Below are 72089 nucleotides of genomic sequence, written 5' to 3' on the forward strand. Positions count from 1 at the left end.
GGAGAATACTGAGACCTCATTATACACAGAAGTCACTCAGTCCTTTCTGATGTAGAATTTATATTCTTAAAAGAATACTTAGCATTACGGACTTAAGTATTTGGGTAACTTCAGTCATATCTGGACGCACCAAAGAAAAATGAATGACTGGTTAAATGTGTCATTTGGGTTGTCATCCAATATGCTCTTAAGTCTCCACCATAGTAATCTGCCACCACCTTTTAAATGTAATTTGATTATGAAAGAGACCAGGAAAAAAAGTAAGTCACTTGAAGAACTTTAGGAATCATTGTTGGAATTAATAACCCTTTATGTGCAAGTGCTGCATAATCTGGAAAACACAATATAAGTAATATAAATAAACATCATCTTATCCTAGAAGGAGTATGGGTTTTGGAAGTAAATGTATCTCCATCTTAAAGCTACTTTTTTGTTTACTTTCTGTATGACCTTGAGGGGATTACTTAAATTTCTTAAATTTTATTTCATCATATAAAATGGGAAGAAAGATAACTGCTTTATATGGAGTTGTGCAAGGATTAAATGGGATTTGGTATGATAAGTACATTGCATAACAAGTCCATTTTAGCTTTCTAATGTAAGCTAACAAAATTAATATTAAAAACTTTTATAAAAGAAAAAAAGATGAATGCATAAAGAAGATGTGTGTGTGTGTGTGTGTGTATATATATGAAATGTATATATATAGTATTCCATTGTGTATATATATATATATATATATATATATATATATATATATATACACAATGGAATACTCTTCAGCCATAAAAAAGAATGAAATGTTGCCATTTGCAACAACATGGATGGACCTAGAGGGTATTACAATTAGTGAAATAAGTCAGACAGAGAAAGACAAATACTATACGTTATCACTTATATGTGGAATCTAAAAAAAAAAAACAAATTAATGAATATAACAAAACAGAAACAGACTCACAGACATAGAAAACTAACCAGTGGTTACTACAGGGGAAAGAAAGGGGGGAGTTCAAATTAGGGATATGGGATTAAGAGATACAAACTACTATGTATAAAAAAATAAGCGACAAGGATATATTGTATAGCACAGGGAATATAGTCAATATTTTATAATTACTTTAATTGGAGTATAATCTACAAAAACATTAAATCACTATGTTGTATACCTGAGACTAATATAATATTGTAGATCAACTATACTTCATTAAAAACAAAAAGAATCATATTCTTTCTCTGTCACAACTGATTATTTATTGTAGTCTTTTGTCTGAATTAGTGTTGAAATAACTAATATAAACTTTTAATTCTTATAAAAAACTTATCTGCATAAGTGGGTTATATTATATATGAATTTTATCTCAGGGTAATAAAGAGAACCTACAAAACTATGTTATAAAAAGGGAACACTGGCTTTGATAAGTTTGATAGCCCCCTCTCTATGTCATCCTGCTGTTTCTCTTCCCCCTACCTCCTTAATTCTTGATAAATAATTTAGAATTTTGAATTAGTGAAATCAGATTCAATGAAGCAACCCTGATAAATGTCTAGTTTATCCTCAAATTCACAAATTCACGTGTCAAGAATTTTTTCTTTTAAAAATGTTTTTTAGGGCTTCCCTGGTGGCGCAGTGGTTGAGAGTCTGCCTGCCAATGCAGGGGACACGGGTTCGAGCCCTGGTCCGGGAAGATCCCACATGCTGCGGAGCGACTGGGCCCGTGAGCCACAATTGCTGAGCCTGCGCGTCTGGAGCCTGTGCTCCGCAACAAGAGAGGCCGCGATAGTGAGTGGCCCGCGCACCGCGATGAAGAGTGGCCCCCGCTTGCCGCAACTGGAGAAAGCCCTCGTACAGAAACGAAGACCCAACACAGCCAATAAATAAATAAATAAATAAATAAATAAAAATTAAAAAAAAAAAAAAAGAAACCCTTGTCATTTAAAAAAAAAATGTTTTTTACAAATGCTTTTTTGACCCCATTCCTTTTCTCCATGCTTTCCCTTCTCTATCCCATTCCATTATTATCTTACTCTCTTCTTAGCCCTAATCATGTGTTATAAGATCTTTCAGAAAAACCAAGAACTAACCTGTGTTTGGACCAATAGAGAACTCATTCTATAACAATATGAGTGTTTAACAGAGTCAGACTTTCTGATTTCTTATTTCATTCCTTCTATTCATCTGTTATTGAACATTATATCTGATTTATTTTCCCTATCTCTGAAGAGATCCTATTCCTTTCTTACTAAATGTTTAAGTTTTGTGATCCTCTGAATTAAGATAATTGCTTTGGAAATAAAGCATTCTTATTCTATCTGATTCACCTATATGGGTCTCTACCCAAATTATGTTCCTCTACATTAGTCAAATTTATTACTATGTGCTAGGTCAAATGGTAAGCCCTGGGTGGGAGGGGAGTGAAAAATTAATAATCTCCATTTGTGATTTTAGGAGCTTACCCTCCAGGTTATACCAAACTGCTCCTCCATTTCTTAACCAGAAATAAAAAGAAGACAACAATATATGTACATATAGCAATGTCATTAAAAGTCCACATATCAACACATCAGCTTCTCACACATTTTTTCAGTTCTTAGTACCATGGTATGACATTTTCAGAAACTAAGTAGAACCTTTGAAAAATATATAAGACTAAATAGTGTCTATAAGTGTCCAAGCCCAGCACTTATATATTTTTTTTAACATCTTTATTGGAGTATAATTGCTTTACAATGTTGTGTTAGTTTCTGCTGTATAACAAAGTGAATCAGCTATATGTATACATATATCCCCATATCCCCTCCCTCTTGCGTCTCCCTCCCTATCCCACCCTCCCTATCCCACCCCTCTAGGTGGACACAAAGCACCGAGCTGATCTCCCTGTGCTATGTGCAAGCCCAGCACTTTTAAATGGAACTACATGCCATAAAGATACTGTCAAATAGAATGAGTTGAACTGCTTTCATATGTCATTCAAATTACAATTGCTTTGTTTTTCTGCTTATTTGCTGTTCTATGATTATATGTGAACCCAGGCCAAAGACATACGGTTCAAATAATAATTATTTCCTAAAGGGTCTCAGTTCTGTCATACAATAAACAATGGGTTTATAAAGATTACCCATGTATTTGTATGTCTTTGTCTGGAATTTCTGCCTTAGTCCAATTTATAAGCAAGAATTATGCCATTTTAACAGATGGTCCTACATGTAAATAACCAAAAGAACAGGAAGAATTGGAGGAGTGTGATAATGGCATGCTCAGAAAGAGAGAATAAGGAACAACTAAGTAAATTCAGAGAATGAGAAAAGCAGCACTACCCTGTCTGTACGTTAGAATCACCTGTCTGTGTATTAGAATCATTAAAAAATCTATACAGTGATTCAAATTTAGCTAATCTGGGGAATGGCTTGAGTATTGGGATTTTTTGAAAGCTCCCCAGGTGATTCTAAGATATAGCCAAGGTTGAGACCTACTGCACTAAACAAAACCTACAACTCAGCTCTATTACCAATCATATTTAACTGGATATTTAAAGTAATTATTTGAAAGATAGTTTTCTCAAAGCAAAAAGCAATTCTATCAGCATAATAAAATATTCTTCACAGCTGTAGATGATAATATATATATTTTCTTCTTGACCATCAATAATAATTCATTTTACCAAGATAATTTAGGTCAAAAAACTATGATGTATAATATATTTCTTTCTATCCTGGTTTTCAAAATATCTGAAATGGACACATTTAATTAAATGCAATAAAAACAGGTACTTAAAATTGTCAGTGAGTTGCTAAAACTCCATTATTATGCAATAACTCTAAGTATGCATGTTTCTAACTGCTAAAAATTTTATGGACATATTTCATGCTGAGAGCTTAGGAGAAATTAGACAGGACAGCAGATGGTATCATGGCTTTCCTCAAACTGTTTAGATTACTGACACAATAATAAAGCAATTTTTTGCTTTTCTCTCATTACCCAAATCTGCATCAGTTTAAAGATTAGTCATGTTAATAGCTAAGCAAAATATTCTTTATACAGGAAATCTTAAACAAAGGTCAGTGCAGTTGAGAGAGTGAAATAGGTGTGATGTATGCAATTCTAATTCAGTTCACCCAGTAACAACTCACTGAAGGCTAATTCCCTATAAATCTATGTTACACATAATGTGGTCTGAAGCAAGCAACATAGGCATCACTTGGGTGCTTGCTAGAAATGCAGACTCTCAGGCTCCACCCAGACCTACAAACTCAGAATCTGCTTTTTAACAAGATCCCCAAATGATGCACACTAAGGTTCACATGACCACCTCACCAAATTTGCTAAATTTATCAAGTTACCAAAGCAAGTTTTAAGGAATAGGCTTGAATTTATCAGTTAATATATTCAGTAATTATATGCTTCCTAGTAGCATTTTAAGGAATGTTCAGTTGGTCAAAAGCTAAGGGTCATACGGACTTCCCTGGTGGCGCAGTGGTTAAGAATCTGCCTGCCAACGCAAGGGACACAGGTTCGAGCCCTGGCCCCGGAAGATCCCACATGCCGCGGAGCAACTAAGCCCGTGTGCCACAACTACTGAGCCTGTGCTCTAGAGCCCGTGAGCCACAACTACTGAAGCCTGCACGCCTAGAGCCCCTGCTCCGCAACAAGAGAAGCCACCACAATGAGAAGCCTGTGCACCGCAATGAAGAGTAGCCCCCGCTCGCCGCAACTAGAGAAAGCCCACGTGCAGCAACGAAGACCCAACGGAGCCAAAAAATAAATTAATTTTTAAAAAAAGCTAAGGGTCATAGAATAGCATAGTCTTCAATGAATCTATCCTTTTTTTATCAACATATTTATAAGGAAGATAATTGTGAATAATATGGAGTAATTTTTTTAAATTCTCAAATGTAAATATATTAATAAAGGATATATTAGTACACTCATTTAATGTATATTCTTAGTCTTTGAATACAAATCATATTTTTTTTAAGTTTCTAAATTTGGTATATTTGGCAAATTGGCCATTTGGGGAAATAGTCATTTGACAAATTAGCTTCTGGTCAAATGGCATTTGGTAAATTGATTCTTAGGGATCAGCCTGCTTCCAATGGGTAATACCCAGCATGGCAAATCTATCCACATTTTGGCTATACTTCACTTTTTTCACTGTGGTTTTAAAACCTCAAAAGTAGGCTGATTAATATCCAGGCAATATTAAGTAGGATTAAAAGCAGACATGGGTTTGTGTACTACACCCACTCCCTGTATCATCTTCATTAAATTATTTAACTCTCTAAGACTGTTTCCCTAGTTCACAGGGCTATTGTGATAATAATACACAAGTCCCTAGCACATATTAATTATGCACTAATCCTTGTTTTAGTCATTCTATCATGATTTTTATTTGTTTTCAGATGAAGAAAATAAAATGAGCAAAAGTCATGCTGCTACTCTTCATTTTATTTCCCAACATGGAGAAATGATTTAATCCACTTCTTCAGAAAAAAAAAAAAATACTGGCAAAGATGATTGATGACCTGTGTCTTTTATCTTGTTTTTAATTTCCTTGGTTTGTATCTATGAATCCCTGCTCCAGATACAACATCTTTTCTAGGAGATTGTCAGTCATTCTAGGATGCAGAAGACAGTGCTGTTTGCTTTCAGCACTCTCAGCACCCAATGACAGAATTTTCTACAGAATCTTAGCAAACAGGAGAATGGGCCAAGTGGATAAATGGGTTTAAGGCCAATGGTGTGACTTAGGATTGGAGTACCAAAAAAAATCTCAACATTTCAAAGTGTCTAACCCTAATGAGAGATAACTTTGCCACCTCTCATGTATTTTAATAAGGAAGATTTCAAGTAGGTAAGACAACTCAAGTTATCCATAACAATCTATACTATAACCAGTTCATTATCTGTGTTTTCTTAGATGGTGTTGGGCTGCACCCGGAAGGCCTACAAGCCTTGTAACTGCCCAGCCTCAAGACCGAAGAAAGAGCCCACGGACAGTGACAAAGACATCAGTGGTTTATGGGATAGGAAATCTTATAAGTCTGAAACAAAAGGTCCTGGAGCAACACCCCCACTGTGTAACATAGCAGGCAAGACATGGCAGCACTCTTTACTACTGGGGGAGAAAGAGGCTACCATTTATAGGGAGAATTGATGTCAGGTTGGCTCATTAATTACCAGGCAAACCAGCAGCTGGGGCAGGGAGCAAGCATGGAGGCAGTTACAGATTAAGCCCTATAATTAAGAGGATTGGATAGTCATGTGAGTGAAGCAGGGACTAGTTGAGCAGGAGATGTACAGAGAGCAAGAGAACAGCCATCTTGAATGGCGTGACCATACAGATGGGAAGACAGTGAAATGAAATTTCCTATCATGGAAAATAAAATTCTTACCTTCAGATAGCCAATGATATGGTAAGATCAGCTCTGGCGTTAGTTTTAAATTAAAAGTAAATTATGTAGGCTCTGAACTGATACCCTCTGTTCACATAATTCTTTTACAATATGCTACATCGAAGGCAGAGGAGGGAATTACCAATTCATGTTTACTCTTTGCCAGCAGAGTACATTACACAAGTCACATCATTTACAATGGCCCTGTGAGACAGATGTCATGACATTGATGAGAAATTAAGGTCAGGTTAAATGACTTGCCAAGGAATACACAGCTGGAAAATGCAAACTGAGCTCCAAACCCAGGTTTCTCTGCCTCTCAAGCCCATGCTCTTTGTAATGCCCTACACAGCTCTCAGGGCCTAAGGTATATTGGAGAAAGCCCATCTGATTTGTCATGGAAAGAAGGGAAATCATTAAGAGTTTTGGACTATCATCAACTAAAATTGTGGTCAAGCAAATTATTTTACCTCTATTTCCTCACCTACAAAATTAAGAGCTAGATTATAACTTCTTTAAGGTTTTCTGGCACTTCTAAAAGAGTGTTACATTATGTAACCTGGTGCATGGAACACAGTTCAATATACGTGCCTTGCTCATTCATTTAATCATTGATTCATTCATTCATTTAAAAAGCCATCATTAATTTATTTAAAAATGAATTTAACAATTATGCTTATCAAATACCCAGCTTTTTTCCCTTCACTGTACATACAGATAACATTTGTGCTCAAAGGATGTTTTTTAAACGTTTAGGAAAATGCCAACATAGATGGAATCTGTCCTGACTTAGTCTCTAGCTACCAAGTACACAAAGAGCTAGTTATGGGAAGTTGGGTTGCTTATTAATCCTATGGTACTAATGAAGCTGAGATTTCTGCTCAGAATAATAATAGTAATAATAATAATATCAATAACTAACATTTATTCAAGGTCCCTTTGGGGAAAATGCTTTGTGTTCATCATGTCATTTTAATGGCTTACACATCAAATGCTTTTTGTACTATTTTATAGATATTGGTTCAGCACAGGAATTTGAAAAAGGTAATAAGATACAGAAAGTAGAAAATATTACAGTCTTAAAATGTGCAGCAAATTGTGTCTTGTTCACTGCCAAGTCAAGGCATAAGTATTAGCTGTATTATGATGACAAATGATATATCTATTCAGCAATGCTTTACCTCCATTGACAATTCTCTTCTGATTCAACTGTAAAATTTTCATGCATTTAATATATGCATTTTGCCAGTGATATATAAAAAACATTAATAATTGACTTAATCCCTGTTCAGCTGAACCCCCAAAATCATAGCCTTGAGTAAATTAATTTCTAAGGAACAGACAGCCTTGGAGTCAAGTAAAGAAAGTCACTCTTGTATTATGTCAAAATATTTTAAGCTTGAAGCTGCCACCGCATTCCCTTGATGAAACAACAGTTAGCCAGTTCCTGCCAAAAAGGAAAAAAAGTAGTTGCAGGCAGCAACCAATGTAGCATTAAACACCACACATTGTAGGACATAGATTTGCTACTCATGGAGTCAGCAGGATGAGCTGTGTACCTGGATTAACAAATTTCAGGTTTTCATAGTAATGATTAGAGTTGATTGAGTGTAACAAAAATGGATACTTCGGTTGTGAAACTGAAGGCAGCTGGAACAGATTTTTCCTTTATTTCCATTGGAAAAAACAATTCTTGAAAAGGTAGACATAATGTAGAAAAGTTTCTTTTAACAAAACCATATATTTCTCTTCAACAGAAGATGTCCATAGTGTGCACTTTCAGATCTTAAACATGCTTATCCTTTGTTGTTTACCAAAATAATGGCCATATGTACAGGGCCAGCTTAATACCTAAACAAAGCAGGCAAGCTCTCCATTAAAGACCTTGGCCTCCCTCTCCAAAACATTGCTCCCACCAACCTAGCGAAGGGCTTGAAATTGCACCAGTTCTCCCTTTAAGTTAAAAAATTTCATCCTCCACAGAGTGCCTGTTAACATAACTCCAAGAGGTTAAAATATTAAATCATCAACAGTCTTTAGTCCATAAACTCAAATAAATTAATATGTCAAATCGTTACAGTAAGACACAGGGCATAAAACAGGTAAATTTTGACAAGAGAAGGGCAAACAAGGTATGAGGCCGAGTCTAAAGGCTGTAAGCTAAAACAGTATATGTAATTTAATGGAGAGACTCTGGCAGACAAGGGAAAGCATGATGACCTATGTTCCCAATGGCAAAAGAGAGGCATGAAAAGGGAGAAAGAAGGAAGATGGAGATGAACTGTGCCTATATTTCAATTTTGCCTTAGGGAAGCACTGGCAATTCTGTTTGGATGCATCCATATCACTATATTCTGCTTTACATATTTTTAAAAAATTTAAACTGCCTCATTTGAAAACTCTGGCCTTTCTAATTTTTAAGTATGAGATGCAGAATGAATAACCCATCCTTATATTACAATATGGTTATGAAGGTACCTAGGGGAGCTGTTGGTTCAGAAGAGAGATGGCATGTAAAATGGCATAGCTGTTGTTTTGGGAGAAGAGATGCGAATGTCCTTTGGCAGTAGAAGGCTATTTTCTGCTGTCATTCAAGGGCACAAATGTGAATGTTTCTTGCTCTTGAGAGAGCCTTGGGGCTCTCTGTAAGCAGATTTTAGGGGTGCACCAATGGAAACCATGAAAGGGACATCAGATTCAGTCCTTGCCCTTAAAAAGTTCTTCCCGCAGAAGACTCTGATACATCATTAAAGACACAGAGTATCTGTCAGTTGATTACAGCTATTTAAAATTCATCTAAAGGGTCGTGTTTGATTCTTACAGAAAGCTTTGTTTTGTGTGCTTGGTTTGAGTGGTGTTCTACTATAAGTGAAACATAAAGTGACCTGTTTTAGCCATGGCTGCTTTTACCAGGGCACACTGGCAAAACAACACAAGAAGTTGTCCTGGGGAAAAGTATGTATTATGGGGAAAAGTATGAAGGGTGACAAGCTAGGGGCAGTCAGAAATGTACCAAGTTTAGATGTGACCCTCTTTTCTCAAAAACAGAAAATCCATAGGTCATGAAAATATGAGTTTTGCAGAATATCTCCTGAATTTGGGAGCAGGTCAACAATTGTTAAAGCATTAATTTAAAAGGCACCCACTGCAAGTGAGTGAGGACCTAGTAGCTCAACAGTCAGTAGCACAGAGCCTCTGGCCTCCAGAACAGAATGTCCTCCACAGTGACCACCTCCCGTTTGATTTTCTTTCCAAAAATGTGGGTTTTGTCAGGTGTATATGAACTAAGGGTAAAGAATTTGTGAAACATATGGAATTGGTAGCTCTATATTTTTTCTGTTAATTGTTTTTCAATCTTCTTGAACTAAGAATGCCAGTAAGAGATTTTGACCATTTCTTTGTTCCATGTAGAGTAGGAATTCAATATTTGCCACTAAGGGGGATATTGGCCTAGAGAGCTTTGTGAGAAGGGCATTCCAAGTACACTTTTTACCATATACCATTTTTATCCACGTTTTAATTTAGATACCTTAAATCTTTTCTGGAGCAACCCAGAGAAGGAAGGAAAGGAGGACGGGAGTGAAGGAAGAAGGGAGAAAAAGAGGAAGGGAGGAAAGGGGGAAGGGAGGAAGGAAGGAAAGAAGAAAGGAAGGAAGGAAGGGAGGTTTGTTCAAAGGAAGGAGGAAGGCTAGGGTATTACAGGTTAACCATTTTACCTATTTTTCAATCCTATAATTTTAGATGGGAGGAAGAAGTTCCACACAAGGGGATAATTCCAATGATAAACAGCTCCCTAAACCAAAAAAGGAAACTAGGATCTTACTCTCTAATGTTAAAAAGAACTGCCCTAGTGAAGTAAGTCACAAAGAGAAAAACAAATATCGTATATTAACGCATATACGTGGAACCTAGAAAAATGGTACAGATGAACCGGTTTGCAGGGCAGAAATAGAGACACAGATGTAGAGAACAAACGTATGGACACCAAGGGGGGAAAGGGGGGGTGACATGAATTGGGAGATTGGGATTGACATATATACACTATTGATACTATGTATAAAATAGATAACTAATGAGAACCTACTGTATAGCTCAGGGAACTCTACTCAGTGCTCTGTGGTGACCTAAATGAGAAGGAAATCCAAAAAAGAGGGGATATATGTATATGTATAGCTGATTCACTTTGCTGTACAGTAGAAACGAATGCAACATTGTAAAGCAACTATACTCTAATAAAAATTTTTTTAAAAGATGAATAAATCAATCAATAAAAAAAAAAGAACTGCCCAGTCCCCCATTTGATTCCCAGTTGACCCATGTCTTAGATCAGGTTCGCAGAAGCAGAGCCTGAGATAGAAATTCCTGTGCAAGTGATTTATAGAGGGAGTGCTCTCAGAAGGATCCTGTAAAGGAGTGAAGGAATCAAGATAGGGCAGGGGAAGAGCTAACCAAAGATGTGGTGTCAGCAGGAGATTAGCTTCATTTTTAACCCCTGGGCAGTTCCAAGGTTTGAATTTCACCTCAAGACAAGAATGGTCAGGCTTTGATACCTCAGTTTCAGTCAGTCATTGCCCTCGGGTTGTCCCCTGCCACACAGGGAAGTGTGCTAGTCTCCCAGGCAAGGCAGTTCTCCTCTGCCAAGGTCAATTCCCTCCAGAGAAGGGTACAGCTGTGAGCCTTTAGCAGGCAACATTCACAGCAGCTGGCAAATGGATGCATCAGTTCAGTAAAGAGGATCTGAGTGAGGCAGCATCTACTACAACCCCTTTAGCTCTAAAAACAGACAGCTAGATGGGGCTAAGGGTTTAGAGCAGTAAGGACAGCCTCATCGCAGGAATGCTTTTGGACTAGTGCTGTTGCCTAATTTCCAGGACTCTTATTCGAGTCCTTATATGGAAAAATTTCTGACCAAATTATAGGAGCTATGGTATAATATGGCGTTTTCCTATTAACCATACCTCTGCAGCTCATGCTATAGAAGAGGTACCTAACTGTAATCCCACAGGCATAATCTTAAAAATTATAATATAGTTTTGAACCACTCTCCATAAGCCCTATCAGAGGAAAGCTCAATAAGGATATGAGATTATGCTTTGAGATCCCTTTTACACCAAATTGTAAAAGCAAAAGCTTTTTGGCTTTGTTTTTGTTTTTTTCTACCAGACTTTATTTCTGGAATGAGGGCTATGTATTTACCATCCCTTGTTTGTATTGTTTCTTCAAAGTCTTTTAACAAGATGTTGAAACTAAGCTTGTGATTTGATTTCTCACCCTCAGGCCCCATACTCCCAATTCTGTGTCTTTCAATGAGAGACCTATTTCCCCCATTCTTCTCAATGGGCAGCTGTCATTAATCTTGCGTCATCTCTACCTTTGCTTTTTCTTATTTGCCATGTAAAATTTTAAAAAGAAAATTTTACATAACTGTGAAGAAGGCATGAGGAAGACTATTTTTGTTTATTTAGTTGATCCCCCTTCTCAATTCTTAATAGTCTCAGACACTTGTTGCCATGTTTTACTTAATCTTTAATATATTTTAATAAAAAAAAATGTTAACAGTACATTTTGGCCTGAAGTGGTCTCTCTGCTGAAATGCCAGGTGCTATTATTCTGGCTTTAAAAACAAAACCTTGAATATTTAATAAATCAAAACTAGAACCAGTTGCCATTCTACTCTAAACCAGCTAGCCTAGGGGAATAAGCCTTTCTATAAAAGAAGTGTAGTAAGCAACTTCTAAGATGGGCCCAAATCATCCCTGCCTCCTCATATCCACAACTTTATGTAATCCTCTCCCCCTCTAGAGTGGGCTAGACCTAGTAACTCACTTCTAATGAACAGAATACAGCAAAAGCAATGGTATGTCACTTTTGAGATCAAATTTCATAAAGATTCTTGCTCTCCCTTTCTCATTCTCTCACTTGCTTTGAGAGAAGACTGCTGCCATGTTGTGAAATGCTCTATTGAGAAGCTCATGTGACCAGGAACTGAGGAAAGGCCCTGGCCAACAGCCAGTGAGGGACTAAGCCTTCAATCCAATAGCCAGTGAGAAACTGAATCCTGCCAACAACTAGAGTGAGCTTAGAAACAGGTAATTCCCCCAGTTGAGCCTTGCGATGACTGCAGCCCCTGCCAACACCTTGATTACAGCCTTATGAGAGGCCCTGAGCCAGAAAACCAAACTAAGTCATGTTTGGATTCCTGACCCATAGAAACTGTGATATAATAAATGTTGTTTTAAGGCATCAATTTTTGGAGTAATTTGCTATGAAGCAAAATATAACTAATACTCAAGGCTTTGGTAATTTTTTTTTCTGTTTAAATTTGTCCCAAATCCCTCTTCTATTCTTAAAATGAAGAAAATAGATACATCACAAGTATTTTCGGCAGGTGGTGACAAATGCTGACAGTGATTGACTATCTGGATTTAAATTACCATCACTATTTTCATAGGAAATATAAGAGTTTTATGTAAATGTATGAAGAAAGAGCCTAAATTTGATACAGAAAATTTCTAAAACATGAATTGAAGCTCTTTTGCCTAAAATACAGATAAAAGCAGTGTTCTTTTATGCCACCTTAAATTTCAGTGACTTGTTTGTATTATTACAACTTTTGAGCATCAGTAATGATATATTCATTTTTTCTCAAAGACATCCTGATGAAGCAGTAAGCATTTTCACAATGGCAAAGAAAAAAAATCAAATATTGCTGGAAAAAAAAGGAAACCAAAAGAAATATAAGAGGCTAAAAAGCAGACTAGTAAGTAGAATATTTGCAAGTCTTACATACCAACTATCTTTATGTTGTCTATCACCATTTGGCAAAAAGATATGAGTTCTTGTGATATTTTGAAAATTCTTTTTTGAGGGACTTTTAAATGCATGGTTCTTGAAAGTTAGCTTGATCCTTAACAATAATGAGAAAAGGCTTGTTGAATAACTTTGGAATTTCTCTAATCCTGGGTTCAGCCACTCAAAAGTCAGATGTGGATATAGTCAGTAAAAGCCTCTAGCTACAGAACTCAGACCTGGCTACTAGATTATCTTTTCCCATTCCTACACAGTCATTCCAAAATCGAACAAAAGAAAATGGCTAACCTTTAAGAAAAGAATTCCAGAAATGAAAGTGTTCATGCATAGGCTATTTCATCCTGGTCCCTTAGGCAATATATTCACTAGATGTCAACAAAGTAGAGGTAACTTAAAATTGTATGTATAATAGAAAGAAACAAAAGCATGAAAAATTATCCATGCATTCATTCATTCAACAAATACTTCTTGAGCATTTCTATGTGTCGGCACTGTATTCAGTGAAGATATAAAATACAAAATGTATACACCACGGATTTCAAGATCCCAAGGAATTTACAGTGAGGACTAGGGGTAGGGCAAATAAATGTACAAATAAACATTAAAAAGGCAAAAAAGAGAGGCATATACCATTTTAGTGGTTTCAAATGGCAAGAAATAAGTTTTATTTAGTAATTTTATGATTGATTCTGACAAAATGTTCTACCATAAAATGAAATGATTAAATAGGTCTAGTACCATGTTGGAAATTTTCTACAAATAAGGTGGGTGCATTCTGTTGAAGACTATTATGTCTATGTACTAGAATTACAAAGATGAATTAGATATTTAAACAGATACATACAATTTAAGTATGGCCATGTATGCACAAGTACTTATACAACACTGAAGAGGAAGTCTTATTGAATGAGAAGTAATTATCCACATAAATGTTTGTGTTGGTTAGGGTGGCAGCGTTGGGAGCCTTCCAGAAAGAGTTGACAGCATAAACTAAGGTTCAAAAGCAATAAACAGTATGCTACATTACAGGAATCTATGCCAGACCAAAAAACACAAAATTCTCTAGTAACCCTGGCAAATGATTTTCACCAGTTAACAAAGAGGAGCTAAAATTTTATACTAAAACTTCCCCTTTTAGCCCCATATAGCTGTTAGAGTTTACTGTTTATGTTTATGTTGAAATTTATCATAGTGAAGAACTATACATAAATTTCATGTAATTCTGAGGGGTTCAATCATTTTCAACAACTCTTTTGTTATATCCATAAGGTCTTGAATTACAAAACAACTCCAAAATTATAGATCACTATCTAGATTGGGTCAACCCTGTTTGAATCTTAGAGGAGGCAAACCAGGTAAACACCACCCACTGGAGAATACTTCTTCAGCAAGGGTTGTTTAAATTTCTGGATGTGTTGCAAGTTATCCAGGATTTCTGCAAGCATTTTCCTTATCCTATTCCAAAATATTGTGATTCTACTCTAGTGCTGTGCTTTTCTAAGGCAAAGACTGCCAATTCTACCCAAAACGTATTTCCTTAGCTGCTTATTTCTCTGGCACGATTTATTATATCACGGCCTTTCAACTTTTACATCACACTTGGCAATGCCGTGATGGGGATTGACTCTCCTTGGGCTTGCATTTGGCCCAGAGAATAATTTCATGCTGAGAAATAGAAGACATCAGTGAAAGATATAAATGGAGTATAATTAAAATCCCCCAAATTTAGTGTTTGTTTATAGAAATTTCCCTTATTGTTTATCTATTTATTTTTGTCACTGCTCAAAAACATTATTTCTAACCAATTTAGTGAAAAAATGGTTGAACACATTTTTTTATTATTCATGAGCTTTCTAGTAATTCATTTTTCTGCTGTAGAAAGATTTCTTCGTTAGTTTAAAGCATTTTACCTGTAGATGGCAACTCTGTAGTATTTCAAATGTACTTTCATTAAAAGTAGTGTTGTAATTTAGAGATTTTAGTACTTCTCCACATTTTTAATAAAAAAAGAGGTCCATGTGTACTTTAATGAATTATGGCTAATTTAATTACTAGTATATTTCATGGAATAAAAAAATGAAATAAAAACAGTGCTGGGTTTCTTTTTCAAGACTCACAATATTTATTTCCCTTTAAATTGAAGGTGCCATATGAATATTACTGATCTTTTCATTAATCTATGAGGCTTAAGTTTGTAGAAAACAACCATTGCTAGCCAAACAACCATTGCTAGCCCTACGTTTATTTTCCCTTTTGACTCTCAAGAAATGTGGAATAGAAATTTTATGAAATTTATGGGAGTTCAATTTATGAAAGCTTTGGATCTAACCAGGTGGGAATCAAAGTAATAATAATAAAGGTAATGTATTTTAAATGGGATATTTTTTTCCTTCCTGGGATGTAATACTAAAACTAGCAACAAAATGCTACAATAAACTATAGTAATATTTAATCAAGTATTACTCTTAGATTTAATTTTGCATTATAATCTCATTACTATTAGGTAGATGAGAATCATTTAGATGAGAAGTAAAATTTTATTCTTTTTTCCATTTGAATTTTTTTTAAAAAGAAGACTTACAGATTTACTAGAAATCAGTGTAAAAAAAATGTTAACAAGATAAGAATGTTTTCTATTATATTTAATTGCAAATTATTTTACTATATATATGACAGAGTATACAGACCAAATATATCTTGGAACTAATTATGGCCTTAACACATAAAAAAGGTAAAAATAGCCTGAGATCTCTCCCCTGATACCAGTTTTATAAGGGGTTTCTACTGTATTTGATGGGGACTTTACTTGCAACGGAAATTATAGTTCAGCCTTAAGACAAGTAGCATTGATCTTATTAGTCTCAGGTGAAGGTTTTAACTTATACTATTTGTTTCTATGACTAAAACTTTCAAAGGAAGCAGAAATGACCATATATTTCTTGGAAGGTCAACTGCACTATTGAATTACTGGGGACTATAGCCAAGTGATTGCACATTTGCATAATTCCTATCTCAAAAATCCATATAAATGAATAAACTGAAAAAGAGAAGAAAATTCCATGTGAAGTAAAGCAATGGAAACCACCCCACGCCCATGCCACAGCACATGACAGATACTTGGAGAAATATCTGTCATATACAGTAAAATCTGGATCAAACTAAAGAAGAATTCCAAGACTGATGCACAGTGTAGGGTGACATTATCAGGTAATAAGTGAAAAACTACTGAATAGTCATACCAAAATCCCTAAACCTGGAAATGAAGTTTGAGGAATATTGGCAGGCCATAGTGGAAGCATTCCAGTGGGAGCAAGTTTCTGCACAGCAGTATCACAGGGGAGACGGGGCTAAAGGAAAGTCCACCACGCAGTTACATGACTTTTACTTTTCCGTATTCCGCCTTTGACCAATCAGAACAGCACGAAGATGAGGTGGGAGAGAAAAAGACTAGGAAATAGCAATGTACCAAACAAGTGAAATATGGTTAAGGCAAAAGGAGGCAACAATAACCTTGTAGTCAAAATATATAGCTGCTTAATAAAGTTCACTGAGCAGAGGTAAATAACACCAAACAAACAATGACAAAAGAAAGTCTTTGAGCATAAAGTCCTTACATAAAAATCAAGAGAAACAAAATTCTCTTTTCCATCCCTCCCCCTCCCAAATACTGAATAATCATCTGGAGCAGAGAGTAGAAGATTCCAAAAGTATGGTGAGGAACCATTTAAATTACTGCAGTCAACTTTCTGTTGCCTCAGCTCACCAGCCCTGTTTTTCAAACAACTGAAAGACTATATTAAAAAACACATATCTCCCAGTACAATTCTAACAGAATGATTCAAGTAGTGACCAGGAAAAGATGGTAGGATTAAGCAGAATACTCCATATATTATTTAGTGGCTAAAAAAGCCTGGATACTATTGCACCATTATTAGACACATATTCAAAAGTACTACAAAATACAAATCATACAATTACTAGAGGAAGAATTATTCAAGGAAACTGGGGAAAAAATAGCCAAAAAATAGTTTGCACTGTTATACAAATTAAAAAATTAATCCTTTGAAATAAGAAATCCAAAGGAATGTACAACTTAAGAAATTAAGACAATGAAACTTAATTTTTAAAAAGAAGCTGGTATACTTAAGGGAAGAAAGTGAAGAGAGAAATATAACCTTTAATAAATGAAAATCATATTACAAATAACTAATGTACAAAAAAGATAATAAATCATGGACAAATGAATTTATCATAGAAATGAAAGATTGGCTGACCATTAGAAAATTGATTAGGGGACTGAGAGATTTAAATATACATTTTCATCTTAACTGATGTAGAAAACATGCATTTTAATACTCAATATCCATTCAGAACAAAATCGCTAAGCCAAAAGTTAAGAATTCTAAAAATAGAAAATTTAATATGATTTTTTAAAAACCCTACTGCAAATATCATTCTAAATGGTAAAACAGTAAATCACTTTACACATAGGTAGAAAGTGAAGGGATAATATAAAAGAATATCAAAGTGAATTGAGACAAACAACTTGCACACATCAGATGACTCAAAACTAAAAATGTTAATTCTCTTTATATTGATGATCCATAAGCTCAATAAAAGTCTAATCAAAACTAAAATTAGGCATGTTTTTTGCAGAACTTGACAAGTTTATTCTACAATTTATATGGGGAGACCTTCAAGATGGCGGAGGAGTAAGACGTGGAGATCATCTTCCTCCCCACAAATACATCAGAAATACATCTACACGTGGAACAACTCCTACAGAACACCTACTGAACGCTGGCAGAAGACCTCAGACTTCCCAAAAGGCAAGAAACTCCCCACGTACCTGGGTAGGGCAGAAGAAAAAACAGAGACAAAAGAATAGGGACAGGACCTGCACCTCTAGGAGGGAGCTATGAAGGAGAAAAAGTTTCCACACACTAGGAAGCCCCTTTACTGGCGGAGACGGGGGCAGGGGGTGATGGGGGGGAAGCTTCGGAGCCACGGAGGAGAGCACAGCAACAGGGGTGCAGAGGGCAAAGTGGAGAGATTCCCGCACAGAGGATCGGTGCCGACCAGCACGCACCAGCCCGAGAGGCTTGTCTGCTCATCCACCGGGGCAGGCGGGGGCTGGGAGCTGAGGCTCGGGCTTTGGAGGTCAGACCCCAGGGAGAGGACTGGGGTTGGCAGCGTGAATACAGCCTGAAGGGGGCTAGTGTGCCACAGCTAGCCGGGAAGGAGTCCGGGGAAAAAGTCTGGAACTGCCTAAGAGGCAAGAGACCATTGTTTTGGGGTAGCAAGGAGAGGGGATTCAGAGCGCCGCCTAAACAAGCTCCAAAGGTGGGCGCGAGCTGCAGCTGTCAGTGCAGACACCAGAGACGGGCATGAAACGCTAAGACTGCTGTTGCAGCCACCAAGAAGCTTGTGTGCAAGCACAGGTCACTATCCACACCTCCCCTCCCGGGAGCCTGTGCAGCCCACCACTGCCAGGGTCCCGTGATCCAGGGACAACTTACCTGGGAGTACACACAGTACGCCTTGGGCTGTTGCAATGTCACGCTGGCCTCTTCCGCCGCAGGCTCGCCCCGCATTCTGTACCCCTCCCTCCCCCCTGGCCTAAGTGAGCCAGAACCCCCTAATCAGCTTCTCCTTTAACCCCGTCCTGTCTGGGTGGGAACAGATGCCCTCAGGCGACCTACACGCAGAGGCGGGTCCAAATCCAAAGCTGAACCCCAGGAGCTGTGCGAACAAAGAAGAGAAAGGGAAATCTCTCCCAGCAGCCTCAGGAGCAGTGGATTAAATCTCCACAATCAACTTGATATACCCTGCATCTGTGGAATACATGAAGAGACAATGGATCATCCCAAAATTGAGGTGGTGGACTTGGGAGCAACTGTACACTTGGGGTTTGCTTTCTGCATCTAATTTGTTTCTGTTTTTATGTTTATCTTAGTTTAGTATTTAGAGTTTATTATCATTGGTAGATTTGTTTATTGATTTGGTTGCTCTCTTCCTCCTTTTTTAAAAAATATATAGATATATATTTTTTTTTTCCTTTTTCTCTTTTTGTGAGTGTGTATGTGTATGCTTCTTTGTGTGATTTTGTTTGTATAGCTTTGCTTTTACCATTTGTCCTAGGGTTCTGTCTGTCTGGGTTTTTTTGTTTTGTTTTTTTGGGGGTTTTTTTGTTTGCTTTTTTTAGTATAGTTTTTAGCGCTCATTATCACTGGTGGATTTGTTTTTTGGTTTGATTGTTCTTTCTTTCTTTTTTCTTTTCTCTTTTTTTTATTTTTAATAATTATTTTTTATTTTAATACTTTATTTTATTTATTTATTTATTTTTCTTTCTTTTATCTCCCTTTTCTTCTGAGCCATGTGGCTGACAGGGTCTTGGTGCTCCAGTCGAGTGTCAGGCCTGTGCCTCTGAGGTGGGAGAGCTCAGTTCAGGACACTGGTCCACCAGAGACCTCCTGGCTCCACGTAATATCAAACAGTGAAAGCTCTCCCAGATATCTCCATCTCAATGGTAAGACCCAGCTCCACTCAATGACCAGCAAGCTACAGTGCTGGACACCCTATGCCAAACAACTAGCAAGACAGGAATACAACCCCACCCATTAGCAGAGAGGCTGCCTAAAATCATAATAAGGTCACAGACACCCCAAAACACACCACCGGACATGGTCCTGCCCACCAGAAAGACAAGATCCAGCCTCATCCACCAGAACACAGGCACTAATCCCCTCCACCAGGAAGCCTACACAACCCACTGAACCAAGCTTAGCCACCTATCCTTCTGAAACTCTTCCAAAATATAGCAGAGGGAGGAACACTCACAAACTCATTCTATGAGGCCACCATCACCCTGATACCAAAACCAGACAAAGATGTCACAAAGAAAGAAAACTATAGGCCAATATCACTGATGAACATAGATACAAAAACCCTCAACAAAATAATAGCAAACAGAATCCAACAGTACATTAAAAGGATCATACACCATGATCAAGTGGGGTTTATCCAAGGAATGCAAGGATTCTACAATATACACAAATCAATCGCTGCAATAAACCATACTTAACAAATTGAAGGAGAAAGACCATATAATCATCTCAATAGATGCAGAAAAAGCTTTCGACAAAATTCAACACCCATTTATGATAAAACCCCTCCAGAAAGTAGACATAGAGGGAACTTACCTCAACATAATAAAGGCCATATATGACAAACCCACAGCCAACATGATTCTCAATGGTGAAAAACTGAAACCATTTCCACTAAGATCAGGAACAAGACAAGGTTGCCCACTCTCACCACTATTATTCAACATAGTTTTGGAAGTGTTAGTCACAGCAATCAGAGAAGAAAAAGAACTAAACGGAATCCAAATCGGAAAAGAAGAAGTAAAGCTGTCACTGTTTGCAGATGACATGATACTATACATAGAGAATCCTAAATATGCTACCAGAAAACTACTAATCAATGAATTTGGTAAAGTAGCAGGATACAGAATTAATGCACAGCAATCTCTTGCATTCCTATACACTAATGATGAAAAATCTGAAAGTGAAATTAAGAAAACACTCCCATTTACCATTGCAACAAAAGAATAAAATACCTAGGAATAAACCTACCTAAGGAGACAAAAGACCTGTATGCAGAAAATTATAAGACACTGATGAAAGAAATTAAAGATGATACAAATAGATGGAGAGATATACCATGTTCTTGGATTGGAAGAATCAACACTGTGAAAATGACTATACTACCCAAAGCAATCTACAGATTCAATGCAATCCCTATCAAACTACCACTGGCATTTTTCACAGAACTAGAACAAAAAAATTTCACAATTTGTATGGAAACACAAAAAACCCAGAATAGCCAAAGCAATCTTGAGAAAGAAAAATGGAGCTGGAGGAATCAGGCTCCCTGACTTCAGACTATACTACAAAGCTCCAGTAATCAAGACAGTATGGTACTGGCACAAAAACAGAAATATAGATCAATGGAACAGGATAGAAAGCCCAGAGATAAGCCCACACACATATGGTCACCTTATCTTTGATAAAGGAGGCAAGAATATACAGTGGAGAAAAGACAGCCTCTTAAATAAGTGGTGCTGGGAAAACTGGACAGCTACATGTAAAAGGATGAATTTAGAACACTCCCTAACACCATATACAAAAATAAACTACCAATGGATTAAAGACCTAAATGTAAGGCCAGACACTATCAAATTCTTAGAGGAAAACATAGGCAGAACACTCTATGACATAAATCACAGCAAGATCCTTTTTGACCCACCTCCTAGAGAAATGGAAATAAAAACAAAAATCAACAAATGGGACCTAATGAAACTTAAAAGCTTTTGAGAAGATCAAATACAGCATAGAGAATGGCTTGAGGACATGGGGAGGGGGAAGGGTAAGCTGGGACGAAGTGAGAGTGTGGCATGGACTTATATACGCTACCAAACGTAAAATAGATAGCTAGTGGGAAGCAGCCGCATAGCACAGGGAGATCAGCTCGGTGCTTTGTGACCACCTAGAGGGGTGGGATAGGGAGGGTGGGAGGGAGACGCAAGACGGACGAGATATGGGGATATATGTATATGTATAGCTGATTCACTCTGTTATAGAGCAGAAACTAACATACCATTGTAAAGCAATTATACTCCAATAAAGATGTTAAAGAATTAAAAATTAAAAAATTAAAAATTAAAAAACAACAACAACAACAAAAAACTCCTTGATATTGGTTTTGGCAATAACTTTTTGGATATGACACAACAGCACAACAGCACAGGCAACAAAAATTAAAATAAACAAGTGAGATTACATCCAACTAAAAATCTTCTGCACAAAAAAGGAAACTATTAACTACATGAAAAGGCAACCTACATAATGGGAGAAAATATTTCAAACTATGTATCTGATAAGGGGTTAATATTCAAAATATATAAGGAACTCATACAACTCAATAACAAAATAACAAATAACCTGATTAACAATGAACAAAGGACCTGAATAGACATTTCTCCAAAAAACACATACAAACAGCAAACAAGTATATGAAAAGGTGTTCAACAACACTAATCATCAGGAAAATGATGCAAATCAAAGCCACGATGAGGTATTACCTCACATGTATTAGGATAGCTATTATTAAAAAAACAAACAAGTATTGGCAAGAATGTGGAGAAAAGGGGACACTGGTACACTGTTGGTGGGAATGTAAATTGGTACAGCCTTTATGGAAAACAGCATGGAGCTTCCTCAAAATATTAAAAATAGAATTACCATATGATCTAGCAATCCCACCTCTAGGTATTTATCCAAAGGAATCGAAATCAGGCTCTTGTAGAAATAACCGCACTCCCCCATGTTCACTGACACGTTATTTACCATGGCCAAGATATGGAAACAACCTAAATGTCCATCAACAGGTGAATGAATAAAGAAAATGTGGAATGTACATGCACTGGAATAGTATTCAGCCTTAAAAAATAAGGAAATCCTGCCATTTGTGACAACAAGGATGGACCTGGAGGACATTATGCTGACACAGAAAGACAAATATTGTACAGTTTTATGTGGAATCTAAAACAGTCAAACTCGTAGAAGCAGAGAGTAGAATGGTGATTGCCAGGGGCTGTGGGGAGGTGATGATTAAAGGGGTACAAAGTTTCAGCTATGTAAGATAAATAAGCTCTGTAGATCTACTAAAATGCGTAGCACCTATAGCTAACAATACTGTATTGGACACTTCAAATTTGCTAAGAGGGTAGATCTTTTTTTTAAATTAATTAATTAATTAATTTTATTTATTTCTGGCTGCATTGGGTCTTCGTTGCTGTGCGTGGGCTTTCTCTAGTTGTGGCGAGCAGGGGCTACTCTTCATTGCAGCGCGCAGGCTTCTTATTGCGGTGGCTTCTCTTGTTGCAGCACGCGGGCCCTAGAGTGCGCAGGCTCAGTAGTTGTGGCTCACGGGCTCTAGAGCACAGGCTCAGTAGTTGTGGCACACAGGATTCACTGCTCCGTGGCATGTGGGATCATCCTGGATCAGGGCTCGAACCCGTGTCCCCTGCATTGGCAGGAGGATTCTTAACCACTGTGCCACAAGGGAAATCCCTAGAGTAGATCTTATGTTAAGTGTTCTTAACAAGCACAAAAATATGATAACAATAATAATATTAATAAATGGAGTGGGAGGAAACTTTGGGAGAAGATGGATATGCCTACAGCCTTGATGGTGACGATGGTTTCAGAAGTTTATATTTATCTACAATTTCATCAAGTTGTATACATTAAATATGTACAGTTCTTAACACGTCAATTTTACCTCAATAGGTTAAAAAAATAGGCTATAAAAAAATACAGCCCCATCTTGTTTTATTGCGCTTCATTGTATTGTGCTTTGCAGATATTGCATTTTTTACAAATTGAAGGTTTGTGGCAACCCTGCATCGAGCAAATCTATCAGCACCATTTTTCCAACAGCATTTGCTCACCTTGTGTCTCTGTATCATGTTTCGGTAATTCTTACAATATTTCAAACTTTTTCATTATTATATTTGTTATGGTGATCTGTGATCACTGATCTTTGATGCTACCATTGTAATTGTTTTGGGGTGCCATGAACCTCACCCATATAAGACCACAAACTTAATCGATACATGTGTGTGTGTTCCGACTGCTCCACTGAACAGCTGTTCCCCATCTCTCTCCCTCCCCTCAGGCCTCTCTATTCCCTGAGACACAACAATATCGAAATTAGGCCAATTAATAATCCTACAATGGCCTCTAAGCATTTAAGTGAAAGAAAGAGCTGTACACCTCTCACTTTAAATCAAAAGCTAGGAATGGTTAAGTTTAGTGAGGAAGGCATGTTGAAAGCTGAGATAAGCCAAAAGGTAGGCCTCTTGAGCCAGTTAGCCAAGTTGTGAATGCAAAGGAAAAGTTCTTGAAGGAAATTAAAAGTGCTGCCCCAGTGAACATATGAGTAATAAGAAAGCAAAACAGCCTTACTGCTGATATGGAGAAAGTTTTAGCGGTCTCGTTAGAAGATCAAACCAGCCACAACATTCCTGCAAACGAAGCCTAATCCAGAACAAGGCCCTAACTCTCTTCAGTTCTATGAAGGCTAAGAGAGGTGAGGTGCCTGTAGAGGAAAAGTATGAAGCTAGCAGAGACTGGTTCATGAGGTTTAAGGAAAAAAGCTGTCTCCATAACATAAAAGTGTAAGATGAAGCAGCAAGTGCTGATGTAGAAGCTGCAGCAAGTTATCCAGAAGGTCTAGCTAAGATAATTCATGAAGGTGGCTATGATAAACAACATATTTTCAATGTAGACAAAACAGTCTTATATTGGAAGAAGATACCATCTAGGACTTTAATAGCTAGAGAGAGGTCACTGCCTGGCTTCAAAGCTTCAAAGGACAGGCTGACTCTTTTCTTAGGGGCTAATGCAGTTGGTGACTTTAAACTGAAGCCAAAGCTCATTTACCATTCTGAAAATCCTAGGGCCCTTAAGAATTATGCTATATCTACTGTGCCTGTGCTCTTTAAATGAAACAACAAAGCCTGGATGACAGCATATCTGTTTACAACTTGGTTTACTAAATAATTTAAGCCAGCTGTTGAGATCTACTACTCAGAAAAAGACTCCTTTCAAAATATTACTGCTCAGTGACAATGTACCTTGCCACCCAAGAGCTCTGGTGGAGATGTACAATGAGATTAATGTTGTTTTCGTGCCTGCTAACGCAACATTCATTCTGCCATCCATGGAACAAGGAGTAATTTTGACTTTCAAGTCTTATTATTTAAGAAATAAATTTCATGAGGTTATAGCTGCCATCGATAGCGATGCTTCTGATGGATCTGGGCAAAGTAATTGAAAACATTCTGAAAAAGATTCACCATTCTAGATTCCATCAAGAACACTCATGATTCATGGAAAGAGCTCAAAATATAAACATTAACAGGAGTTTGGAAGAAGTTGATTCCAGCCCTCATGGATGACTTTGAGGGGTTCAAGACTTTAGTGGAGGAAGTAATTGGAAATGTGGTGGAAATAGCAAAAGGACTAGAATTAGAAGTAGAGCCTTAAGATGTGACTGAACTGCTGCAATCTCATGATAAAACTTTAATGGTTGAGGAGTTGCTTCCTATGGATGAGTGAAGAAAGTGCTTTCTTGAAATGGAAACTACTCCTGGTGAAGATGCTGTGAAGACTGCTGAAATGACAACAAAGGATTTATAATATTATATAAATTTAGCTGATAGAGAAGTGGCAGAGTTTGACAGGATTGACTCCAATTCCGAAAGAAGTTCTACCATAGGTAAAATGGAATCAAACAGCATTGCACGCTACTGGAAATAGTTCATGAAAGGAAGAGTCAGTTGATGCAGCATACTTCATTGTTGTATTATTTTAAGAAATTGCCACGGCCACCCCAACCTTCAGCAACCACCACTCTGCTCAGTCAGCAGCCATCAACATCAAGGCAAGACACTCCACCAGCAAAAAAATTATGATTCGCTGAAGGCTCAGATGATAGTTAGCATTTTTAGCAATAAAATATTTTAAAATTAAGGTATGTACATTGCTTTCTTAGACATAATGCTATTGCACACTTAATAGACTACAGTACAGTGTAAACATATCTTTTATATGCACTGGGAAACAAAAAAATTTGTGTTACTCGCTTTACTGTGATATTCACTTTATTTCAATGGTCCGGAAACACACCTGCAATATCTCTGAAGTACACCTGTATATATAAATGACCCTTTAAAACTCAACAACCCAATATAAAAGGCAAAAGTCATAAAGAGACATTTCACCATAAGAATAAATATGAAAAACATGTGAAAAACAGCTTCTCCTCAAGAAAATACAAATATAAGCCACATGTCATTGAATGAAGAAACGCAAGATGCAAAAGAACACAAAGTTATTATTTATTCAAAGTTCCAAAACCAGTAAAAGTAAACATATATTTTTCAGGAGTTCATATACATATGGTAAAACTATAAAGAAAAGTAGAGGACTGAGAAACTCAGAATTTCTGGTAGTGATTACTTCTGGTTGGGGAGGTGGGGCAGATAGGGGTTGTGTTCAGAACAGGGCACAGATAGGGCTCTAAGTACAGGTAAAGATATTTCTTAAGTTGGGAGATTAATACATTGGTGTTCATTTTATTATAAGTCTTTAGGACTTATATATAAATTATACATATTCTTTTATTATTATGTTTTATGATAAAGGTGTATTTTAAGAATCTACTGAGTTATTTAGAAATAAATTTAGTAAGGACTGTGAAGGATCTATATAAGAAAACTATAAAAGTACAGAGGGACATAGGACTCAACAAATAGAAAGTCAGACTTTGTCCTAGGTAGAAAGTTTCAATAATAAAAAATATTAATTTTGACCACGAAAATATAAGCATTTAATGAAACCCAGTCCCAAACCCCAAACCATTATAAAGTACATCTAGAAAAAGAAACTTGTGAAAATAACCAGGAATTTTCTAATTTTAAGAATAATAATAAAATACATAATGATGCACTTATCCTGTCAAAATGTAAAATATAATATATACCTTGGTAATTAAAATAGTAAGTTACTGATTTAGGAAGACACCAAGAGATAAAATGAATAAATTGGTTAAGTCTAATATCTATAAGAATTTAGCACATAAGAATGGTGAAATTTCAAGCCTAGAGGGAAAACATGAATTGTTCAATAAATGGAGTTGGGAACTGGCCAGCCAAGTAAAAAAGAAAAATACATGTTAAAAACAGTGATTGCATTGAAATAAACTTAACATAAATATAATATTTAGATGTAAAATATAAAACATAAAAATACTAGAAAAAATTATAGAAGAGTTTTTTAATCTTGAGGTGATGCTAATTTGACACAAAAGCCAGAAACACTTTTAAAAAACACTGATTGTGTGACTACACAAAAATGTGATTATGGATTTAAAAGAGAAATAAGAAACAGAGCAAAATATCTGTAACATGTATAAAGAAAAAGTATTTCTGCAAACAACAACAACAACCAAAAAAAACCAGGAATGACAGCCAATAATAAACTGGGCAAAAGATGTGAACAGGTAATTCACCAGAGAAAAATTGGAAATGGATAATAAAACCACACCAACGATAAACAACAAACTAAAGCAAGAGTTTTCTTTCATTTACCAGATTAGCCAAAATTAAAATGTGTAATAACACCCAGTGACAACAAGTGTACAGAGAATCGGGCACTCTCAGACACTGTTGTTAGGGCTATAAATTGGTACAAGTGTTTGGGCAGCAATTCAGCGTTTTCTATTAAACTATAAAATATGTATTGCTCATGACCCAGTAATTCCACTTTTAGAAATTTATTCTATAAAACTCTTGTGCCAGCGCACAAGAACATGTGTAATACATACTGCAGCACTGTTGTAATAGTGATTAATTATAATGTCCATTAACGGGAAGGAGTAAATAAGTTATGAAACAAATATACAATGAAATATTGTACCACCATTAAAAGAATGAGGGAGGGCTTCCCTGGTGGTGCAGTGGTTGAGAATCTGCCTGCTAATGCAGGGGACACGGGTTCGAGCCCTGGTCTGGGAAGATCCCACATGCCGCGGAGCACTAAGCCCGTGTGCCACAGCTGCTGAGCCTGCGCGTCTGGAGCCTGTGCTCCGCAGCAAGAGAGGCCGCGACAGTGAGAGGCCCGCGCACCGCGGTGAAGAGTGGCCCCCGCTTGCCGCAACTAGAGAAAGCCCTCGCACAGAAATGAAGACCCAACACAGCCAAAAATAAATAAATTAATTAATTAATTAAAAAAAAAAGAATGAGGGAGAGCATGTACTCTAGAGAGCGAGCTCCTACCTTTCCATTCTTTGATCAAAGACTAAAGCTTTCCTTAGGGGGGAAAGAAAAAGAATGAGGATAGCTATATGTACTAATATGGAAAGCTGTCCATGAAATATTGCAAATTGCACCTATATATGCATTGTATGCACCAGTAAATGCTATATGCTATATACATGCATATGTATAAGTCAACAGGTTGTTCAGAACTGCAACAGCTATCTTGCCTCCATGGAGGGATGACAGAGAGAATCTCAGGAAAACCAAGTCAGACACAAATATGTCATTGAGCCACTGTAATCTGGAAAAATCTCACCTTCAAACTTCTGGTTATGTGGCATAATAAACATCCTAATTGTTTAAGTCCCTTTCAGTTGGGTCTTTTGCTACTTAGCCAGAAAATTTCTAACCATCACAGTTGAGTTATCAGCACAACTTTAAACCAGTGACATGATGATTTAAAATAAATTTATGGGATATTCTGGTGTTACATACACAGCCTCAGAAGTTTTCCAGAGCAAGGAACTCTAACGGAGAGAATGGAGAATGAATTTTACTTGCATTTTTCATTGTTTCTTTTCATTGGAATAAGATTAAATCAAGGGCTTCCCTGGCGGCGCAGTGGTTAAGAATCCGCCTGCCAATGCAGGGCACATGGGTTCGAGCCCTGATCCGGGAAGATCCAACATGCCGCGGAGCTACTAAGCCCGCGTGCCACAACTACTGAGCCTGTGCTCTAGAGCCCGTGTTCCGCAAGAGGAGAAGCCACCGCAATGAGAAGCCCGCCGGCACCGCAACGAAGAGTAGCCCCTGCTCGCTGAAAGTAGAGAAAGCCCGCGTGCAGCAACGAAGACCCAATGCAGCCAAAAATAAATAAATAAAATAAATAAATATTTTTTTAAAAAGATTAAATCAAGACAAATCTCTGAGATTCAGATATCATGTAACATAATTCATATAAATATAAATTATAAAACATGAAGAGTTATTACTTCTAAAATATGAGTAAAAATTACAGTATTATTTGGTGAAAGAGAAAATTTTTAGGAGCTATTTTTCCCTTAAAATTCATTTTGCTTAATACCACACATCAAACTTTATTTATATTAGTGATATTCTGAAAACTGTATATCCTAGCTTGGATTGCTCAAAAAAGCAGAGTCTGACACAAGGGCTTATATGCAGGTGGTTTATTTGGGGGATATGGGAAGGCTGAAATATGGAAGGAATAAAAGGAAATCAAAGAGTGCCTTTTTGAGCAAGGTAGTGCTGTGGGTAATTGGGGCTCAAATCCAATGGGACCCCTGCCAAGAAACATGTAGAAAGCACCTCAGATTTGCATCCCCAGGGGCTTCTTGAGGCTTCACTTCCTTCAACTGAAAAGTAAGAATTTGTTCTTTTCATGAATTCTAAAATCAGATACAGCTCTAAAATTTGTATTTATATATAGGCACAAATGCTGCTTTGATTGACCAAAAACAATACAACAAAATTCATACTGTAAGCATAAGTAATTTTATTCATGTATTTTGAAATATATGCCAAACTCCCAGAATATTGTTGCATATAATAATGTACAATGGGAAATGCAGTAGGAAAAAAAAATAACCTTCAACTTACCAAGGTTTTTTTTTCTATTTTATTGTAAAGAATCTACTATGCCCAGGCAGTACTGGAAATAAACCCAATGACTATAGTTATGACTGAGAATAGTTGATCCTTCAGTTGAGAATGTTTGGGATACTTTCGCTCTGCCAATAAATATCTCAATATATTTTAGCTATAAATTGATTCAGTCATAATAACTATGTGGAATCAAAAGAAAAGAGAGGAAACAGAAACTGCTATATCTAAAACAAGGGTTTTCTAGAGTGATCCGAAAGAGTAGAATAATTTCAAAGAAGCTCTATCAAAACTAACATTAAAGTATTTGGAATTGTTTATTCCAGTTGTTTACAACTGCTTTCTTTATGCATACACACACACACACATGTCACATCATTATTTAATTATTTCAATCCAATGTTACGTGTTCATCTTAACTTACTTTACTACTTACCACAATAAATGGGCACCTATTATAATTTTATAGGTTAGAATAATACTATAATGCCTTCTAATTTATTAATTCAACACTATATCTAAAATAGTAAAGCTTTTTTATTAATATGCTTATGGAATTTCCCCTTTCTTAAGAAACATAAAATCGTTGATATATTTTCCCTACATTTCAGCAATTACCTTTATAGTCATAACTAACAATGACAAGAGAAAATTTAAGAAACTTTATTTTTATATTTGAATAATGGAAGAAATTTCACAATGCATAATATCATTTTTATAGTCAGAATTTATCAAACTATCTGATGGCTCTGAATTTATGTTTATATGTCTATGCTAAAATCTTAAAAAAACATATTTCTGGGGAGATTCTTATTTTCTCTAATGATTTCAACTGCGCCTATATTTTAATTATTGAATGAAAATCTATAAAATAATATCTGTAAAACTAGGCAAGCAGGTTTTATGTACTCTATATACACTTACACTGTAACTACTCAACTTATCACTGATTGTAATCAATTCTTTTTCAAATTACCTTTGAACTTTAGTGGACATTTTGTGTATTATAGGTAAGGCCTGAGTTGAATGTCCTAAAAAGTATTTTATTCTAATACCAACAGTCTCTGCAGTGTTCATGGTTTGTTAATATCACATACAATTCTCTAATGTGAACAGAAAACGTATACCAGTGTCTAGATACTTCACTTTTGAAGATGGGTGTAAATCTTTTCTTAAGCAATGGAATGAACAAAAGACTTATCTGTTCACTGTGGTGGGTCTCACAAGATTTTGCCCCTATTAAAGTCCTTTCCCAGTGTTAATTCCTTGGTAATCCATTAGGCAACACAAAGTAGTCTGTGTTTTGGTTACTGTTTAAAGGGCCTCATAACTGAATTCATAAGAGAATTCAGAATTCTTTCATTTTTCTGTAGATCTGTGTTTTGGAGAAGTGTCACCCAGGGAATTTTGAAAAACAGCGTAAGTGTGAAACAAGAGTTTCCATCTCATCAAGAATTTGGGATTTTATATGAATTGTCTCTGACAAATGTTTGGCATACAAACATTTATATGTGAAGGTTAGGAGGGGTCATAAAAGGAAAACAGCTGTGTTAGAAACCTCTTAGTCACCTAACCACTGGGTAAATATAGACGTATTTAGACTTTTAGCAGCTCACTTCACAGCTTTGTAAAGATCAACACTTGTACAATCTAGGGTCTGAAAAGATGGAGACCCTTCCCCTTTGGAAGTTTCTCTTCTTATCACATAAAATTTTCAACCAAAATAAATTTATGCAACCAAAATAAATTTTCTTTTTAATTCCTTTCCCTACCTCAACCAATCCTGAATTACCCAATAAACAAATTAAGTACAGTTGGCCCTTAAATAACACGTGTTTGAGATGTGCAGGTCCACTTATACCTGGATTTTTTTCAGTAAATAGGTACTACAGTACTATATGATCCACAGTTGGTTGAATCCACGGATGCAGAACCATAGATACAGAGGGCTGACTGTAAAGTTTAAGGGGATTTTTCCACTGCACAGATGTTAGCACCCCTCACCCCTGAGTTGTTCAAGGTCAACTGTATATGCTAGGAAACCAATACAACAGCAGTATCCAAAAACTCTTTATGTGTAAACATATTCCAATTTTTTTTGGTGAGCCATGTAAGAGTAAGTTTAAGTTGCAGATATCATGACCCTCCATATTTCAGCATGTATCTCTTAAGAATAAGAATATTCTCTTATATAACCATATTACAATGATCAATTCAGGAAATGTAACACTGATACTGAAGGGGAGCAAAATATGCCACCCCAAAATATGCCACTTTGGCATATTGATTATTTTGAATTAAAATTACTTAAGAACCAGCTGGTACAAGAAGGACACTCTGATCCTCCTTTTTCCCCCTGAAAGCAGAAAATACATCTCCCATGTGAAAGGTACCCTTCCTGTACCAGGAGGGTAGAAGGTACCCATATCACCAGAGATAGGGAATTTAGGGCCGAGAAGGCTGTATGAACAAACCTTGTTACTTCCTCAAACTTACTACCCCAAGCCCAAACTTGTCAATTCTTCACACATTTATTGTTTCTTTGTCTAAAAGATATAAAAACTTCTTGCTTTGGTCACTTCTTCGAGTCTCATGTTTTTTATGAGCTCCCATACATATGAAATTATATGTTTTCTTCTGGTTAATTTGTTATATGTCAATTTAATTATTAGACCAGTCAAAAAACTTAGAAGGGAAGAAAGGAAAAGTTTCCTTCCCTACAATACAATACTACTGTTTAATACCTAGTCCACATTCAAATTTCTCCAATGGTCCCAACAACACCCTTTATAGTAAATATTTTCAATCTGGGATCCAATCCAGGATTGCATTTAGCTATCATATATATTTAATCTCCTTTAATCTGAAATGATTCCTTAGTCTATTTTATTTTTTGTGATATTGACATTTTTGAAAAGTATAGATCAATTTGTCTGTGGAATATTCCTCAATTGTCTTAATATAGCCCTGACATCAACCATCTCTACCCCTATTCTGTAGGCCTTTGACTTCTTTTGTGGATGCCATAGAGATAGCTGAAGTTGTCTTCACTTAGAATCTCTCTTTGATTTAAGATAAATGTATTTGGATTTGTGGGGAAGCATAAAGGCAATGTGGGGAAGGAAATAGGGGTGGACACTCTTAAGTATATAGGCTTAAAGTCATTAAGATTCAAACACTTAACATTTTCATTACAAGCTTTTTCAATTGCTTCTTTCTGTTACTATTTTTATAACTTCTCTTGACAAGTGCTCTAAGTAGAACATCTTAATAAGCAAGCATGTGTATCTGATGAGATTTGGTGAGCAAGCTGAGACCGTTGCTGTAACATACTAGTTTGCTTTCTACTTGCCCTAGGCCCTGTCTTGGCCTCTTAAATCCATCCTCCCACTGCAGTCAGAGGAACCTATTTAAAAACACAACTCCGGGCTTCCCTGGTGGCGCAGTGATTGAGAGTCTGCCTGCCAATACAGGGGACACGGGTTCGAGCCCTGGTCTGGGAAGATCCCACATACCGCGGAGCAACTAGGCCCGTGAGCCACAGCTGCTGAGCCTGCGCGTCTGGAGCTTGTGCTCCGCCACAAGGGAGGCCGCGACAGTGACAGGCCCGCGCACCGCGATGAAGAGTGGCCCCCGCTCGCCGCAACTAGAGGAAGACCTCGCATAGAAAACGAAAACCCGGGGCTTTCTTGGTGGCGCAGTGGTTGAGAATCTGCCTGCCAATGCAGGGGACACGGGTTCGAGCCCTGGTCTGGGAAGATCCCACGTGCCGCGGAACAGCTGGGCCCGTGAGCCACAACTACTGAGCCTGCGCGTCTGGAGCCTGTGCTCTGCAACAAGAGAGGCCGCGACAGTGAGAGGCCCGCGCACCGCGATGAAGAGTGGCCCCCGCTCTCCACAACTGGAGAAAGCCCTAGCACAGAAACGAAGACCCAACACAGCCATAAATAAATAAATAAACAAATACTTTTAAAAAAAAGAAAACGAAGACCCAACACAGCCAAAAATAAATAAATAAATAAATAAATAAATAAATAAATAAATAAAAACACAACTCTGCCTATGCTATTCCCCTGCTGAAAAATCACCAATGAGATAACGTTCAAGTTCCATAGCATGACACAAAAAGTCTTCCATGATTTGATATATCCGAGCTACTGCTCCAGTTTCTCATATTTCTTTCTGAGCTTCCCAAAGAGGAATATGTATGTGCTCAAAGGTATGGAACAGTATGCTGGGGGGATCAGTATAGTGCAGGTTAGAATTGGCTACATATTTGCGGGGCCCAAAGTAAAAGGAAAATGTGGAGCTCCTTGTTCAAAAATTATTAGGCATTTTAAGAAAGCAAAAGCAGAGCATTAAACTAAGTGCAGGGCCCTTCTGAGTCCTTGGCCCTGTGCAACTGCACAGATCACGTGCTCATGAAGCTGACCCTGCCTCAGGTCATGTACTTTCTCAGAGCTTCCAGGTGTTCTTAGTTCTTTCATACCCCTAGATAATTACTGTGAGGTGCTGAGAATTCCCCATCCTGATTTAGCACGGTGATTATAAGTCTTTATAATTATAGTTCCTAAGTAAAGGCTCTGCTCTTTCATTAAGCTGCTAAAACCATATGTTTTCTTGAGTATTCTCTTGAGTCTCTTGTACCATCTCTGAATGGAGCATTCCTGGCCACAGCAAAGAGGAAGTTTTTACTGTCGCCTCAAAACAGATATATCTCATTCCCTTAGCATTCTTGATACTTGTTTGATTAAATTTGAATTAGAATGTTTTTCATATTGAGTAAGAGACAGTGTTTTGATGATAATTATTTCTTCACACAATATAACGCCTAAATGACCTAATGAATGTTAAAAGAAATGTGGAAGGCTGTCATTGTCGCTATTTCATTAAAATATAAGAAATACTAACAAACGTGTCTTAATACCCTATGAGCTTTTGATTCAGTTTAAAATATCATTATTTTGCCAGAGAGCTGCTTAAGAATGATAAAAGGAAGGTGCTAATGTTTCTCCTGAATTTAAAAAAGTGAGTTTTTTTATTAGCAGAATACAAAGAATTGGTCCTAATTAACTTTGGGCAAATAAATCAGAGCAATTGATTTCACTACAATAATAAATATTGATCATTTTTGTTCATAAACTGAACTGAAAAGAACCTTTTCCTGAAAGTAGAGGAAGTTTAAAACTATGCCCTTTATTGTGGAATATAATAGCAGCTAGCACATGGGAATAGGCATGGATGATGGAGGTGCAAATGTAGAGAAATGGAATGATTCAAAGATACAATAAGAGGGAACCATTTCATTGAACTGTCAGCTACCATAAATCCCATGACATGATTTCACGCCAATGACAAATGGTTTACTTTTAAATAACTTATGCCCTATACTATGCTTGCATTCATTTTAAACTTAGTTGGGTATGAGCTGAATACAAAATAAAATATAAACTTTTAAATCAAGGTATATAGATGGCAAATCTGTGCTTGAAAACCAATAAAATATAGTATTAAACAACTTTCATGAAGCTATCTTGTATTCTTATAATAAGGCATTTATATAGCCAACACAAATTCCTAATATTATGTGTAGTCAATTAGAATATTAAAAGAGCAGAATCTACTTTTATAATGACATGTCACCGGGCAATTCAGTGTCAAAATTTATTTGCTTTGGGTCATCATCTGTCTACCCAAACATACAGAAAATAAATTAGCAGTAAATGCCCAAGTGAAGTGTGCCCTTACTTTTACTAACCACTGATTGTCTACTAAGAACAAGACACTTGTTTCATCTCTTAAAAATAATCATAATGCCTGCCCTGTTAACTCACCAGCTAATGAGATACAAATGAGAGAATAAATATGAAAAAAGTTTAAAACCTACAAATCACTGTGTGACTACATCATATTTGTATATCATATTCTCAGGACTGATTTAGTTCTGGGCCTCACCTGGAGTCTCTTCTCAAGCAATTGCTTCTTCCTTGTAGTTTCGGGATTATTTTTTGAACTATGCTGCCTCTGTCTTCCAACTGCTACCATAGCAAGATTCCTCACACTGTGAATAAGCATGTGGTGAGTATGATATCCTTCACAGGCATAACACAAAGCAATTCAAATTTTGTGGTGCTTCTTGGTTAACATGACTATTATTTACATAAAGCATTATAAATAAGATTCATCTGCATATGTTGCCTAAGCAAACAATCCCACCTAGTCACTATAGTTGAACTTCCAAGCTAACGTGAGTTAAGTAAAAGAAGAATGGATCTTAGCAGGCTGCATTTTCTTTGGAGAGATGACTCATTTCTCACATGGTGGTTGATTTCTTTGTGACACATGGAAGACAGCAGGTGAATGTGAATGAGAAAGGTCACTTTGTTCAAAGTAGGAAAAATAGCTGTGATGTGATTTTCCTAACAGTCAATCATATTTATCCACATAAATGTAGATAGTGACGAAGCCAATACCAAAATGAAACACTTCCTGTTGGATATCTAGGGGAAAAGGAAAAAGAACTTCTCCCTGAAGATCAATCCAGCCATCTCCACTGGCCATTTAGTTCTCATTCCAATAAATGGGACATTATCCTTATTTTAGTTACATATTGTAAATGTGGTAGGTATGCTTTTGGGGGAAAATCTGCTTATCCAAAGTTGTTCTATCATGATAGGCTGGATATGGTGAAATAAGCCCTAGCTTGGGCCTGAGCTAATTACAGCACCCAAAGAATTGGTGCCTGCTACTTGTTAAGCACTATAAAGAATATGCACACAGTACTGCCTCTAATTTTTTTCTGAATACTCAGTTTCATTCTCAGTCTGACATTACAACTTCTCATTCCAAAACAGAGTTTCAAGGGACAAATTTTTTTTTAATTTATTTATTATTTATTTATTATTTATGTTTGGCTGTGTTGGGTCTTCATTTCTGCGTGAGGGCCTTCTCTAGTTGCGGCAAGCGGGGGCCACTCTTCATCGCGGTGCGCGGGCCTCTCACTATCGCGGCCTCTCTTGTTGCGGAGCACAGGCTCCAGACGCGCAGGCTCAGTAGTTGTGGCTCACGGGCCTAGTTGCTCCGCGGCATGTGGGATCTTCCCAGACCAGGGCTCGAACCCGTGACCCCTGCATTGGCAGGCAGACCCTCAACCACTGCGCCACCAGGGAAGCCCCAAGGGACAAATTTTTAAAAGGCAAAGATCACAGTCCACATATTATTACTTGGTCCATATCATAAAATCACAAAATACTAAGCTAGAAGAGACCATAGTGATCATTTTATTTATTTTATATATATATGTGTGTGTGTGTGTGTGTGTGTGTGTGTGTGTGTGTGTGTGTGTATAGACACTAAGGCCTAAAGATTTGAAATGATTAATAGAGTAAGTCAACAGCAGAGCAGAGCCTAAACTTGGGCTCCTGAGATCCTAATATACATGTTCTTTTTCTATGAATTAAGTTGCTTTTATTACATTTGAAAACAAAAGCTATTAACCTGTTTCTTTCTAGGATTTTGGTTAAATCGGGTAGAAACTTGATTAAATCCTAAATTCTGGATTTTTTCCAGTATGTTTTCTCCACCTTATACACTTGCACATTGTAACAACAACAACACAAAGCTAAGTAATAAAATATTTTATATCATCCAAACCTCACCCTGACTCCTTCTTCCCTGAAATTGCTCTACTCTAGGGTCCATTTCAGCTTAGATTTCCTAATATTATTCTCTCAGGAGCCCATTCTGAGAAGAGGTAAAGAAGAAAGCCCTGGTTAGAGAACAATGGGGACCTGAAAGTGCATGAAGGCACTCTCAGTCCTCTCAGCGGGGCTATCTTCCTGAGAAAAAGCTATCAAAAGTTGTAATTTCTCCTATGGCTTATACCAGAGCTACCCAGGACATCAATTTAGATTGACTGTTTAGCTGGGTGGTTGCTGTAAGTAGACTGCAGGGTTTCACTGACAATTGTAAACTCCACAATATACCATAGGACTTCTTTTGGTCCCTGCTTCTTGGTTCATACATCATTTCTACCCCTATCAGTCTCTTTCCAACAATAAGTATTTGGCAAGTATTTTGTATGCCAGGAACTGTGCTGGCAGTAAAGATAAAGGGATAAATAAAATAAACCAGGTACCATCCCCATGGAGCTAATATCCTAATCTGGCATGAGAAGAAACAGAGATAATAACTGGTCTTGATAAAGAGTTTGAGGGAGATTAAAATGTTAATATGATAATGCCTGAGTAACTTACATGAGGTGGCTTAAGTTAAATAAACGGGTCAAGGAAAATCTTTCTGAAAAGGTAATATTTGAGCTGATTCCCTAAAAGGATAGCAAGTTGATGTGGCCGGCTAATAGTGAGCACAGGATTGCGGCATGAGATGGAAGTAAGAGGATGGAGGCAGGGCTAATCAAGCAAGGCCTTAGAGACCATGGAAAGAGGTTTTGATTTTATTGTTAGTGTAGTAGAAAGCCCTTGAAGGACTATGGAGGGACTGACCTTTTTATAATCTCAAAATATAAAACTGGAAGAGACCACAGTGATTATTTTGTTTAAATATTTTATTGTATTATAGCAATAAGGGCAGTAATGCCTAGACAGTCAAAGTGACTAATAGAGTAAGTCAATAGCAAAGCAGAGCCTAAACTTGGGTCTCTGAGTCCTAGAGAAAGACAAAAAGAAGGTAAAGTTCAGAAATGAGTAAAGAGGAGATTTTTTTTTAGATCATTATATAAGAGTAATGAATAACCATGGGATAAATATGATTTGGGTCATTTCTTCTAGATGAAGAAAATGGTCAGGCCAAAATATAGCCAAAGGGCTCAGTTCCAAGGTCCAAAACCCTGTAGCACCTTTCCTCTGGCAGGGACAAGATGGGACATTTGGCTGTTTTTAGGTCATCATTCTCAAAATGTAAGAAATACGCTCCCAAATAACCCTAGTTTCCCCTATTAATCAACTATGACTGTAATTAATAAGCTTTGTGCTATTACATTTTCTGCCATTACCATCTCCTATGATTCCACTTCCAAAGTTTGCTACCTATTATATATAACTCAAGAGTGATATTAAATAGGATTCTGAAAGTTTTCTTTAATTTCTTAAGCTTAGTTATTCTCAAACATGTTTCCAAATGCCACAACAAATGTATAACAATGACCATTAGTGCTCAATATTTGTTGAAGGCTACAATACACTAAGTATTGAAGAAAAAAATATATTTTAAATAATTGATTGTTTCACACATTTTAAAGAGAACAAAGTTTAATTTAGCAGAAATTTATTATTTATTTATAAATTTGTTTAGATTTCTATAGCCCTTTATGCTATCAGCATTTTGGGCAATCATGTTCATTAGTTATTTCTCAATACCTATAAGTACTTTAACACTTTACACATATTTTAAAAATGGAAAACTAGGTTAGCAGGGACGGGAGTTCCCAGCATGAGTGTAGGATGTTGTCTAGCTGAAAAGCACTGAGATAGACTAGGATCCTTTCTGTAATCAAGAACAACCTTTGGTCTGTGAGTGCTGCCTAACACACTGGAAAAAGCAAACTTTCTACATATCTGCACAGAAATGATCCACAACTTCTGACACATCCTTCCTTGGGAGTAATCTGGGAAATAGGCAATTCCTACTCTCATTCTCTTGCCAAGTCATTATGTCTTATTTCTAGGCTGATGAAGCATCTAAGTGGGGATATGTACACTTCACATATTTGATAATAAAGTTTATGACATTACGATAATGAGCCGGTCATGCCATGGCTTATTTGGTCTGTCTTTACCTTTACTTATACACATTCTGCAGATTCTGCAATCGATTCATAACCAATTAAAATGGTAATTATTGTAACTGCTTGTTGTTTAGTAAGAAATCAGGAGTAAGTACAATGCTGATTATAGAAGAAAAAGCAATTCTTGTGACACCTTCAATACCAATTAAAGCAGCAAAGTGACAAATTGTTATTAAATGTATGCTATAAACTTAAGAACTTTATCCACTGACCCCAGTTAAGGCAATTCTAGGAAATTATCCCACAGATACAATCATACAAGTGTACAAAGCTATATGTACATGGATTTTCACTGCAGAATTTTTGTATAAGCAAAAAAATTTACAAAAATCTCAAATAACCTTCAATAAAGGAATAGTTAAATAAATGATGGTACATCCATAAAATAGAATATTGTGCAGTCATTTTTAAAAAAGACTATGAAAATGTCCAAGCATATTGTTCTTGAGTTACAAAATAGTATCCATGGTATAACTACACACACATTAAAATTTTCATAGAAAACTACTAAAAGGGTTTCTTACTAAGTAATAGGATTATAGGAGATTCTCAGTTTCTACTATTTATATACCTGGTATTCTTTGAGCTTTTGTTTTTGTTGTTGCTATTGTTTTTAATCTAGCCTGTACTGCTTTTGTAATCAAGAAAGAGTAAAGATTAAAATACAAAGTATCTGATTAAGAGTTGCTATATCCTAACAGTAAAATATAAGATTGAATATGTTGAAAGTTAACTTTGGAATTCATAGATAAAAATTCTATTTACTTAATAAAAAAACATGAATAGAAGAATTAGAAAATAGAGTTGAGGGGGCTTCCCTGGTGGCGCAGTGGTTGAGAATCTGCCTGCCAATGCAGGGGACACGGGTTCAAGCCCTGGTCTGGGAAGATCACACATGCCGCGGAGCAACTAGGCCCGTGAGCCACAATTACGGAGCCTGCGCGTCTGGAGCCTGTGCTCCGCAACAAGAGAGGCTGCGATAGTGAGAGGGCCGTGATAGTGAGAGGCCCACACACCGCGATTAAGAGTGGCCCCCACTTGCCGCAACTAGAGAAAGCCCTGGCACAGAAACGAAGACCCAACACAGCCATAAATAAATAAATAAATAAATAAATAAATAATTTTTTTAAAAAAAGAAAATAGAGTTGAGAAAATCTATGGGAAAAAGTATAAAAAAATAAAGAGAAAATAGAAAATACAAGAAAATTAGACTCCATGCTACACGTTTATTAACTGAGAATTAGGAGATCCAAAAAGAGAGAGGAAAGAAAACAGAGGAGAAAAAAAGATCAAAGAAATAATACAAGAAAATTTGCCACAATCGAAAAACACAAGTTTCAGGACTTCCCTGGTGGTCCAGTGGCTAAGATTCTGCACTCCTAGTTCAGGGGTCCCGGGTTCCATCCCTGGTCATGGAACTAGATCCCACATGCCGCAAATAAGAGTTCGCATGCTGCAACTAAAGATCTCGCATGCCACAGTGAAGATCCTGCATGCTGCAACTAAGATGTGGTGTAGCCAAATAAATAAATAAATTTTTTTTTAAAAAACAAACAAGTTTCTTCACGGACTAAACAAGTGTTCAACACAATGAATAAGAGACCCATATCAAAGCGTGTTATAGTGAAACTTTAGAACACTGAGAATAAAAGGATGATTCCAAACCTTCCAGAGAGAAAATACAGTGCACTTATAAAAGATTGGAAATTAGAATGGCATTGCACTTCTTAAAACAATACTGGAAGCTAGAAGAAGACATTGTCTTCAAAATTCTAAGGGAAAGTTACTTCCAATCTAGATTTCTGTATATAGCCAATCTAATGTGACAGTTGTAAGAATTTTTAAAATGTATCTCTCATGTTCCCTTCTTCCAAAAACTACTAGAGGATGTGCACCACCAAAAGAGGAATAAACCAAGAAGACAGGGATTCCAAGAGAGAAATTACTTCACACAGAAAAGGGATGAAGGAAATTCCCAGGATGATAAAGGGAAGTTTCAAGAGAAGACTGGGCAGCAAACCTAAAAAGCAACCAATCAGGAAGAGGGGGACAGTGGTTTCCAGGAAGGAGATCTCCAAGGGGGAAAAAAAATGAAGCTGATGGTTATCTGATGTGTTTGAATAAAGAGAGAAGATGAACAGATCTGTTAATTTTCTTAAATTTACTTTAGACCAAACTGACTATAAGTTTTGCCTAATAGACGAGTTACCTTGTCAGTCAAATGGAATTCACTTTGCTGTCAATTGTATGTTCTTAGAATGTTTTATTCTATGGTAAGTGACCAGGGGATTGGAAATGAAAAGTAGTTTGTGCTTAGAGTTACCTTCTGCTTTGCTGATGTGAAACACTGAATCCTTCACTGCCAGAGTTGAGGATCTTCCTGCGGTACTGCTAATTCAATGTCTAGCACTGAAAATTCAGAACTGGATATTTTGTTTTGTCCTTTTAACTGAATGCTGATCATGCTCATTGTTTTCAAGTGTGTGTGGGGGGGACAGTATTTGAAGAGGGGGGAGGGATGCTTGATAAACAGTTCTTTGTCCACCCAATGTCTATAAAGACTGTCCTTAAATTCTCAGCTGTAACAACTGAATTGTAAACATATAAATAAATATATGTATTTACGTGTGTGTGTGTACTCAAAACATAGCAATGTGACAACTAGTGAGCTACAGAAGGAAACAATAGCCAAATGCTCTCCCCTCAAAGACTTTACAGTCTAATGGAAAAAGTGATAATACATTATTATAAGCTTGATGAGTATAGTAGAAGAAGAAGAGCACCTAACAAAAGGATTTAACCTAATCTAGCCACAAATGCAAAACCGATTGCTATTCACAGCTCTGTCTCCTTAACCAACATGTCTACTTATGCAAAAAGCATGCCATGAATCAGCAAACAGGGCTAAACACTTTCTTTAATTTAACTGCTTAGTTTAGCCATCAGTATGCCCCAAAGTAAACATATTGACCCCTCAGAAATACAGTATTTGTACTCCTGGGCAATTGTATTTTTCACTGGATGTAGATATAGTCTAAGATCCACTGTTTTTCTTTTGCATATTCAAAATAATCAATCCAGCCTAGAATTCTATACCTACCCAATCAAACAAGCAAGCGAGCAAGCAAAAACCTTTCTACATGTCTAATTGCTACAACCCAGATTGGTCTGTCTCTGTCAATATCTCGAATTTCACAGCTATGCTGCCTTACTATTTTAATTTGTGACTGCATAGTTTGATATTCTATACATTCAAATAATATGTAATAGAATAAACCTTAATATAACTGACTTTAGGTGGAACTAAGTTACACTGAGAGATGTGCCAATTTTGTGATGGGTAGTAGGTCGTCTTACTTAGTGAAAACCATAAACCAAAAGAGTTTAAATAAACAATAACTAATACAAACAAAGATGATGATAGTACTGAGCATCTCTTCTGGCTCAGAAAATTTTCATTTTCTAAATCTTAGTTAAGAAAACCAGACAGATGATTTAAGAACAAAGGCTTGGGCGGTCTTCCTAATTCTGAAAACTTAAAACAATAATTTTGAGATTTTTTATCTCAAGGTTTTCCATTTCTACCAATGACTTTGATACCTAAGCTAGAACTTCAGATAAGAACAATGCTAAGGTAGTTCCCAAAATTAAAGAAATATATAGAATAGCTATTTCTCAGAAGAGTTAAAACTTCAATGCTGCAATCGTATTATGACACATTGTTTTCATCCTAAAGCTATCATCCTGAATGAATCAATGAGTGAGCTTCCAGGAGAGTCAGAGGGCAGACCGACTATCCTGGAAACTAGGGTAACTAGGGTAACTAGTTACCCTGATCTACCTCTCAACTAAAAAAGAACATCTTCTTAAATGTACTGATGAGCTGATACAAAAGGAAGAATTCTGTAGAAGTAAAATGAAGTGAAACCTTGGATTTAAGTTAACACCAAAGGCAGCCTTATCCTGAGTTTCTACTGGATCCTAGAGACTTTAGCCTTTTGCCTTGACAGTTGCATGGACATGGAAGGAGGACAGGAGATAAAGTCCAGATGCCAAGAAACCCCTCATAAAAATGGGACCCAAAGGTGTAAGGGTAAATTAGAAAGAAAAATCAGATAAAAACTAAACTAAACTAAAAAAAACATGTAGAAGGGACAGCAAAAAAAAAAAAAAATTGCTGGTCTTAACCTTGACATTGGGTGGAATGGAAAAACTATCTCCCTTGAGAACTCATTCATAATGACAAGCTAGTTAACCCAGGAATTTGTAGTCCAAATTCATATTACCTGCATGACCAAAAAATATCTTGAGCAAAGAATATGATATAAAGTATCAACAGTTCAAAGTTGAAACTGCCCCCAGTTTCAACTTCCTCACTATAGGAAGGCAACACCAACCTAGGCTCAAGAATTCTCACAGATTAAGTTTCAAGGATAAAACCCACTATCAATCTCATCAATTCCAAAGCACATATTTTTTTTACACTTTACATCTCTGTAATTGAAGTGAATCTCATAATTGAGGTATTTTACAATTACTGTCAACCAGGCAGCAATTGGAATGTAGCTGCGACTGCCTATTCATGCATGAACACAAAAAGGTTCAGCATCAAGTTTTATAGAAAGAGAGTAAGAGACTTGGAGAAAGTCCTGGAGACAATAGTGAAGCACTCTTTTAATCCCTCCCAAACAAATGGTTGTATGGAGGGGAAGTATTGAGTAAGAGTGTTCAACATTCAAAAAGCAGGTATCAAAGACTAGTTCTTCATGAAGTACTAGAGACCCAGTACTCTATGGTACTCTAAGGTACCAGTAATGCTATAGTATTTGCTGAGTAGTTTGTGAGATTCACTCATTTTGGGTGTAATAATAACTGGTTCATTCTTGTCGCTATATAGTATTTCAGTTATAAATGTACCAAAAGTTATCTATCCTTTCTACTGTTGATAGACATTTGGAGAGAAATAACCCACTCACACTTAAGGGGGTAAAGACATATAAATATGTATCTTCCTGTTCTTTTGAAGGTTCCCATCACTGAGATTATCTGACAGTTAGAAATGCCTTAAAAATAACTATTGTGTAGAGAAAACAGAAGAAGCAAACTCTGAGCTCTTCTGGGACCTGAATGAATTAGAGTGTACTTTTAGGGTTTTTTTAAAGAGTGATTCAGCTCACAGGCATAGCAAAATCACCTCACCAGTGATTCAGAAAAATTTAAGACAAAGTAAAAGAAAATCTGCAAAACCTCAAGAGTACCGTTCTTTCACTATTGGATTGGCAAATGGCTTTCCAAGTTTAATGTTCATTAAGTTTGGGAAGTAAATTCTCTCTAAACAAACTTCTTAAACCTTTAGAAGGAAATGCTCAAATCTGAAGAAGAGTGCATAAGAAATGTGGTAACTCTAAAGGAGTAAAAGTCAGCACAAAACTTAGTGCATCCACATAGGAAAAAGAATGTTTCACTTATTCAAGAATATAGTTATTTTGCTTTATAAAAACACACTAAGGCCAGAGGAATTCATACTATTTTTTAAAAGTAAAATTGACTTAATTATAAGTCTCTTAAGTCATGCTAGTATAGAACACAAAGGTCTGTGCATTATTTTTTGTGCATCTCAGTTGAAGTGTTTAATTTTTCATCTGCTACCTATTCATTGAGTATGAAAAAAATTAAACTATAAATTATGAGAAAATATACTTTGCTGATGAGAGAAAATAATATTCTAGAAAAAATGTATTATATCTTCTCAGATGATACTGGACCTTACCAACTTTTGTTTAGTGGAAATGTAAGTAGTCCAACTTGAAGGAAGTGGACATATGAGTTCTGGAGATAAAGCTGGAAAAGTAATTTGAAGTCAGATTGGAAGCAGCTTGCTGTACAAAAGCGTTTGAACTTTACATTGATAGACAGTGGGAACCACTGGAACTTAGGAATAGGTTTATAAAGTGAGATGATTAAAGCTGTGGATTTAGGAGGATAACGTGGCAGCAGTATACAGGGAATTTATGAGAGAGGTAGGGAAAGGAGAGAAGAATGGAAGAAGGATGGAGAGAAGGTGGCCTGTTAGGATACGTTACCAAAAGTAAGGGGTAATAAGGATCTGAAAGAGGACAGCAGCAGTGGGAATAAAGACAAGGAAACAGATGCCAATTATGTATGCAGTCTTGTATCATCATTACATCTACCATGGACTGGGCAAATATCTAGCCACTATCTTAAATAATTTGACCTCCTCGAACATTGGTGGACAATAAGTTGTTTTGTCTAAATTCTCCTAATGTGAGTTGAATAAATATTTCCTATAATGGCAAAAATATATGTTAAGGGGGGGTCTGGGCAAGATGGCGGAAGAGTAAGATGCAGAGATCACCTTCCTTCCCCCAGATACATTAGAAATACATCTACACGTGGAACTGCTCCTACAGAACACCCACTGAACGCTGGCAGAAGACGTCAGACCTCCCAAAAGGCAAGAAACTCCCCACGTACTTGGGTAGGGCAAAAGAAAAAAGAAATAACAGAGACAAAAGAATAGGGACGGGACCTGCACCAGTGGGAGGGAGCTGTGAAGGAGGAAAGGTTTCCACACACTAGGAAGCCCCTTTGCGGGCGGAGACTGCGGGTGGCGGAGGGGGGAAGCTTCAGAGCCACGGAGGAGAGCGCAGCCACAGGGGTGCGGAGGGCAAAGCGGAGAGATTCCCGAACAGAGGAGCGGTGCCGACCAGCACTCACCAGCCGGAGAGGCTTGTCTGCTCACCCGCCGGAGCGGGTGGGGCTGGGAGCTAAGGCTCGGGCTTCGGTCGGATCACAGGGAGAGGACTGGGGTTGGCGGCGTGAACACAGCCTGAAGGGGGCTAGTGCGCCACAGCTAGCCGGGAGGGAGTCCGGGAAAAAGTCTGCAGCTGCCGAAGAGGCAAGAGACTTTTTCTTGCCTCTTTGTTTTGCGGTGCGCGAGGAGAGGGGATTCAGAGCGCCGCCTAAACGAGCTCCAGCATGGGCGTGAGCCGTGGCTATCAGCGCAGACCCCAGAGATGGGCATGAGACGCTAAGGCTGCTGCTGCCGCCACCAAGAAGCCTGTGTACGAGCACAGGTCACTCTCCAAACCGCCCCTCCCGGGAGCCGGTGCAGCCCGCCACTGCCAGGGTCCCGTGATCCAGGGACAACTTCCCCGGGAGAACGCACGGCGCGCCTCAGGCTGCTGCAACGTCACACGGGCCTCTGCTGCCGCAGTCTCGCCCCGCATCCGTACCCTTCCCTCCCCCCGCGGCCTGAGTGAGCCAGAGCCCCCGAAGCAGCTGCTCCTTTAACCCCGTCCTGTGTGAGCGAAGAACAGACGCCCTCAGGCGACCTACACGCACAGGCGGGTCCAAATCCAAAGCTGAACCCCGTGAGCTGTACGAACAAAGAAGAGAAAGGGAAATTTCTCCCAGCAGCCTCAGAAGCAACGGATTAAAGCTCCACAAACAACCTGATGTACCTGCATCTGTTGAATACCTGAATAGAAAACGAATCATCCCAAATTCAGGAGGTGGATTTGGGAGCAGGATATATTAATTTTTCCCTTTTCCTTTTTTTGTGAATGTATATGTGTGTGCTTCTGGGTGAGATTTTGTCTGTATAGCTTTGCTTTCACCATTTGTCCTAGGGTTTGGTCCGTCCATTTTTTTGTTTTTGTTTTTTTACTTAAAAAAATTTTTTTTCTTAATAAATGTTTTCTTAATAATTTTTTCCTCATTTTCTATTTTTAAAAATTAAAAAAATTTTTTTCTTAATAAGTTTTTTCATATTTTTTATTTTAAAAAATGAAAAAAATTTTTTTCTTAATAAATTTTTTCTCAATAATTTTTTTCTTATTTTTTATTATAAAAAATTAATAAATTTTAAAAATTTTTTAAAAATTTTTTTCTTAATAATTTTTTTTATTATAATAGCGTTATTTTATTTTATTTTATTTTATCCTCTTTCTTTCTTTCTATTTTTTCTCCCTTTTATTCTGAGCCATGTGGATGAAAGGTTCTTGGTGCTCCAGCCAGGCATCAGGGCTGTGCCTCTGAGGTGGCAGAGCCAACTTCAGGACACTGGTCCACAAGAGACCTCCCAGCTCCACATAATACCAAATGGCAAAAATCTCTCAGAAATCTCCATCTCAACATCAAGACCCAGCTTCACTCAACGACCAGCAAGCTACAGTGCTGGACACCCTATGCCAAACAACTACCAAGACAAGAACACAGCCCCATCCATTAGCAGAGAGGCTGCCTAAAATCATAATAAGGCCACAGACACCCCAAAACACACCACCAGACGTGGACGTGCCCACCAGAAAGACAAGATCCAGCCTCCTCCACCAGAACACAGGCACTAGTCCCCTCCACCAGGAAGCCTACACAACCCACTGAACCAACCTTAGCCACTGGGGACAGATACCAAAAACAACGGGAGCTACGAACCTGCAGCCTGTGAAAAGGAGACCCCAAACACAGTAAGCTAAGCAAAATGAGAAGACAGAAAAAAACACACAGCAGATGAAGGAGCAGGGTCAAAACACACCAGACCTAACAAATGAAGAGGAAATAGGCAGTCTACCTGGAAAAGAATTCAGAATAATGATAGTAAAGATGATCCAAAATCTTGGAAATAGAATAGACAAAATGCAAGAAACATTTAACAAGGACGTAGAAGAACTAAAGAGGAACCAAGCAACGATGAAAAACACAATAAATGAAATTAAAAATACTCTAGACGGGATCAATAGCAGAATAACTGAGGCAGAAGAACGGATAAGTGACCTGGAAGATAAAATAGTGGAAATAACTACTGCAGAGCAGAAGAAAGAAAAAAGATTGAAAAGAACTGAGGACAGTCTCAGAGACCTCTGGGACAACATTAAACGCACCAACATTCGAATTACAGGGGTCCCAGAAGAAGAAGAGAAAAAGAAAGGGACTGAGAAACTATTTGAAGAGATTATAGTTGAAAACTTCCCTAATATGGGAAAGGAAATAGTTAATCAAGTCCTGGAAGCACAGAGAGTCCCATACAGGATAAATCCAAGGAGAAACACGCCAAGACACATATTAATCAAACTATCAAAAATTAAATATAAAGAAAACATATTAAAAGCAGCAAGGGAAAAACAACAAATAACACACAAGGGAATCCCCATAGGTTAACAGCTGATCTTTCAGCAGAAACTCTGCAAGCCAGAAGGGAGTGGCAGGATATACTTAAAGTGATGAAGGACAAAAACCTACAACCAAGATTACTCTACCCAGCAAGGATCTCATTCAGATTTGATGGAGAAATTAAAACCTTTACAGACAAGCAAAAGCTGAGAGAGTTCAGCACCACCAAACCAGCTTTACAACAAATGCTAAAGGAACTTCTCTAGGCAAGAAACACAAGAGAAGGAAAACACCTACAATAACAAACCCAAAACATTTAAGAAAATGGGAATAGGAACATACATATCGATAATTACCTTAAATATAAATGGATTAAATGCTCCCACCAAAAGACACAGACTGGCTGAATGGATAGAAAAACAAGACCCATATATATGCTGTCTACAAGAGACCCACTTCAGACCTAGAGACACATACAGACTGAAAGTGAGAGGATGGAAAAAGATATTCCATGCAAATGGAAATCAAAAGAAAGCTGGAGTAGCAATTCTCATATCAGACAAAATAGACTTTAAAGTAAAGACTATTACAAGAGACAAAGAAGGACACTATATAATGATCAAGGGATCGATCCAAGAGGAAGGTATAACAATTGTAAATATTTATGCACCCAACACAGGAGCACCTCAATACATAAGGCAAATACTAACAGCCATAAAAGGGGAAATCGACAGTAACACAATCATAGTAGGGGACTTTAACACCCCACTTTCACCAATGGACAGATCATCCAAAATGAAAATAAATAAGGAAACACAAGCTTTAAATGATACATTAAACAAGATGGACTTAATTGATATTTATAGGACATTCCACCCAAAAACAACAGAATACACATTTTTCTCAAGTGTTCATGGAACATTCTCCAGGATAGATCATATCTTGGGTCACAAATCAAGCCTTGGTAAATTTAAGAAAATTGAAATCGTATCAAGTATCTTTTCCGACCACAACGCTATGAGACTAGATATCAATTACAGGAAAAGATCTGTAAAAAAATACAAACACATGGAGACTACACAATACACTACTTAATAACGAAGTGATCACTGAAGAAATCAAAGGGGAAATCAAAAAATACCTAGAAACAAATGACAATGGAGACACGACGACCCAAAACCCATGGGATGCAGCAAAAGCAGCTCTATGAGGGAAGTTTATAGCAATACAAGCCTACATCAAGAAACAGGAAACATCTCGAATAAACAACCTAACCTTGCACCTAAAGCAATTAGAGAAAGAAGAACAAAAAAACCCCAAAGCTAGCAGAAGGAAAGAAATCATAAAGATCAGATCAGAAATAAATGAAAAAGAAATGAAGGAGACAATAGCAAAGATCAATAAAACTAAAAGCTGGTTCTTTGAGAAGATAAACAAAATTGATAAACCATTAGCCAGACTCATCAAGAGAAAAAGGGAGAAGACTCAAATCAATAGAATTAGAAATGAAAAAGGAGAAGTAACCACTGACACTGCAGAAACACAAACGATCATGAGAGATTACTACAAGCAACTCTATGCCAATAAAATGGACAACCTGGAAGAAATGGAAAAATTCTTAGAAATGTACAACCTGCCGAGACTGAACCAGGAAGAAATAGAAAATATGAACAGACCAATCACAAGCACTGAAATTGAAACTGTGATTAAAAATCTTCCAACAAACAAAAGCCCAGGACCAGATGGCTTCACAGGCAAATTCTATCAAACATTTAGAGAAGAGCTAACACCTATCCTTCTCAAACTCTTCCAAAATATTGCAGAGGGAGGAACACTCCCAAACTCATTCTACGAGGCCACCATCACCCTGATACCAAAACCAGACAAAGATGTCACAAAGAAAGAAAACTACAGGCCAATATCACTGATGAACATCGATGCAAAAATCCTCAACAAAATACTAGCAAACAGAATCCAACAGCACATTAAAAGGATCATACACCATGATCAAGTGGGGTTTATCCCAGGAATGCAAGGATTCTTCAATATATGCAAATCAATCAATGTGATACATCATATTAACAAATTGAAGGAGAAAAACCATATGATCATCTCAATAGATGCAGAGAAAGCTTTTGACAAAATTCAACACCCATTTATGATAAAAACCTTCCAGAAAGTAGGCATAGAGGGAACTTTCCTCAACATAATAAAGGCCATATATGACAAACCCACAGCCAACATTGTCCTCAATGGTGAAAAACTGAAACCATTTCCACTAAGATCAGGAACAAGACAAGGTTGCCCACTCTCACCACTGTTATTCAACATAGTTTTGGAAGTGTTAGCCACAGCAATCAGAAAAGAAAAAGAAAGAAAAGGAATCCAAATCGGAAAAGAAGAAGTAAAGCTGTCACTGTTTGCAGATGACATGATACTAAACATAGAGAATCCTAAAGATGCTACCAGAAAACTACTAGAGCTAATCAATGAATTTGGTAAAGTAGCAGGATACAAAATTAATGCACAGAAATCTCTTGCATTCCTATACACTAATGATGAAAAATCTGAAAGTGAAATTAAGAAAACACTCCCGTTTACCATTGCAACAAAAAGAATAAAATACCTAGGAATAAACCTACCTAAGGAGACAAAAGACCTGTATGCAGAAAACTATAAGACACTGATGAAAGAAATTAAAGATGATACAAACAGATGGAGAGATATACCATAGATACAGATATTTCTCTAAAGAAGATATACAGATTTCCAACAAACACATGAAAGGATGCTCAACATCACTGATCATTAGAGAAATGCAAATCAAAACTACAATGAGGTATCACCTCACACCGGTCAGAATGGCCATCATCAAAATATCTACAAACAATAAATGCTGGAGAGGGTGTGGAGAAAAGGGAACCCTCTTGCACTGTTGGTGGGAATGTAAATTGATACGGCCACTATGGAGAACAGTATGGAGGTTCCTTAAAAAACTAAAAATAGAACTACCATACGACACAGCAATCCCACTACTGGGCATATACCCTGAGAAAACCATAATTCAAAAAGAGTCATGTACCAAAATGTTCATTGCAGCTCTATTTACAATAGCCAGGACATGGAAGCAACCTAAGTGTCCATCAACAGATGAATGGATAAAGAAGATGTGGCACATATATACAATGGAATATTACTCAGCCATAAAAAGAAACGAAATTGAGTTATTTGCAGTGAGGTGCATGGACCTAGAGTCTGTCATACAGAGTGAAGTAAGTCAGAAAGAGAAAAACAAATATCTTATGCTAACACAAATATTTGGAATCTAAAGAAAAAAAAAGTTTGAAGAACCTAGGGGCAGGACAGGAATAAAGACACAGACGTAGAGAATGGACTTGAGGACACGGGGAGGGGGAAGGGTAAGCTGGGACGAAGTGAGAGAGTGGCATGGACATATATACACTACCAAATGTAAAATAGATAGCTAGTGGGAAGCAGCCGCATAGCACAGGGAGATCAGCTCGGTGCTTTGTGACCACCTAGAGGGGTGGGATAGGGAGGGTGGGAGGGAGGGAGACGCAAGAGGGAAGAGATATGGGAACATACGTATATGTATAACTGATTCACCTTGTTTAAAGCAGAAACTAACACAGCATTGTAAAGCAATTATACTCCAATAAAGATGTTTAAAATATATATATATATGTTAAGTAACATTAAAGATAGACGAGTAAGGCTACTCCCTGAGGAGCTGATAGTTTAATGGAAGGAATGTTCTAAATGCAATTGAGTAATAGAAGACAGATGAGAAATGATGCTGTAGTATAATATTTATTATTCCTGAGGCTTATCTTTAAAATTCTGCGATGTATTTTTACACCTGTATGCTTGTACATGCATTTCTCTGGAAGGAAACAAATAACTAATAATGGTGATTATCTCAGGAAAAAAACTGAGTGGCTAGTGATGGGTTGGAGAGAGACTTGCTTTTCACCACGTACTCTTTAGTACCATTCGAATTTTGTACCATCTGCATATATTATCTATTTTAAAATACTTTTAAAAATATATGATTCTCTAAATTCATTCTTGTAGGATATTATGAGCACTTGGAAAAATATAACACATTCTATAAATGAGAGTGGTTATTACATTTTTCTATTCTTTTAAACATTGAGAGTGTTTTCTTTCCATCTTCGCCATTCATAGCTAAATTCATCTTTACAGGCAGAGAAAGAAAGTCGATTTGCCCAGATTTTGAAGTTATTCTCAAGTCTAAGATACATTTTATCAAAAATTACCAAAGTAAGGAGAGTAGAGAAAAATTCTAATAATCACAGTGTCTAAGAGTTGATCTAGGCTCCAGCACTTATAGCTTTATGCCCATGGCATAGTCCTTTACACACTCTGAGCCTCAGATTGACCTATCTATAAATTATATAAAATAGAGAAAATAACACCTACCCTGTGTATTTTATAATATCATGTGTGGTAATACCCATAATAATCCATAAAGTGTATAAAGTGACTAAGAAATGTACACAATCACAGAAATCAGGTAGGTGAACACGCAACTTTATTTACTTTTCTAAAACTAAACATAACCTAGATTTCTGGTTCTCTAGTTTCATTGATAGCATAAAACTTAATCTTGTTAATTCAGTCACTTTCAGATTTTTTCTTATCCTCTGTGTGTTAATCAGTCAATTCTTCATTCTCCCTCTTCCCCTTCTTCTTACATCTGGTTCAGGGTGATTGGAGAAGCTGGTGAAAGGTGTTGATCTAAGTTCTTAGAGAGGGTGAAGGAGGAGTCATAAACATATCTTTGTATCAGGGAGGCATGGGATATCTGATTCCCAAACCATCCCATCTTCACTAGCCTCTGCTGAGGTATAACTCATGTCATTTGGTTTTCTTCAAGGATAGGCTGGCATCTACTGATGTCTGCTAGCTTGCCATGGCCCTTAACCACCAGGTCCATCCATGTATTCTATGTCAATTCTGACCTCAGACTCCTCTCAGTAATTTAGTGTCCCAACCACCCTGAAGTGCAGAAGAATGCTGGGCAGCTTCCCCATACCACACTGGGATGCTTGTGGCTCAGTGAGGCTGCCTATCCCTCCAAAGTTAGCCAATACTATCTCCCCTATCAGCATCAAGCTGGAGATTGATATTCTCCAGAAGAATTGCCAGAGAATCATGATTCTGGTTCCCTCTATTCTTGGCTCAACCAAACTTATCTGGTGTTTTTATCAATCCTCTCAACTTAGAAGGGGCAGGATATAGAATTCCCACATTCAGGATATGTATCAGGGATACACACCAAGGACTAGCTCTTTTATTTTCATCTCCTTATTCTAACTCAATATCAATTTCTCTCAGTGATAACCAGCTCTTATGCTAAAAGTTTCATGCTTTGGGTCCTCAGCCTTTTAGACTTTTGATACTCAATCTCTCCTACTTTTTTTTTCACAAAAAAACTCAGGTACTTGCCTTGGCTTTCAAGATTATTGCCGTGAGTCAAAAAAGAAAATATAAGTAATCATTAAGACTGTACACAAATTACATTTCTCCTTTTAGAAACATGGTAGGATGAACTTTCCCACTTATTTTGAAGTTAGGCTTAGCATAAGATCTGCTTTGGCCAATGAAATGCAAGAGGATGGTACATATATACAATGGAATATAACTCAGCCATAAAAAAGAAGGAAATAATGCCATTTGCAGTGACATGGATGGACCTAAGAGACTGTCATACTAAGTGAAGTAAGTCAGACAGACCAAATATCATACGGTCTCGCTTATATGTGGAATCTAAAAAATGGGTACAAATGAACCTACTTACAAAACAGAAATAGTGCCACAGATGTAGAAAACAAACATGTTTACCAAGAAGGAAAGGGAGGGGAGGGATAAATTGGGAGATTGGGATTGACATATACACACTACTATATATAAAACAGATAACTAATAAGAACCTACTGTATAGCACAGGGAACTCTACTCAATACTCTGTAATGACCTATATGGGAGTGGATAAATGTATATGTATAACTGATTCACTTTGCTGTACAGCAGCAACTAACACAACATTGTAAATCAACTATACTCCAATAAAAATTAATTTAAAAAAGAAAAGAAATGCAAGAGGAAGTAACATGTCACTTCTGGGCAGAAGTAAAAGCCAGTGTGCATTTTACTGCAACCCATTTCAATAGCCCTTAATATAGAAGCATGTGTTGAAATGGCGCCTCCATCAACCTGGGTCGCTGATTGCAATAAACAGAGCTCCTTCTCCCCACCTGTTCATGTTTGACATCTAGTATGAACAAGAATTAAAGTTTTTCTGGATTAAGCCACTGAGATTTGAGGGTTTTTTGTTTTTTTTGTTTTTGCTACTGTACCATAATCTAGACTATCCTGAATGATAATTAAATCAATCTGAAACTTTAATTCAGCTGTATAAAAACCTCTACAGACAGTATAGAAATATCACTGATTTAATTTGGAGAGCCATGGAGCAAAAAGAAATATCTAGGGAAAAAAATCTTGAGTTATTTGGAAATATCATCCATTTGTATGTATGTATCACCCATTTGAATGTTGAATTATTTGGAAATATCACTCATTTGTAGTCACATCATATTTTAGGTATGAATGCCACCTTATAGGAAGAAGGTGATCATTTATAAAGGAAAGGTGAAAACTGTTTACCAGGTTGAAGCCTTAGGGAGTAGTTAGAGGAAAGTAGCTAAGGAGAATTTAAGCTGAGCCAGGGAGAAAGAATAAGAGCAGAAGCTTCAAAATAAAGTAACATAGTACATGGTATACAATGGTTGAATGACGCTGGAGGGACATTATGCTGCGTTATAAATCCTTGCTGGAAAATATGGAGAAGAGTCTATGCTTTTGTTCCCTTATTAACAGGAGACATCCATATTCATGATGGCCATTTAACTATGTCTTTCAGTCCCAAATTTATTCTTTTATACTTTGTTTTGTGATGGTGGGGTATGGAATCTGCAAACTACGTTTCCCAGATTCACCATGCCAGCCGAGAACTAGCTCTGGGGCACCTGCCACCAGAAGCCCAAACACAATCCATAGGTTACCCCAACCAGAAGTCTGAACAACAGAAGCTCCCAACATGGCACCATTCCTCAGCTGGACCACCAAGCAGGTTGATTATATGAGACACTTTCCATCATGAAAACAGCAACAATTTTCTCACTGGAATAGACATTTTGGTTATGGATTTGCTTCTGTGGTAGGTAGAATTCTAGGATGACCCCCGATATCCTCCAACTCCTGGTATATATACCCTGTATAATCTCCAGGATTGTGAATTTAGTGAATTTTACTCCTCTGATTAGGTTATGTTATATGGCACAGTTGGTTTTAAGAAAAAGAGACTATCAGAGTGGGCCTGACCTAATTACAAGAGCCCTTTAAAACACAGGATTTTCGGGACTTCCCTGGCAGTCCAGTGGTTAAGACTCCGAGCTTCCATTGCGGGGGGCACAGGTTCGATCCTGGTGAGGAAACTAAGATCCCCCATGCTGCGCAGTGCGGCCAAAAAAATAAATAAATAAGAGGGTTTTCTACCACTGGTCACAAGAGAGGAAGTCAGTCAGAGAGACAAAGCATGAGAAGAATGCAACACGTGCTTGCTGACTTGAAGATGCAGGGAACCACATCATAAGGAATGCAGGTGGCCTCTAGGAGCTGAGAACAGCCTCTGGCTGATAGCCAGCAAGGAAACAGGGGTCTCCATCCTATAGCTGCAAAGAAGTGAATTCTGCCAACAAGAATGGACGCTGAATTTCCATTGGAAGCTGAATTTCCCCCAGAGCCTCCAGATGAGAACTCAGTCCAGCAACGCCTTGACTTCAGCTTGTGACACTATTAGCAGAGAACTCAGCCACATCAGGCCAGCTTTCTGACCCACAAAACTGTGAGCTAACAGATGGGTGTTGTTTTAAGCCAGTAAGTATGTAATCATTTGTTATGCAGCAAAAGAAAACTAATATACCTTACCTCTCGGCAAAGGCCAACTGAAGACTACAGCAGCAGTTGGAAGTTATAGTTAAAAAAAAATACCTGGTGAGGTTACTATAGTATTCTACAGGATGTGGAATATGCTTTGACCCAACCACAAATACATGACACTCTTTCTCCCATAGATTCAGAACACAGGAATCCTGGAATTACAAGAGGGGGCAATGAGGGTGGGTCCTGATTCTCTTATGTCTAATAACACAATTTGGGGTTCTACTGTCTACCTGAGAGGACAATGTTTCCATTTAATTGGAAGCTGAGACCATCGCCTGGTCATTTGGGGCTCCTCATACCACTGAACCAGAAGGCAAATAAGGGCTAGGGTGATCAATCCGTATTACCAGAGGACATTTCTACAAAACAGGGAACAAGGTCTATAATTCAAGGATTCTCTGGGGTACCACTTCATATTTCCGTGTCCAATAGTAAAAGTTAATGGAGAACTAGAGCAACCCAATTAAGAAAGGACTAATAAGAACTCAGACCCTTCAGGAATGAAGTTTGGGATTACCTTACCATGTAAAGACCCAATCAACTGATTTTCTGTCTCACAGTAAAGCAAACATGGAAAGAGTAGTGGAAGAAAGAAGTTATAAATACCAACTATGACCTTCTGACTAGTTACAGAAATAAAAATGTAGTAGCTATGCATATTACTTCCTTGGTTGTTATGAATATATTAACTATATTGTTTTTCTTTCCTCTATTATTTTAATTAAAAGAGTTACTATTATCTGAATGGTTATTTCAACTTCCCCTTGTGCTCTTTCAGCCTTCCAACATCTAGGTTACCATTTCTCTATGTTAAATCCCTCGTTCGAACACCTAGCATGATTTCTGTTTTCCCCATAGGACTCTGACTAACACATCATCCTCACCTATCTTTCTCAGGCCTCAGTTGTTCTGACCATAGCTTTGCATTATACTTTCCCCTCCTTCCAAGTTATGTATCAATTCTGTTAATTTCTTTAATAAACAATTCACTATACATATTGTATGTCAACTTTCATGTGGTAATGCCCAGAACTGAATCCTTCAAGAACTGTGAATGATGGTAGAAAGGTGGTAGATGAGTGGTGAGGAGACACAGTTGATGTGGAAGGTAGGTAAGGGGGAAATATGTCACACTCTGATATACTGGCATTGGTATTTGTACTTGGGCATCAATCAGGGATTTAAATGCTAACCTTTACACATAGGAGGTAGGGTTAGGGTTAGGGTGGTTACCAGAAGTAAACTTTCTTCTTTTTCCTAAAAATACCCTTTTAAAAAGAGATTTCATAAAAATTTTATTATGCACAGCATATATAGAAAAGCAGTAGGTTTTTTAAAGAATCCTGGTAGTTTAATTTGGGACTAACTAAGGAAAAAGTCCAAGTTGGTTGCCTGACCTAATAAAATAAAATCACATGGCAAATCAAATTGCCTGTTTGATGAAGCCAGATTGCTTGACTTTGCATAAATGATATTGTTTAAAGAAATACTTTTTAATAGAAAACAACTGTCTGGTATATAATAATTTTGTTTTCTTCAAATTAAAACAAAGGAAAAGAAAATGAAAAGTTATGCAACCATTCTGCAAGCTTATTGGCAAAATGAATAAACGTGTGTTTTGGTTGCTCTGCAGAGACGACTTGACCTAATTGAAAGAGAAATGTGTCTGGTGACAGAGCTGAATAATTGTCTTTTAGAAAAAGAGAGTGGAATAATTATCCATCTTTTATATTTCTTTCACATAGAGTTTATGATGACTATTTCAACTCTGTGAAATAACTCATACCGTAAAAAGTCCAAACCAGAGACTCTAATATTAGTAGTTTACTTCAGGGCCTTTACTAGTAAAACAAGTACTTCTTCACCACTACAATCACTGATGAATCAGGAACCGTCCTTCATCTAGAAAGGTGATGTAACTGACTCACTATCTGTAAGACATGAACTTTAAGATTGTTTGGGGGTTTGGTCATTTGTTTTTATTTTTGTCTTGTGTTTTTGTTTTGTGTTTTTTTGAGTGTGTTTGCTTTTGTTTTCCCAGTAGCGGTTTAAAGTTTTTTCTTACGCATGCACAATCCCTGGCAGTTTTCCTCTTGACCAATGCACTGATTTGTTATGGGGAGTCTGTAACTAGAAACAGATTGATGTGAAACAGACATACAGAAGGAAAAAAATCCATCAACTCTGCCTCCCTACCCCATAACCAAAATAAGCTGCTCCTCCCAGTTATTTGCTCATTTCTCTTTAGTTCCCAGGAAAGTGTGAGCTCCTTTGGGAATTTATCTTGTTTATCTTTTTATTCTCAGTTCCTAGATAATGCACTCAATAAATTCTGGTGTTTATAGGGGATCACCTACCCTTCAGAATAGTGCCATTAAAAACGGAACAATATCAGTTATTTGACCAGGCTGCTAAATGAAGTTCATGGAAAAATTCAGAAGGTGAAAATGCATTCTTAATTTGCATTCTTGCCCTTATTGCCATTTGGAATGGTAGTTTTTCAGAAGCTTAATTTCAAAACCAGAACTCCATGCTTTATGCTCCTAAAAATGAGAGCTATTAATGTCCAAAAAATGAGAGCTATTATAAATAATTAAACTTGTTAAGGGGTCAGTTTCTTTGATGAGATAGGCTGCACAGAAGTAAAATCAACAACGACTCATTCACTTCATTTAATAAACATTTATTGAATAGCAGGTTGTGTGCTAAACATCGTGGATACAAAGATGAACAAAAGATAAATCCAAGTTTTTAAATACTACACAATCTTGTTGACCAAATAGATTTCTACAATGAAAGATAGAGTCATACTACAGGGTATTATGGGACAGCAAGGTGAGGGCATCTATTCCAGCCCAGAGGGTTCAGGGAAGGTTTCCTAAACTGTGCCTTAAAGAATGAGTAGGAAACAGTCAGGCAGAAAGGATGGTTTGAGAAAAGACATAAAGAATAGAAAGAACATGGCATGTAGGAGGAAATGTAAACATTTAGATGTCACTGAAGCACAGTGAAGAAAGGAGTGGCAGAAGATGGCAGAAAAGGCAAGCAGTATCTAGATAACAGAGGGCCAACTTTTCCATATTATGGAATTTGGAAGTAAAGGGAGCCCTTGAGGAGTTTTAAGAAAAGCAATGACAGGGCTAGATTTGCATTTTAGAAAGATGATCTGAATTGGAATGAAGATGGATTTGAGGAGCACATTATTGAAGACAGGGAAAACAGTATTACAATAACCTAGATGAAAGATTGTGAGGCCTTGAACTTGGAAAATAGGGGATGAATTCCAAAAATATTTAGCAGGGTTTGGTGACTGATGGAATGTGAGCTGTGAGGAAGAGACTCCCGGGTTCCTAACTGGGACAGATAAGTGATTGTACTGCTTGCAAAGGAGTTACAGAACCAAAAAAAAAAGGGGAGGTGGTTTGGATAAAGGATAAGAAGAATGTAAACAGACCTGCTGAATCTGAGATAATGCTGGGGTATATGATTGGAATTGTATATCAGAGAGTTAGATATGTAAGTATCCCTCCATCACATTTTGGCAGTTGAAACCATGAGAGTAGACCTGAGGGTAGAACAGAGAAACTGCTAAGAGGAATAGTATCAACAATAAGAAATGAATTTCAAGGAGGGAATTATCAACATGTCAAATACAGCAAAGAAGCCCAATTGGATAAGAACTGAAAATGTCCAGTCATATTTGATAATTAGTAGGTTTTGTAGAACACAATGAGAGAATTTTCAGTAGGGAATAAAGGCAGAAAGCTGACTGCATTAGCTTCATTGATAAATGATAGATGAAGAAGTAGAGGTGAGTTCAGACTTTTTAGAAGTTTATATGAGAAGAGAGAGATGATGGTGGCTCAATTTGTTCTTTTATAAATTGCTCTTTTGGTGTCATATCTAAGAACTCTTTGTTTAATCCAAAGTCACAAAGATATTTTTCTTATGTTTTCTTCTAGAGATTGTATAGCTCTAAGTTTCACCTTTAGGCTTATGATCCAGTTTGAGTTACTTTTTCCATAAGGTGTGAGGATTAGGTAAAGGTTTATTTTTTAGCATATTGATGTCCAATTGTTCCAACACCATTGGCTGAAAGAACTGTCTATCCTCAATTGAATGCTTCTGCAACTTTGTAAAAATCAGTTGGTTGCACTTGTGAGGGTCAATTTCTGGACTCTATTCTGTTCCATTGATTTATTTTTTTAAATATTTACTTTATATTGGAGTATAGTTGATTTACAATGTTGTGCTAGTTTCAGGTGTACAGCAAAGTGATTTAGTTATACATATATCTATTCTTTTTCAGATTCTTTTCCCGTATAGATTATTACATAGTATTGAGTAGAGTTCCCTGTGCTATACAGTAGGTCCTTGTTGATTATCTATTTTATATATAGTAGTGTGTATATGTTAATCCCAACCTCCTAATTTATCCCTCCCTGCTATCCTTCCCCTTCGGTAACCATAAGTTTGTTTTCTAAGTCTGTGAATCTGTTTCTGTTTTGTAAATAAGTTCATTTATATCATTTTTTCAGATTCCACATATAAGTGATATCATATATTTGTCTCTGTCTGACTTACTGCACTTAGTATGATAATCTCTAGATCCATCCATGTTGCTGCAAATGGCATTATTTCATCCTTTTCAATGGCTGAGTAGTATTCCATTGTATGTATGTACCACATTTTCTTTATCCATCCATCTGTTGATGGACATTTAGGTTGCTTCCCTGTCTTGGCTATTGTAAATAGTGCTGCAATGAATATCAGGGTTCATTTATCTTTTTGAAGTACGGTTTTCTCCAGATATATGCCCAGGAGTGGGATTGCTGGATCATATGGTAGCTTTATTTTTAGTTTTTTAAGGAACCTCCATACTGTTCTCCATAGTGGTTGCACCAATTTACATTCCCACCAACAGCGTAGGAGGGTTCCCTTTTCTCCACACCCTCTCCAGCATTTATCATTTGTAGACTGTGTCTAATCTTTCACCAATACCATACTATCTTGATTAGTTTTTATATTAAATCTTGAAATCAGGTAGTAGTGAGTCCTCTAACATTGTTGGGGTTTTTTTCCCCAAAACTGTTTTGGCTATTCTAGTTAATTTGCCTTTCAGTATAAATTTTAGAATCAGCTTGTTGATGTCTACAAAATAACTGCTGGTATTTTGATTGGAATTTTGTTAAATCTTTAGATGAATTGGGAGAGAACTGACATTTAACACTATCAAATCTTCCAATTTGTAAACACGGTGAACATCTCCATTTATTTAGGTGTGATATTTTGATTTATTATATAAAAATATATACTTGGTCTTCATCCCCCATTTCTGGCACAGAGCTCCTAAAACCCTTGTAATTTCCTAAATAATGAGAGTGATAAAGGAGTTTCTTTTCATGTTAAGGAGGTGACTTTTGGAATGCCCCTAGGTCACATAAGGATGGGGGCTGGTCACCAGAGGAACCAACCACGTGATTGAAGCTTTCAGTTCCACCCTCCCCTCACCCCACCCCCAACTCCAGGGTGGGGAGAGGGGCTTGAAATTGAGTTCAATCACCAACGGCCAACAATCCTGCCTACGTAATGAAGCCTCCGTAAGACCCCAAAAGGACAGAGTTCAGAGAGCTTCTGGGTTGGTGAACACGTGGAGATTTGGGGAAAGTGGCATGCTCAGAAAGGGCATGGAAGTTCCACAGCCCCTCTCCATACCCTGCCTTATGCATCTCTTCCATCTGGTTGTTCCTGAATTATATTCTTTTCATAATAAACTGGTAATCTAGTAAGTAAAATGTTTGAGTTCTGTGAGATGCTCTAGCAAATTAACTTAACCCATGGAGGAGGTTGTTGGAACCGAAGATCTATAGCTGGTTGGTCAGAAGCACAGGTGACAGACTGGCACCTTAACTGGGGGAGGGGGGAGGGCAAACCCTTAACCTGTGGGATCTGATGCTATCTCCGGGTAGATAGTGTCAGGATTGAGTTGAATTGTAGGACAATCAGCTGGTGTCCCAAGAATTGTTTGATGGTGTGAAGGAAACCCCCCTCCACACACTGGAATTGGGTTCAGACCTCAGTTATTAGGTGTTCTTGATTTCTTTCATCAGTGTTTTAATTTTCACCATACAGATTCTGCACGCATTTTGTTAGATTTGAACCTAAGTATTTCAACATCGTGGTACTGTTTTTTCAATTTTGTACTCTGTTCATTGCTAGTATACAGAAATACAAGTGACTTTTTATATTGACTTTGTACCCTGCAACCTTGGTAAACTCACTTATTAGGTCTATGAGCTTCTTTGTAAAGTCCTTGAGGCTTTCTATATAGACACCATATCATTTGAGCACAGAGATAGTTTTGTTTCTTTCCTTATAATCTGGAGATCTTTTATTTCTTTTTCTTGATTTACTACACTTAATAGAATTTCCAGTATGCTGCTGAATAAGAGTAGAAAGAACAAGTACCCTTGTCTTGTTCCATCTGATGGAGAAGCATTAGTCTTTCATCACTAAGTATTATATAATGCTGGCTGTGGTGTGGGTAACTCCCTCAAATAAAGGGAGTTGCCTTTTATTGCCTGTGTGCTGAGAAAATTTTTTTAATCATTAATACAGTAGTCCTCCCTTATCTGTGGTTTCGCTTTCTGAGGTTTCAGTTACTCTTGGTCTACCACAGTCTAAAAATAATAAATGGAAAATTCCAGAAATAAACAATTCATAAGTTTTAAATTGCACGCCATTCTGAGTAGCATGATGAAATCTTGCACCATCCAGCTCTGTCCCTTTGGTACATGAATCATCCCTTTGTCCAGCATATTCATGCTGTATATGCTACCCACCCATTAGTATAGGAAAAATATAGAATATACAGGGTTTGGTACTGTCTGTGGTTTCAGTCATCCACTGGAGGTCTTGGAATATATCCCCTGCAGATGTTAAATTTTGTCAAATGCTTCTTCTGGATCTATTGAAATGATATGTTATTTTTCTTCTTTAGTCTATTAATATGGTTAATTACATTGATTCTTTTCCAGCTTTATTGAGATATAATTGACATATAACATTGTGTAAGTTTAAGGTGTACAGCATGATGATTTGATACTCGTGTGTATTGTGAAATGATTACCACAATAAGGTTACTTAACATATCCATCACCTCACGTAATTACCATTTTGTTGTGGTGGTGGTAGTGGTGAGAACATTTAAGATTTAATGTTAACTACAGTTGCCATGTTGTACATTAGATCCCCAGAACTTATTCATTTTATAACTGGAAGTTTGTAGCTTTTGACGTACATCTCCTCCCCATTACTCCCCACCCTAGCCCCTGGCTTCCATCAATATACTCTTTCTGAGTTTGGCTTTTTAAAATTCCACGTGAGATCATACAGTATTTGTCTTTCTCTGACATTTCGCTTAGCACAATGGCCTCAAGTTTCATATATGTTGTCACAAATGGCAGGATTTCCTTCTTTACTATGGCTGAATAATATTCCATTATAAATATATACCACATTTAAATATACACACACATATAAATCCATTCATCCATTGATGTACACTTAGGTTGTTTCCATGTCTTGGCTATTGTGAATAATGTTGCAAAGAACATGGGGGTACAGATATCTCTTTGAGGTAGTGATTTCATTTTCTTTGGATATATACCCAGAAGTGGGATTGCTGGATCATATGGTAGCTCTAATTTTAATTTTTTGAGGAACCTGCATACTGTCTTCCACAGTGGGTGTACCAATTTGCATTCACACCAAAGTGCAAAAGCAAAGCTTCCTGAATGTTGAACCAGTCTTACATTCTTGGATAAACCCCACTTGGCCATGATAGATTATCCTTTTTATATATTGCTGGACTCAATTTGCTAACATTTAGAAGAGGATTTTTGCATCTATTTTCATAAGGGATATTGGTATATGGTTTTCTTTTCCTGTAATACCTTTGTGTTTGATATCAGGATAATGCTGGCTTCATAAAGTGAGTTGGAATGTGTAACCTCCTCTTCTATTTTCTGGAATAATTGTAGCATTGGTGTTATTACTTTCTCAAATATTTGGTAAAATTCAACAGTGAAACCATTTGAGCCTGGAGTTTTCTTCGGTGGAACATTGATACCTATAAATTCAATTTTTAAAAACAGATATAGAGCTGTAACAGGTTACCCATTTTGTATTTTATGAATGAGTTTTGTGTCTTTCTAGGAATTTGTTCATTAAATCTAATTTGTCAAATTTATGGACAGAAAGTTTTTTGTACTATTCCCTTATTATCCTTTTAATGTCTGTAAGGTCTGTAGTGATGCTCCTTCTTTTATTCCTGATGGTAATTCCTGATTGCCTTTCCTTTCTTGTTCAGTCTGGCTGGAGGATTATCAATTTTATTGATCTTTTCAACGAGTCAGTATTGGTTTCATTGTGTTTTTTCTATTATTTTGATATTTCGATTTCATTCATTTTTGCTCTTTATTCTTTTCTGTTGTCTGCTGGCTTTGGGCTTAATTTTCTTATTTTTCATGTTTTTTATTTTGGAAGCTTAAATTTTTTGAGACCTTTCATTTAATGCCAAACATCTCTTTCTATGCACTATTTCCCACAAACTTTGAAGTGTTATATTTTCATTCAGTTGAAAATAATTTCTTGATTTACGTCGAGAATTACTCTTTGATCCATGGGTTATTTATAAGTCTATTTTAGGGACTTCCCTTGTGGCGCAGTGGATAGGACTCCGTGTTCCCAGTGCAGGGGGCCTGGGTTCGATCCCTGGTCAGGAAACTAGATCCCACATGCATGCCACAACTAACGAGCCCTGGAGCCACAACTAAGGAGCCCACATACTGCAACTAAGGAGCCGATGAGCTGCAACTAAGGAGCCCACCTGCCATAACTAAGACCCAGCACAACCAAATAAATGATAAATAAATATTTTTTTTAAAAGTCTATTTTAAAATTTTTAGTTCTTTTTTTGAATTAATTTTTATTGGAGTATAGTTGATTTACAATGTTGTGTTAGTTTCTGCTGTATAGCAAAGTGAATCAGTTATACATATACATATATCCACCCTTTTTTTAGATTCTATTCCCATATAGGTCATTACAGAGAACTGAATAGAGTTCCCTGTGCTATACAGTAGGTTCTTATTAGTTATCTATTTTATATATAGTAGTGTGTATATGTCAATCCCAACTTCCGAATTTATCCTTCCCCCACTTCCCCCTTGGTAACCATAAATTTGTTTTCTACATCTGTGACTCTATTTCTGTTTTGTAAATAGGTTCAGTTGTATACAATTTTTAATTCTTTAGAGAGTTTGATTCTTTAGAGAGTTATTGATGCCTAGTTTAATTTCATTATGGTTAGAGAATATATTTTGTACCATTTTTTTAAACATCTTTATTGGAGTATAATTGCTGTATCTTTTTTTTTTTTTTTGGCTGTGTTGGGTCTTTGTTTCTGTGTGAGGGCTTTCTCTAGTGGCGGCAAGCGGGGGCCACTCTTCATCGCGGTGCGCGGCCCTCTCACTATCGCGGCCTCTCTTGTTGCGGAGCACAGGCTCCAGACGCGCAGGCTCAGTAGTTGTGGCTCATGGGCCTAGTTGCTCCGCGGCATGTGGGATCTTCCCAGACCAGGGCTCGGACCCGTGTCCCCTGCATTGGCAGGCAGATTCTCAACCACTGCGCCACCAGGGAAGCCCCTGCTGTATCATTTTTAATCTTTTAAATTTGTTAAGGTGTTTTTATTGTCCAGAATAATGTCTATCTTAACGAATGTTCATGTACATTTAAGAAGAATTTCTATTCTGCTGTTGTATATAGTAGTGTATAAATGTAAATTAGGTGAAGTTCATTGATACTGTAATTCATATCTTCTATATCTTTGCTGATTTCCTGTCTACTTGTTCTACTGATCACTGAGAGAGGTGTATTGAAGACCTCAAGTATAATTGTAGATTTTTCTATTTCTCCTTTCTCTCATTTTTTGTTTCATGTATTTTTAAGTTCTGTGGTTAGTTGCATACATGTTTAGGATTGTTATGACTTTTTGGTAACTAAAGCCTTTCATTATTAAATAATGTCCCTCTTCTATGCCTGGTAATTTTCCTTTTTCTAAAGTCTACTTTGTCAGATATTAATATAAGCACTCCAGTTTTCTTTTTACTAATGTTTACATGGTATACCTTTTTTCATCCTTTCACCTTTCTTTTGTAGATTTTTTACATATTGTATATTTATATTTGGTATCTGATATATTTATATTTTTTTCCAGTAGACATAGTGTATTTATATTTGGAGTTTTTTCCAGTTTTTGCTATTATAAAAATGTTGCTATGAACATTCATGTATGGAATTTTGTGTGAATGTTAAGTTTTTATTTTTCTGGGATAAATGCCCAAGAGGACAATTGCTGAGTTGCATGGTAGTTTCATGTTTAATTTTGTAAGAAACTACAAAGCAGTTTTACAGAGTGGCTGTACCATTTTACATTCCCACCAGTAATCTATGAATAATCCAGTTTCTCCACATCCTTGCCAGCATTTGGTGTCGTCATTCTTAATTTTAGCAATTCTGATAGGTGTGCAATATCTCATTGTGGTTTTAATTTGCATTTTCCTAATGGTTAAGGATTTTGAACACCTTCTCGTGTATTATTTGCTATCTGTATATCCTCTTCAGTGAAATGTCTGTTTCTGCCTTTTGCCCTTTCTCTAATTTTTTATTGTTGATTTTTGAGAGTTCTTAATATATTCTGTATACTAGTTCTTTGTCAGATATGTGGTTTGCAATGTTTTCTCCTAGTTAGTAGCTTGTGTTTTCATCTTTATTTTTTAACATCTTTATTGGAGTATAATTGCTTTACAATGTTGTGTTAGTTTCTGCTGTATAACAAAGTGAATCAGCTATATGTATACATATATCCCCATATCCCCTCCCTCTTGTGTCTCCCTCCCACCCTCCCTATCCCACCTCTCTAGGTGGTCACAAAGCACCGAGCTGATCTCCCTGTGCGATGCAGCTGCTTCCCACTAGCTATCTATTTTACATTTGGTAGTGTATGTATGTCCATTCTACTCTCTCACTTCATCCCAGCTTTCATCTTCTTAATATAGTGTTTCACAGAGCAAATGATTTTAATGAGGTCAATTTTTCCTTTTATGAGCCTTTTGGCATCATGTCTAAGAAATCTTTGCCTCAGCTTAGATTCTGAAGATTTTCCCTTATTTCTTCCTGAAAATTTTATAGTTTTACATTTTACATTTAAGTCTTTCATTCTTTTTGAGTTGAATTTTGTATAAAGTGTGTGGTTTAGGTCAAGTTTCATTTTTTGGCGGGGTCTACATATGTCCATTTGCTCTAGGCATCATGTGTTGTTTTATTAGTGCATTCCTAAGTATTTAATTTTCTTTGGAGTGATTATAAATGATATCATGTTTTTTAAGTGAATTTTTCATTAAGATAATTGTAGATTCACATAGAGTTGTAAGAAGTTATACAGAGAGCTCCTGTGTACTCTTTATTTAGTTTCATGCAATGGTAACATTTTACAAAACTATAGTACAATATTACAACCAGTACATTGACCTTAATGCAACGCACTGATATTATTAAGATTTAGAGTTTTATGTGTACTTATCTGTGTGCATGTGTGTGTATTTAGGGCTATACAGTTTTATCACATGCATAAGTTTATGTATCCACCACCACAATCACGACACTGAACAGTCTGATTAACAGAAGGACTGTTGTGTTGCCCTTTTATAAATATACCCACCTACCCTCACTGTCCCCTAACACCTGGCAACCACTAATCCATTCTCCATTTCTAATATTGTCATTTCAAAAATATTATATAAATGGAATCATATAGTATGTAAACTTTTGGGACTGGATTTTTTCACTCAGTATAATCACCTGGAAATTCATCCAGTTGTCACATGTATTAATAATTTTCTTTTTTATTGCTGCCTAGTACTCTGCGGCATGTATGTACCACAGTTTGTTCAATCATTCAGTTATGAAAAACAACTGGGCTGTTTCCAATTTCTGGCTATTATGAATGAAGCTGCTATGAATATTTATGTACAGGTTTTTGTGTGAACATAAGTTTTAATATCTCTAGGGTAAATGACCAAGAGGGAATTTGCTGGATTGTATGGTAATTGAATGTTTAGTTTTATAAGTGACTGAAAAACTGTTTTCCAGAGTGGCTATACTATTTTATACTCCCACCATCAATAGATGTAAGTGATCAGTTTCTCTGTAACCTCTCCAGCATTTGGTGCTGTCACTATTTTTTATTGTAGCCATTCTGATAAGTGTGTAGTGGTATATCATTGTGGTTTAACTTGCCCTTCTCTGATGACTAATGATATTGAGCATCTTTTTATTCCTTATTTGTCTTCTGTGTATTTTCCTTGGTCTCTTCATGTCTTTGCTCATATTCTAATTGTATTGTTTTTTTTTTCTTACTTTTGACTTTTGCAAATTCTTTCTACATTCTAGATATTAGTCCTTTGTTGGATATGTGCTTTGCAGATACATTCTCACAGTCTGTAGCTTTGTCTTTTCATCCTTTTCACATCGTCTTTCACAGATGAAAAGTTTTTAATATTGATGAGGTCCAACTTATCAATTTTACCTTTTATGTATCATGCTTTTGGTATCAAGTCCAAGAGTTCCTTGCCTACCCTAGATTCCAAAGATTTTCTTTTAGGATTTTTCTAAAAAGATTAATAGTTATAAAATTTATATTTAAGTCCATCACATATTTTGAGTTCACTTTTGCATAGGTGTGAACTTAAGGTTGAGGGTTTTTTTTCCTCTTGGTGTATGGATTTCCAATTGCTCCAGCACCATTTGTTGAAAGACTATCTTTCCTCCATTGGATTGCTTTTGGATCTTTGTCAAAAATCAGTAGGGCTTATTAGTGTGGGTCTATTTCTTGGTTCTCTATTCTGTTCCATTGTCCTATTTGCCTACCCCTCCACCAATACCATGTTGTCTTTATTACCGCAGCTATATGGTAAGTTTTAATATTGGGTAGAGTGTTTCCGCCCAATTTATTTTTTCTTGTCAAGATTGTTTTAGGTATTCCAGGGTCTATTCCTATCCATATCAATTTTAAAGTAAGCTTGTCTATATCTACATATAAATTTGTGGGAATTTGATAGGAGTCACACTAAATCGATATATAAATTCAGGGAGAACTGAAATCCTTATTATGTTGAGTTTTCCAATACATGTATATGGTATATCCCTCCATTTATTTTGATCTTTTTTAAATTTCTGGCAGCAGCATTTTATAATTATCAGTACACAGATCCTGTACATGTTTTGTCAAGTGTATTCCTAAGTATTTCATTTTCTTTGGAGCAATTTCAAATGGTACATTTTTAATGTTGGTTTCCACATGTTAATATAGAGAAATGAGATTGATTATTTATCTAGATCTTGTGGCCTGTGAACTTATATCTTGCTGAACTTACTTATTAGCCCTAGGAGATGTTTTGTAGGTTCCTTGGGATTGCATTTTATTTCTTGATTTTATGCCTGCCAAATCTGTCCATTTCTGATAGAGGGGTGTTGACGTATCCAACTATAATAGTGGATTCATCTATTTCTCCTTGCAGTTCTATCAGTTTTTGCCACACATATTTTGATACTCTACTGTTAGAGAGAGTTAGGTGCATACAAGTTAAGGATCATGCGTCTTCTTGGAAATTGGACCCTTTTATCATTATGTAATGCCCCTCTTTATCCCGGATACCTTTCCTTACTCTGAAGTCTACTCTGAAATTAATATGTCTACTCCTGCTTTCTTTAGATTAATATTAGCATGGTACATCTTTCTACACCCACTTACTTAATCTAAATATGTCTTTATATTTCAAGTGGGTTTTTTGTAGACAACATATAGTTTGGTCTTGTTTTTTGATCCACTCTGACAATCTTTGTCTTTTAATTGATGCATTTAGATGGTTGACGTTCAAAGTGATTACTGAGATAGTTGGAGTAATAGCTAGCATATTACTGTTTTCTATTTGTTGCCCTTGTTCTTTGTTTCTATTTTCATCTTCCACTCTTTTTCTGCCTTTTGTGCTATAGCTAGGTCTTATTATTTTATCCACTTTGACAGGCTCAGCCTTTAAGTGTTAGTGGTTGTCTTAGAGTTTGAAATATACATTTACAATAATCCAAGTACACTTTCAAATAACACTATACACTTCTTAGGTAGTGTGGGTACCTTATATTACCAATTCCTCCCTCTTGTCCCTTATGACGTCCCTTATCACTTCACTTATCCATAAGCTATAATCACCCATTATATTCATTTGGGAAGTTTCTATTAACATATGTTCAAGCTCACTAATTCTTTTCTCAGCTATGTCTAGTCTACTGATGAATCCACGAAAGGCATTCTTCATTTTGGTACAGTGTTTGTGATTTCTAGCATTTCCTTCTGAGTCTTTGTTAGAGTTTCCATCTCTCTGCTTACACTACCTATTTGTTTCTGCATTTATCCAATCTTCTATTACAGTCCTTAGGATGTTAATGATCATTATTTTAAATTATCACTGTGATAATTCCAAAATCTCTGCCATATGTGAGCCTGGTTCTGATGCTTGGACTGATTCTTCAGACGGCTTTTTTGTTTTGTTTTGTTTTGGTTTTTGTTTTGTTTTGTTTTGCCTTTTAGCATGTCTTGTAATTTTGTTGTTGCTGTTGTTGTTGAAAGCCAGACATGATGCATCAGGAAAGGAAATGAGATAAACAGGCCTTTAGTGTGAGGTTTTATGTTTATCTGGCTAGGAGTTAGGCTGTGTTTATTGTTTGCTGTAACTATAGGTATGGGAAGCTAAGATTTCTTCTAGTGTCCTTGTCTTTGTCTTCTCTGTTATCTTTGGGTTTCCCTAGAAGCTCTTTCTTAACTTCAGCCTGAGACTTGCAGTTCTTTCAGCTGTAATTCCCTATTATTATACAGAAGCCCTGTTGATATTGTGGAAAGACGTGGAAGAAGGAGAAGCATTATATATTCCTACCAAGGGAGCTTCATCTTTCACTTGTCCTGGGCCCCTGGGCTATAACCTTTGTGAGTGCTTCTCAGGTTTTTTCCTTTCCTTAGGTGAGACAGGAAGGCTAAAGGAGGATGGAGATGGGTATTTCCCTTCTTTCACATTGGTTAGTCTCTGGTAAAATCCATGTGGGTTAGGATCTGGTAAAATAGTTTCTCTTGAGAACAGGTCTTTGTTAATAAGAACAGAATGCCCTGGGCATATTTCAAAATAATTACTTTTCCCCTTCCCCTGCCAAAAGCAAGAGGGGATTTTTCTCCAACCTTCACCCTGAGAATCTGGTGGTGCTCCTGGAGATTTAACT

Source organism: Balaenoptera borealis, assembly GCF_965194805.1.
Source record: "Balaenoptera borealis genome assembly, chromosome: X".
NCBI lineage: Eukaryota > Metazoa > Chordata > Mammalia > Artiodactyla > Balaenopteridae > Balaenoptera > Balaenoptera borealis.